We start from the raw sequence: 70653 nt of genomic DNA on the forward strand, positions 1-70653 counted from the left end.
CAAGATCATCCAGTTCCAACCCCCTGCCATGGGCAGGGACACCTCACACTAAACCATCTCACCCAAGGCTTCATCCAGCCTGGCCTTGAACACTGCCAGGGATGGAGCACTCACAACCTCCCTGGGCAACCCATTCCAGTGCCTCACCACCCTAACAGGAAAGAATTTCCTCCTTAGATCCAATCTAAACTTCCCCTGTTTCAGTTTGAACCCGTTACCCCTTGTCCTGTCACTACAGTCCCTGACAAAGAGTCCCCAGCATCCCTATAGGCTAATCCTGATGGTTCCTGACCCAGTGAGGGTCCTGGCTTTCAGTGAGTGGTCTTGCAGCAAGAAAAGAAGCTGGCAAGAGCAGGAGCTCAACCCCCAGCCTGGTTGAGCTTATTGTGACCTCTAAGTACTCATTAATTGAACTTGCTCCGGGTGGTTTGTAGCTCCATGGGGCAGACGGTGGAGCTTTATTAGGATGCACCATGTGCTTCCCAACCCTTTTTCCTGTAAATCCTGGCAGCTTCACCAACCCAATCAGTGTAAATAAATAATATCCTGAGCATCACAAGCTGCACTGAAGCTGCTCGATGGTCTTATGGTTCTCCTGAGAGCTGCAAGCCTGCGGTTTAAAGCTGCTGCTCATCAGAAACACAGAGCTGGGGATCTGGCAGAACTGGAAATCAATGGCCAGCATCTGGCATGGTGGCAGGAGCTGGTATTTGGTGACACTACGCTGGTATTTGGGGGCAAACCCAGTCATCCAGGTCTGAGTATCGGTTTGCATTTGTCCTTTGCCCTTTGCTTTCCCTCAACCGCAGCCAAAAGTCATTTCACCATCAGTCACGGGATCCCTGCATACTGTTGCTCCAAACCTGCTTGTCCTTCCCTGCAGAACAAGCAGTGCCCCAGCACGGGATGTCCCCAGTGCTTTTAATCTGTTAAATGCCTCCCCAGGAGAACCAGGGTAATATTGGAGAGTGCAGGAGCAGGGGGAGAGCTGCCCACGGTCCGTTATTGCTCATTGCTCACTGTCACACTGGGGAATGAGGAAAAGCTGCTGGGTTTCGAGGTTGCAGCCTGGCAGGAAGGAGTTAAGGGAGAGGTGAAATATTAAGCGGAAGCTAAAAGGCATGGCGAGAAGGGCAGGATCCCAGGAAGGCTTTTCTGGGGAGGGAAATAAGAGCTGTCACCTGGAAGGGCTCCAACTGCCCGGCTCCCATCCAGCCAACGTTGTCCTCTGCTCCCCAGCACCCAGCCTATTGTGGCAGGGATAATGAAGGGCATGGAGCCAGGATGCTGATGGGGACAAGAGGCTTTTGCAGCTTGCAAAGGGGCTGGGCTGCTCTGGGGAAGCAGCCATGACTTGGGTTTTGCTGGGGGAGAAGTAGAAATGTGTTGGAGTATGTGTGAACCCATCTTGTTGAGCTTGCTGCTCTGATTGCTGGCTGTGGAGATAGCTGAATAACAAGGAGATAATAGTGAAGAGGATTTTGACTCACAAGGTTTACCAGCCCAAACATCCCAGCATAGAGAGATGCTGAGATACAGGAGGCTGCATCCCTGGGACATCTTAGGTGGGATGGTCCCCCTGGGGTAGGAAGAGGTGGGTGGAAGAGGCTGGACCACGGCAGTTTGAAGCACAGGGAGAGGCTGCATCACCCACATGCTACAGCTACTGAGCAAACCTCAGAGGCTGGGTTCATTAACACAGCCCCCCAAGCTTTCCTGATACGGGTGGATGCCACAGACCTCCATAGGAAGCCCTGAAGGCAGAAACATGAGGCCTCTACACAGTGATGAGAGAATACTTTTGGGAGAACTATAAGAGAACATTAACCTAAGCTCTCCTAAATCACTGTGGGCAGCAGGGTGCAAATGATGATACCATGGGCTGCTCCAGCACCATCTCTTATCTCCAGGTGCTTCAAGCGCATCCATGACATCATGCTCATGAACCACTGCCACCAAGGAAGCAAGTTCAGGAGGGTTTTATCCATCTGGGAGCTGGTTTTACCTGTCTGGGGCTGAAAGATAATGGATGACAAACCTTTTGAGGGGAAGGAAATGCAATTACCTGAAGTAGGCTTTTGGCAGGACATGGAGACAGCAGAGTGACATCGGTGAAACCCAGGGAAAAGGGGATAAAAGACCAGCTGCTCACATCCAGGGCCTTGGTCTGCTTTTGGTTGCCTCCTCAGAGATGTTGTTCGTGCAGTAATTAGCGATGTAAAACATGCGTCAGCCTCTTTGTTCCCATTAGACTTGGCTACGGTTTGAAGTGATGCACAACAGTAGCCGTGGTTAATTTTACCCAATGTTCACTTTAATTTCATTTAAGACCAGCTGTCTATAAATCTATAGTGCCTATTTACATCACGTACATATAAATATATATAGAATTCTGTGCTGAGAAGATAAATCTGTGCCTGGAGAAGAGAAACTGCATGGAGACCTCAGAGCAGCTTCCAGTGTCTGAAGGGGGCTGCAAGGATGCTGGAGAAGGATTCTTCATCAGGGACTGCAGTGATGGGACAAGGGGTGATGGGTTCAGACTGAAACAGGGGAAGCTCAGGCTGGAGATAAGGCAGAAGCTCTTCCCTGTGAGGGTGCTGAGGCGCTGGCACAGGGTGCCCAGAGAAGCTGTGGCTGCCCCATCCCTGGCAGTGCTCAAGGCCAGGTTGGACACAGGGGCTTGGAGCAAGCTGCTCCAGTGGAAGGTGCCCCTGCCCATGGCAGGGGTTGGAGCTGGAGGAGCTTTAAGGTCCCTTCCGACACAAACCAGGCTGGGATTCTACGTAACAGATAACAAGGCACTGGTAGGAGCAGGGCGTCCCAGCCTCCAGCCCTGGGGTGATGTGTACAGTCAAGCCTAAAGGCTCAGGGGTGGCTTGATGCCAATGGTGTGATATCACCTTAGTGATCAAACCTCCCTCTACGTTCCTCTACCCTAAAATCCCCTGTGTGTTGTGTGTCCAGGTCAATATTAACCACCCAGGCAGTGCACAGCCGGCAGCCTGTAGCAAGCTGTGGCTTATTTGCATCCAAGCAAGCACACCTATGTTTAAATACCTCTAAGCAAACAAGTCCACCCAGCTCCGGCTTTGCTCTTCTTTGTGTCTTCAAGGCTGGGTTTACTGGCAGTATCCAAGGGCAGTTTGTCTGCTTGCTTACAGGGCCTGGAAGGATGCGTGCTTGGTTGTATGCGTGGGTAACATTGCCCTGGTAGTGTTGGTCCCATGCTACATGGTCCAATGTGGGTGGGTGGCTTCTTCTACCATCTTTCACCATCATATCATGCCTAAGCCACCACCACTGCTGCATGGATCCCTCAAACTTGTGTTTGTGGCATCCCTCCTTCTGGCAGCATCAGGACGGCTGGGAGGAGGCTGCCGTGGGGTGACGGGAAGGGCTGCAGCTCCTTGGTCCCAAAGCGTGGAGAGATATGGTCAGCTAAGAAGCGTATGTGGAAGTGCCGGCCAACACAGTGAACCAAGCTGCCCACTACAGCGCACTGGAAGCCACCGGGGTTGGCCATGGTGTAGGTGGCACATTCATACCATAGCTTGGCCTTGGCACTGCAGCGGTAGACACCAATGCCTGTGCCACGGTGGAGGTCAAAGCGGTAGATGAAGCCGTTGGTGCTCACCATCTCGGCTGTCCTGTTCTTGCCACCGCTGGCCGGGCTGACCCTCCAGCTGTCCGAGCGGGCGGTGTATCGCAGCAGCACATAGCGCAAGGTGCCTCCTGTCACATAGATCTCCCCATCACACACTGTGGCCGTGTGGGCCACAGCAAAGGTATCATGAGGAAGGGGTGCGGTGAAGGTCCAGCGGTCCTGCCGAGGGTCGTAACGCTCTACTGTGTAGAGACATTCACCACCAATGGCATAGAGGTGGCCATCCAAGGCCACGAGCTTGCAGTGCGGCCGTGCTTGGTTCAAGGGGCAGATCTCCCTCCAGATGTTGGTCAGGGGGTCATAGCAGAAGACACGGTTGGAAGGTCTCCGCGTCCAGCCCATGCCCTTGCAGCCGGCCACCACGAAGAGGTAATTGAACATGCTGCACATAGCACACCCCTGGGAGACCACCTCTGGTGGCATGTGGCACAGGTGATGCCAGCAGTCCCCCCCATCATCATAGCAGCAGAGACGGCTGGTGTGGAGGCTGGGCTCCTGCAGGTTGACATCTGCCACGACCATGCGCATCTTGCCCTTCATCCTCCGCCGCAGGATGAGGTCCCGCTCGCCGGCGTTGAGATGGCTGTAGATGGACGGTGTCCTCAGCACCTGCAGGTAGTTGTCACTCATCACCTTGTAGGCAGCTTCCTGGAGGTGGTGGAGCTTCTGCGCCTTGGCTGTGCACAGAACCTCGTAGCAGTTCCCCAGGTCCAGGTGGGTGGATGGTGGCATTTGGTCAGCACTGGCCACCAGCCCTGGGCAGGGGCTTGCAGAGCATGTGTCAGCTGGTGCTGCGACCACAAACCCCTCCATGCGCAGCTGGAGGTGGGGGCTCTCTGCTATGTGGAGGATGCTGTTCTTGCGGCCAGGAGACGGTGGCTCAGGATGGGGTTCCAAGCTCCCTGAAGATGCTGGAACTATGGAAGAAGTGGTGGGATCCCGCATTGCCAAAGTTGGGTCTGGCTGCTGTATCTCTTCATTGACTCGCTCTGAGCTGCAGCACTGGGATGTTCGCAGAGGGATGTAGGGGGAAGACCTCCTCTTTGACACCGACTGGGAGATGGACTGGGCGTAGTAGTCATAGACTTTACCTTTTAGGCCAGGGACTGGCTGCCGGGCCCCGTCCTTTGCCCGCTGCTCAGTGATGAACCCCTCCTCTACCTGGATCTTCGCAACCGAGGAGAAAGAGTAGGAGGTGTCTGACCCTATGCTGCTCGTCGTCATCGTTAACGCCAGGTCTGAGGTGACACTGAGGGTCTGGGTCATCCCCCTGTGCTCCTCAACCTCCTGGCTCATGCCTCCACCAGCCAAATCCTGCTCCATGCTTTGGGCAAGGCTGTTACCATCATCAGCAGCAGTCCTGGGGGAGAGCCCTGTGCTGGGAGCGAGCGTGTCCTTCTCCCCAGAGCTGCTCAGGGTTTCAGATGCATCCCCTGACTCATAACAGCTCAGCTCACTTCCCAGCTCACTTCCTGACTCACTTCCTGGCTCTTTTCCCACCTCACTTCCCAGCTTGCTTCCCACCTCACTTCCCAGTTTGTTTCCTGCCTCACTTCCTGTTTTTTTTGCCAGCTCACTTCCAAGATCACTTCCAGGCTCAATTCCTGCCTCACCTCCCAGCTCCCTTGCCCTCCTGCCCATCCCCACTTTCTTGCCAGTCAGCCCCAGTTCAGAAACCATCTCCTCTTCCTCCTCACCCTTCGGCAGGCTCCAATCCCACTGGGAAGGCGTGCTCAGTGTCCCAGTGCCGCTCACATGTGCATCCCCACCACCCCTCCTCACCTCCTCACCAAACGCCCTCCTCCGCCGCAGTCCCACCGCATCGACCCCGTCCCCATCCCCATCCCCATCCCGGGCAGCATTTTCCCTGTGCTCTTCATTGGCCCTTGGGATTTTACCCCCAGCAATCCAACGGGACTTATAGAACCTGTACGCCAGCGTCAGGAGGAGCAGAGCGGAGAGGACCAGCTTGCCGGCCAGCGGCATGTCGAAATGCCAGGACAGGGTTACCCGCTGGGGCATTTTTCCATGCCAGGAATGCGGAGAAGCCGATTAATGATTGTCGAGCGAGCCCGGAGCGCGGAGCTGAAGGTCTGGGGCAAGGTGACTTTGAGCGGACAAAGCTGGCAGGAGGCTTCTGGACAAGCTTTGCATGTTTGGGATGGGCTGGGCTCCGGGGAGAAGGTGCAGCCCGGAGCTGGTGGCACAGAGCCGGCTTTATTAGGCTGGTAAACAGGCTCAGACGGAAGCAAAAGGAAGCACGAAGGGAGGAAACGAATCCCCTGTGAGCAGCCCGGTGGTGCTGCCTGCTCGGTTCTTCGGCTATTGAGAAGCAAACATGCAATGAAAGGAGAAAAGAAGCCGTTTTGTCTGGGAAAGGTCTCTCATCCCTGAATGCAGGTGTGGGAAAGGGAGGGAGAAGCAGCCAGGTGCTGGGTAGACCTTTGCTCTGACACCCAGCAGCTGCGGGTGACTAATTCAGTAGCCTTTGTTTGCGGCGTGTTAGCAAATGAAGGGTGACAGGAAATAGCCTGAAAGCTTCTGGGGTCTCTTCAAGGCCAACGTGGAAGTGGCAGGAGAATTAAGAGCTGGTGGAAAAGGACCTGGGGGTTTTGGGGGGGGGGGGGGGAGAATCCATCACTGGAGAAGAAATCAAAGCAGGAGTTAAACTGCAGCTGCTAGCTGCCACATTTAGAGACCTGCATCCGTATGCATGGGGAGAGGGATGAACTAAGGAAAGTAAATGAAAACGTTGGGACCAGGAAGGAATCTGGGGTGGGAGGGATTGGAGTTGTCATTTTGAAGTGATGCGTTGCTGCGTGGGGGGTGTCCACAGGGACTGGAGTCACTGTGGGGAAACTGAGGCACAGAGCGTGCCAGGCAGTGCCACATTTGCTTCTCTCTCCCCCCGGAAGGATGTCAGGGATGTGTCTGGTCCTGTTCTGAATTTCCAAGACGCAGGGGAATTATTGTCCCCATCGTCCCTGAGGCAGCCGGGTCCCAGTGCTTGGTTTGCAGCAGGGGAAGGAGAGAGGAGGGAGCCTTGGGAATGGCATCTTGCTGTAACTGCTGCTAAGTGAGCTGAATTCTAAGGGATAGAATGAATTTCCTTTCCCCTGAGGGCAATGTCTTACATGCTGAGAGATGCAGAAAGCAATGAGGCCCTGCGAGGGCCCAAATGTAGCTGGGGATGGGCAGCTGCTCCTGTTCGTATGCAGGGACTCACTAGCTTTGCCTTGATCCAGTGGGATTTGCCAGGGAAATGAATCCAGGTGATGCTAAAACAACTCATTGTACGTGGTGTAGGTGTGGTGGGTCCCTGCTGCATGGGTCATGGGCATATGTGGTAGGAGGTCTTGCCATGGGTCTTTAATAGGGGGGTCTTTAGGGTCTTTATGCATGGTGAGCTCATACCTGGTGTTCACAGCCTCCCAGACCACCTCCAGGGCAGCAGCTCCTCTCCACCAGCCATTGCATGAGGGCAGGCACTGCCTTTTGTGATGGGGGGAGCATCTGGACCTCCTTGGAGCACATTCCCCACCATCACCAGCACCTGCAGTGGCTGAAATGCTGAATTTCACCTCGTGGCTTTGCACGGGGTGCCAAAGGGGATGGGAGTGGTTGTATATCTGCTGCTAGACTTGTTGAGGATGCTCATTAGGTGGAGGACCATGTGCTATCAATGTCACATCTCTGTATATGTATTTATATATGTATACAGAAAGGATGGAAAGGGAGCAGAGGGGTGACTCCTCATGCTGGGTCGGCAGTCAGGGACCCCTGTGCTCATCCCTGCTGTGAATGGGGAGAGCCCACCAGTGGCTTTTAGGGGGACGTTGGGGAAGTTCCCACCTTGTATGGGTGCAGTGTGGGGAAATGCAGCAATGAAGAGACTGGGGGAATGAGGATATTTAGATTAAGAACTGGACTTTGGAATGCATGCTTTGCATGAGCTTGCTCCAGGAGCCAAAGCAGGACCAGCCCAAACCTCCTCACCTGCTTCACTCCATCATCTTTGGGATGGGGACCCAAAATCTATCACTTTGGTGTGGCCAAGACCTCATGGGAAGTGGTATCCTATCATCCTGCAAACCCAGAGGGGCCTGAAGCCAGGCTGGAGCTGAGGTAACTGGGATATGCATCAAGGCTGGTCATGTGTTTGAGGCTCAGGGAACTGGTGATGGGTCTGGGCACCCAAGTGGGGCAGTGACCCCTGGGTGTCTTCATCTCTCACTGTTGCAGGTGCCTGCTTTAACCTGCAGGTAGATCTGTAAAGATCCCTGCGTTCCTAAGCTGGGAAGGGTGAATTATGCATGTACTTGGTGGTCCTATGAACATGGCCATAGCAGTAACTGTGCCCAGTACGGAGGCAAGGGAGGCAGGGAAAGCACTGAGCAAAGCCCACTGCTGCTCCCATCAGTATTTCCAGCCCCACTGAATGGGAGCATCCCTGGATTTGTGTCCCCCACATCCCAAAGGCTTGGGGACTTGGATGAGCCACATCCTTGAGGGAAGCAGGGCTGGGTTACCAAAACCCTGAGTCTGATGCATGCCCGGCTTATCCTTGTCATTTTATAGACCTTGTGAGGATGACACATGGAGCACAGGGAGGGATGAGGGTGTTTCCAGCAGGCAGCTTGCTGTGGTTGCTGTTGCCTTCACATATGGCAGGATGGGGGGACCAGAGCCTGACTGCTGAGCTTGAGCTGTGGGAGTTGATGTCGGGAAGGAGGATCCCCATGTCTGACGTATAAATGTGTGCCTTGAGGTGAGGAGCTTGAGCAGCCGCGTAGGGAGCAGGGGCTGCATCTCAGAGCAGCAGTGATGTCTCGTCACTTGTGACTCTAATTGAATGTAATTGCCTCTTCCAAATCTTGCTAAACCCTGCTCAAAGTCCCCTGAAATCAGGGACCATCGATAACGCTGGTCCTTGGGGCTTTCTGCTGGCGTCATCCCCAAGAAGCACCATTAATATTTCACAAGCTAATCATATCTCATAGGCAGGTTGTCAGCCGTGGATCTGTCATCTCTCATCAATAATGAACCAACCTGAGCAGCTCTTTCCCCCTCCAGCCTCCTGCATTATTCACTGCCAGGTTCCCAAACAATGGGGTGTGTGGTAGGGGGGAGACAGGGATTTAATGGATGTCTTTCATAATTACCTGTAGGTGGATGGGGATGGAGAGTGAGGTGGTGGGTGAAGGTTGAGAGAGGGCAGAAGGTGAAGGCAGGGTCCAGCACAGTGTGGATGGTTTTCTTTGGATCACTGCTTGATGGGATGGCATCTCTTTGTGTCCATCGACCTGGGGGGACTCTGGGAAAGCAGGCAGCCTCACTGCCCAAAATGAGAGGCTCCTGTGTCCCTTCCCTCATGGCTTTGGCTGTGCTGGTGCTGAGAAGGTCCCAGACTATAGCCTGATCCATCACCATGCCAGCATCCCTGGGAAAAAAACTAAGCATCCTGCATGCCCATGGAGGGGTGGATTTGGGATGCAGGACCACAGTGCCCACTGATCTCCTCCCAGCTGCTGGATGTGAAGGTCGTGTTGATCCCAAGATATCACCAAGTAGAGCTGGATGATGGTGGTACTGCCACTGTAATGCTCCTCATTTCCACGGTTCCGGGCTAAAGCCACCACATTTGCATTTAAATGGAGGTTTGGGTGTCTGTAAATCCTCATTTTTTGAAGCGAGAAGGACTAATGGCTGTTTAATCACGTTGGGATGAAGCTCACGGAGTATCTCCAATGCAGTGAGGAGGGCGAGAAGCATCCGTGCTGTGGTGGGGCTCTCCTGTCTGCTCGGTAGTGTTGGGGGGAACAGCATCATGCAGATTTCCCTAAAGAATGCAGATTTCCCTAAAGAATGAAGGAGCCCCTAAAAAATGAAGGTTCCCTTCTCACCCAGGGAGGTGCAATGGGTTGGAGCAACGAAAGCAGTCAGAGGGAGCAGAGAGGGAGCAGGCTTTTGGGCAGCTGGTACAAAGGGATGCAGATGCTTGGATGCTGTTGCTTCGGGATGAAAGCAGAGCCGCTGAACCTCCTACACCCCAGCCAGCTCCAATCTGTCCCTGTATTGTTTCCAACCCAAATTGTAAACCCATGTGCTTTTATGTATGGGAAGAAACATGTCTGTTCTGCTCCTTTGAGGCTGGGAAACCGCTCGCAGCGAGGCTGGCAACAGAGCATGGTGGGGACTGAATCTGCTTAATAATAATTAATCATAATAGTAATAATAATGCTTAGCACTCGTACAGGGCTTTGCAAAGATGAAGCACCACATGGCTGCTGACTAATCCTATAGGATTAAGAGTTCCCAGAGGAAAAGACAAGGGAGCACCCTGTCCTCAGGTTCCTCCCTATCACCATCCGCTCCCCAGGGATCCTGGCCTGGGGCTGGATGCTCTCGAGGCATCATGGGGATGGAAAGCAGCCAGGAAAACTGGGCAGGACTGGGGCAAAACCACCTGGATTTTGCAAAAAACCATCCTTCAGCAGGATGAATGCTGTGCTGGGGTGTGCCTGGTGATACAGGGCACCATGAGAATGGCCAAGATCTGGCCATACTGTACTGTTATGTGTTTCCATGGCGACAATTAGCCAAGAGGGATGGGGAGGGTGGAACAGACCAAATGTGGGTGCTTTAAACTCAGCGTTGCCCGATGGGGCCCATGCTGCCCACTCATGTGTGAGTGCTGACATTTTGGGTTGGGAGCTGCCTGTCACTAGGGATTGACTGTCCAGGCTGGGACAAGTGATGTGCGTGATGCCTGTCTTCCAGCAAAGCTGATTTGACCTGAACAAGGTCTGGATAAAGCCGGTGATCCAAGCTTTTGGGCTCCCAGCACCACTGTCTGTGTGCATGCGGGCTGAGTGGGGCTCACCTCCAACATAGAATCATAGAATGGTTTGGGTTGAAGGGACCTTCAAAGCTCATCCAAGTATAACCCCCCTGCAGTGAGTAGGGACACCTTCAACTAGATCAGGTTGCCCAGACCACATCCAGCCTAGCCCTGAACGTCTCCAGGGATGGGGCATCCAGCACCTCTCTGGGCAACCTGTGCCAGTGTTTCACCACCATCAGTGAAAACAGTTTCTTCTTCACCTCCAGCCTGAATCTCCCTCTTTCAGTTTAAATCCATCACCCCTCATCCTGTCACAACAGGCCCTGCTAGAAAGTCTCTCCCCATCTTTCTTAATGGGCCCCTTTTAAGAACAGAAAGGCCACAACAAGGTCTCCTGGAGTCTTCTCCAGGCTGAACAACCCCAACTCCCTCAGCCTTTCCTCACAGGAGAGGTGCTCCATCCCCCTGATCATTTCCGTGGCAGTGCGGTGGGAATGGTATAAATGGCTTTTCCACTGGAAATCTGGTCCTTGTCTCATAGAGGACACCCCTTGCAAAGCCTTGGGGTACCCCAAGACAGTGCTGAGTGACCCAGCACAAGGCAAAACATGAAGCACAGCCTTCTACCCAGGGGAAGGTTTCTCTTTTTCCTTTTAATTAAATTGTCTGAGGAAGCCAAGACACAGACAGAAAGAGACCGAGACTGTAAAGAGTATAGAAAACCAAAAAGAGAGCATAGAACCGATTGATGGAGGTGTCAATGCTGGGTGGAGCTGTACGGAGGAAGAGGAGGAGGAGGAAGAGGCAGGCAAAGCTTCACGTTAGCTCCAGGATCACTGTTAGGGTGAGCGCCAAAACTAGTCTGAAGCCGCAGTGGCCGGTAAGTGAACCTAGGCAGGAGGAGAAAAGGGATGGGAGGTTAGGGAGCCGCATCTCACTGCTTGGGTTTGAAGCAGGATGGGGTTACCACGTTTTCTGGGAGTAGGATCACCCTCCTAAACCTGCTTTAGAGCTTGTGGGGGTGGGCTTCAGGTTCAGGGATGCTGCAGGGAGCATCCGTGGGACCCTTTTTGGTGCTAGGACATCCCTACTGCCAAAGGCAAGGGCTTGGGTGATGCAAAGAGGGATGGCCAAGGGCTTGGGACCATGCAAGGACAGATGCTCTGCACGGTCCTTCACTCCCTGGGGTGTTTTGGGTTGAAATACCAATGCCCCCACCACTCACCATTGGAGTCCTCTGTTCCTCTGGGAATATTTGGGTTTTCTAATGGGAAAGAAATAGCAGAGAGACAATTTTATTGTGTGTGTGAGGGGAAATGAGTGAGGATTCGGGGGGGGGGGGGGGGGTGACCCCATTTGCTGCCCTACCAAAAACGATGAGCCGGGTGTGGGTGTCGGTGGAGCCCAGCGGGTTCTGGGCAGTGCAGCGGTACATGGAGCCATTGAGCTCGGCTGGAACCCGCTCCAACACCAGCTCCTTGCCATCGTGCTCAGTGCTGCCGTCAAGGAGCCGGCTTCCCACCCGTGTCCAGGTGAAGAGGGGCTCAGGGAAGACTTCATTCTGCAGGGAAATGGGTGTAAGGAGTGAGCAAACCCTGTTGTGTGCCTGGAGCAAGGATGGGGTCCAGCTGAAATGCAACCCAAGGCCACCAAACCAACCCCATAAAGTGCTGGTGTGTATGCAAAGCTGTTCATTGGCATGGCATTGTCCCCATGGCAACGGGGAAGGACGGATGGATGGATGGGTGGATGGATGGGTGAATGGATGGATGGGTGGATGGATGGGTGGATGGGTGGATGGATGGATGGATGGATGGATGGATGGATGGATGGATGGATGGATGGGTGGATGGATGGGTGGATGGATGGATGGTTGTCCCCATGGCAATGGGGAAGGACGGATGGATGGATGGGTGGATGGATGGGTGGATGGGTGGATGGATGGATGGATGGATGGATGGATGGATGGATGGATGGATGGGTGGATGGATGGGTGGATGGATGGATGGATGGATGGATGGATGGGTGGATGGATGGATGGGTGGATGGATGGATGGATGGATGGATGGATGGGTGGATGGGGATGCTGACCTGGAAGCCCTGCACCAAGATCCTCACGGTGTCTCCGACACGGGCTCTCGTTGGGGTCATGGTGATCTTTGGGCCCTTCGGAGCAACTGCAAGGGAAGGGGACAAGAAGGGACATCAGCTGAGGACAGCATTCCCAGTGCTGGTGGGTGTCCTTGGCTGGGGTTAACGATGGTTTGATGAATGATTGTGGTGAGGGGTGGCATTGCCTGTGCCAGCCCAGGGCGGGCTGGTGGCTTGGTGATTGATGGACAGGCTGGTGGATGTCCAAATGACTGATAGACAGGTAGGCAAGGACCCTGCAGGAGGATGAATGGGAAGACTGAGTTTGATAGATGACTGTAAGGGGATGCATTGATGGTGAAGGACACATTTCCTAGCCATGCCTTTCTCTGCTCAGAAACAGGAGTCAAGAGGGTTCAGGCTGGGTTGAAGCCATGGAGATGGACACCTCAGGAAAGCATCCTCAAGACAAGGTGGCCTTGGTGAGTCCTGAACAAGTGCTGTCAGCATGGGAGATGGCCACAAAGCCCTGCTGGCACCAAATGACAAGCACAGCCCTGCACAAACGAGGGTATCCCAATGGGGTCAGGGTGGGATGAGGCAGCACCAGGAGCTGCCTGGTCTTTGCATGGAAGGAGCCTTTTGCAGGCTCAAAGGGAGGAGGCTGTGGTTTGCTAAGAGCGTGTATCTCATCCTTTGTATCTTCAAGCACTGCTGTGGATGGGACAGGCTGAGCCTGAACAGCACCCGAGCAGCACACAAAGGGACAAACAGCCACCAGAAAGCACATCAGTCTGTGGTGGTGCACACTGGCCCTTGGAAAGGGCATCCACGGCCCAGAATGCTCTGCATCGACACACACCAAAGACCATGGTTGTGCACCTGGACTGCAATACCCATGCAGGATCCATCCTTACAGTGTTGGAACAGGGTGGATGGGCTGCAGGTGCTGCACCATGCTATGGTTTGTACCAAAAGATAGCTTTCTGTACCAAAGCGAGTGGCTTGTCTTGGTTTCAATGTGGCTTTTATTGAGAATACACAGTGTTTCTATACTATTTATAGAGAGAGAGGGGTTTAATGGGAGATCTGCTGTGAGGTTGCCCAAAACCTGGGCGTAGATGGCAGCAGCAGGGTGCCCAATAAGGCACCCAGGCTAGAGGCATCTTAGGGCATGAGGAGGGCTGTGGATCTTGGGGGGCAGTTTGGGGTGAGCTTTGCTATTACACGTATTTGAGCTACTGGGGAAGAAGTAGCAAGCCATCGAGGTCTTGGTGCCATGGGGAGCCGCTGAGAGTGGACACCTAAGCCTGATGAGCAGAAGAAGGTGGGAAAATGCAGGACTTAGGCTGGTTTCTGCTGCTTGTATGTTGGGAGAGAGCTTTAATGCTCTGTGGGGAGGAACAGATAATGCAGGGCCCTCTATTATCAAGGGAGCTGCTGCTCCTCCCTGCTGACTGCCAGCCTCTCGCTGACCTCCTCATTGGCACCGGCCTCCCACTAATTGAGGTGGTTGATGAGCTGAAGAGACAGAGCACCAGCATGGAGAGGCTTGTGCACACTGGAGCCTGTGCCAAGGATGGGTGGGAAGCCAACAGGGTGAAGCTCTCCAGGAGATGGTGCATCGCTGCTCATGCAGTGAGCCAAGTGCCCCACTTGGCCAGGGCAAAGCCCAGTCTTCCTCACCCAGCTCAAGGGGAGGAAGGCTGGAGCAGCCTGTCCAGGAGGATACCCTGGAGCTTGGCAACCCCAGTGGAGAGCACTCCCAACAGGGAAACCCTGGCATCAACACCACAGGGAAACCCTGGCATCAACCCCACTACCCTAGCACAGATGGGGCCTCACCAGCCCCACAAGGCTCCCTGCATGCAGGGGCCGGCCTGGCCCATCCCCAGCAATCCCCATGGCCAATAAGGGTCATGGCATGTCCTCAGGTCTCTTGGGACTGGGTATTGATGGATGGAGGTGGCATCACTGTGGGATAAAGGTGTCCCCCCACAACATGACCCCAGTCCAGAGGAGCTCCTCCATCCCATCCTTTCCCATAGGAGGTAACACTAAGGGGCTATCACCTCCCCACCTCCCCTGCAGGCACCCTAGGCAAAGACTCACCAGACACTGGGTCCCCCCAACACAGCCCCCAGGGCTAACACCCCCCTCCCTGCTCATCCCTACACCCAGCACAGCCCTGGCTCCCCTCAAAACCAGCCCCTCCTGGTCCCCCTCTGCCCTATGCTAACACCCACTCCCTTCTCACCGAGGGGGATTCATGCATCACAGACCACCCCCCTGCCCCCAAAATCTAGAGCTGCGCCCACATTACCCCTTGCCATTGACATCACTGCCTTGATCCAATACCCCAGGAACCTCTGTTCCCTGCTACCAGCCCCACACATCCCCCCAAACCCTGACTACCTGCACCTAGAGCCTATGGGCATCTAGGGCACCCTGAGGCTATGAGGACTTGGGAGGGGCAGCATCCCCACAGCCTCTTTCTTTCCCTCCCCATTCACAAGGGTCTCTGCACCCTATAGACCCCAGGCCACCCCCCAACTCATCCCTAACAGGAGGGGGGACGAGCCCTTCTCATGCCTGAGGGACCTGCCCTCCTACTCTGACACCCTGGCATCACCACCTTCGACCATCATGCAGCCCTATGTGGCACCTTGTTTTGGCCTGCGGGTGCATGAAGACACCCAAAAGAAAACAGAAAGAGCAATCAAAAGAGGAGAAAAAGTACAAAAATGGTTCAAAAAGTGCAAAAAGCCCAAGAAACAGCCCCACGAAGCCACCATGGACTGCATGGACCTTACCAAGCGTCACCTCGGACTGCATGGGCATGGAGAGCGCTGGGTGCTTCACCTCGCAGCTGAAGAGCGCCTCATTGTCGATTTGGGGGTTGAGGGTCCAGGTGAGGGTGGCCCGCGCCTCCACCGTCCCATCACTGACGGGGGCATGCGTGTGGCGGAAGTAGTAGATGGGCTCTGCCACGTGCACCCACCGAGGGAATTCCCGGCTCACCACCGTCTCGGGAATGGTTTCGGTGACGGGATCCCGCTCGGCCGCCAGCCCCCTTGGGGGGTCCAATGTGGCCGGGGCTTGCCCGGCTCCCACCTCGCCTTCCTCCGTCAGCGATTTTGGCACCTTGGTGTCATCCAAGTCGCGGTGAAGGAGGTTACGCGGTGCCCAGTTCCCGGTGCCGACCGGCGGCTCCGGCAGCGGCGTGGCCTCGATGGGTTCCCCGTCCCTCTTGAAGTACACCTGCGAGGGGACATAAGGGACAGTGAGACCAGTGGGGATGGTCACCGCCCCGGACACCCCCACATCCCACCCCTTGGGTGGCTTTGCGTGGAGCTGCTTCCCAAAGTCCCCATGGAAAGATGCTGGAGGGTGAGATTGGGGTAGCAGGAAGCTATTTGCCTTATTTTGTCTCCAAAATCAGCACATCTATGTGATATATTTTTAGCATATATATGTATGCATTTGTGTTTGCTTCACATATACATATGGAAGATAAACCCCTGGGGGCTCACCAGTGGGGCGGGTTTGCCACCAGAGACCACACACACCAGGGTGAAGTTCTGTGCCTGGTAGCGGCTGAAGGGTGCTGGTGTGTCAGCGGCGAGCACCGAGATGGACGTTGGAGGAGCTGCCAGGGAGCAGAGCAGGGGCATTAGTGTGATGTCCTCAACACCCACCCATCTCCGTTCTCATCCCCATCCTAGTCCTCATCTCCATCGAATCATGGAATGGTTTGGGTTAAGGGACCTTAAAGCTCACCCAGCTCCACCCCCTGCCACGGGCAGGGACCCCTTCCACTGGAGCAGCTTGCTCCAAGCCCCTGTGTCCAACCTGGCCTTGAGCACTGCCAGGGATGGGGCAGCCACAGCTTCTCTGGGCACCCTGTGCCAGCGCCTCAGCACCCTCACAGGGAAGAGCTTCTGCCTTATCACCAACCTGAACTTCCCCTGTTTCAGTCTGAACCCATCACCCCTTGTCCCATCACTGCAGTCCCTGATGCAGAGCCCCTCTCCAGCATCCCTGCAGCCCCCTTCAGACACTGGAAGCTGCTCTGAGGTCTCCACGCAGCTTCTCTTCTCCGACCTGAACAGCCCCAGTGTTCTCAGCCTGGCTCCAGAGCAGAGCTGCTCCAGCCCTCGCAGCATCTCCATGGCCTCCTCTGGCCTTGCTCCGACAGCTCCATGTCCTTATGTTGGGCACACCAGCACTGCACACAGGGCTGCAAGTGGGGTTTCATGGGAGCAGAGCAGAGGGGCAGGATCCCCTCCTTTGACCTGTTCTCCCCATCCTCACCCTCACTCCCATCCCTGGGGATGCAAAAATGAACCAAATCCCCGCTGTTCCCCAACTCTGAGACCCTGCAGTTGTTCCCCCTCCATTCCCACTCATCCAGGGCCGCACTCACCCATCACGTTCAGGAACACATTCCCGGAGGCCAGGACCACCTTCTCCCGCGTGGCTCGGTCGTAAATCCCCACATGACACTCGTAGGGACCATTGTCCGAAATGCGCACCTCAGGGAGGCTGGAGAGGGGAGATAGAGCTCACCACCTGCTCCCCCTTCATCCTGACCCCATTTCCCCTGGGGATGCAGTGGTCAGCATCCGGATCTCAAGGTGTCGGATGGGGTTGCTTTTTACCGGTGACAGGGATCAATACACTATTAATAACTGCAAAGGCTGCAGGAGAGAGCTGTGTAATGTGGTTCAGCAGCTGGAGTTTAGTGGCACTGACAGCTCCTCGGGAGGGGAAGTGATTGCATTATAGAAAGGAGAAGCGTATGGAAGCTAAAAGCACCACCAAGAGCAGAATCCCACAAAGCCCGGACATCAAACACCTGCGGAACGCCGATGTTAAAGGCTCTACACTGGACATTACAGACCGCTCAGGCGATGCAATGGCTGTAGCAAAGTGTGGCAGATAAAAAGCATCAAATGCTCCAAGCAAACCCAGAGTACACATGGATCGATAGATTATCTAGGGTCTTTACAGAGATATAAGGAAAACCAGGAGAGGAGGAGATGTGCAAAATGCTCAGTGCTGCTGGAGTTGGAGATGATCACACCAGCTGCAAAGGAGCCACTTTGCTGACTAGCAGCATCCCATCTCACCGGTTGCAGCATCATCCCACGTCCCCGCTGGTAGCATCCCACCTCATCAGTCAGCATCATCATCCCACCTTGCTGGCTGGCAGCATCCCACCTCACCAACCAGTAGCATCCCACCTTGCCGGTTGGCGGCATCATCCTGCCTTGCCAGCCAGCATTATCCCACCTCAGTGGTCAGCAGTATCCCACCACAGCAATAAGGATAGGATCAGTTCCCACATGGAGCACCCTCCAAGCCACTCCCAGCTTAATCCCCTCCACTTTTCTGGACAAACCGAGTCATGAGCCTCACAGGGCTTCCCTATCCTGGGGTAAATATGGCTCTGGTTTGCTGGATCCTTTCTGGAAGCCTCTGGCTGCCTTCCCATGCCTCATCCTTGCTACACGGGCCCCCCACCAGCATGAACAAGCCCCCGTTGAAGCGAACAGTCACTTGGCAGCTCCTTTTAATGGCCTTGACGCTTTCAACTAAGCCTCCTCCATCTGTTCCAGCCTCTAATTACCCACGCACCCAGCGGAAATCATCCACACCCTTCATTAGTGGCTTGCAGGAGCAGTGTTGGTCCCCACCAAGCTGGGGACACAGTGTCCCAGTGGCTGCCAGGGACAAGCCCTTTGGGCTTGCGCATCGATTTGGGTGTAAAATGGGCCTAATTGGGTCGGTTTGGTGTTTCTGCTGTGGGTAAGGACCAGAGGGAGGGGCCTCCCAGCCCTGCAAAGCCAAAACGCTGCCCGTTATGTCCTTTGTGTCCTCTAAGCATGCTGGAAATAAGGGGAAAAAAACCCTGTATAGATATTCATAAAGCAGTGCCTTCCTCGACAAGGGTGGGTTTTTAATCAAAGGAGGGGAAAGGAAATAATCCAGGGTTGGATATCTCTCAGCTTTGCTCTTCACATCTGAGCGGGCGGCGTTCAAAGCCGCTATGAAAAGAGGCAGCCCCGGCAGCCCTCTGCGCTGTGCAGATAAGAGCCGCGCCGCTCGGGATAACGCTCCGTGGGACGGCACCGACGTGCCCGTGCCATTGCAAAGATGAAAAGAAGAGATGAAAATCCAGAAGGGTAAAATGAAAGGGAGAGAACTGAGTGGAAACGGCTGGGAAGCACCTGACCCATCACTAAACCCTTCCTAATAGTGCTCCATTTCTTCACCAGAGCTCGAAATAAGGCAAGACACCCCCCCTCCAAATAGAGCATCAAGCCAATGATTCAGAAAACAAGTCTTTTCAGAGCCTCCAAGAAATATCTCCTTTCTCTCCAGGCAACTTGCTGTTTTCCTCTGAAAAAAGGCGACTGTGTGAAAAGACTTTTACCATGAACATCCCTGGCTCCACGGATGATTTGCCGGCGCCGTGCCGATGATTACCGATGCTTTTAAGTTCTTGGTCCTAAGGCAGTGAAATTTTCTGCTTGCAAATGCTATTAGTTCTACAATATGTGGTGAAAGGGAGGAAAACGGAGGGTTCTGAGCCAAAAAAAGCAGCTGGGGGTGGTGCAATGTGCCATAACTGGGTGTGAACATGGAGCGTCCTTGTCCCTTGCTCAAGGGATGCTTGTGATGTCTCGCTCCGTGCACAGGGGATGTTTTAGTCTGGTTTAATACCCCAACTTTCCTGCTGCTTCCCTGTTTGAGGAGAGCAATGGCCAAATCCAGCACTGAGTGAAACCACTGGGTTTATGGCAGGAAGCAAGGCTGGTGAGTTAGGGAATGTGTAATCCCTTTGTGAAGCCGCCAACACAAGCTCTAAACAACAATTAGTTGTGTCAGAAATGTGTACAACATCGGAGTGAGCTGCTGAGCAGAGCCTGTGCTCCAAGGGGAAACAAAATAAAGGAGTGGAGCAGCCTTTGAGCATCTCCTGAACATCCTCTTGGGCAGCCTATTGTCTGATCATCCCCTGCGCAAGCCCCTGAGCATCCTCTGGCCAACTCCACAGCATCTCCTAACAAGCCTCTGAGCAACCTTTGATCATTGCCTGATCATCCTCTGACCAAGCCCCTCAGCATCCTCTGATCAACCCCGCAGCACCTTCTAAGCAAGCTCCTAACCATCTCCTGAACGTCCCTTTGGCAACCTATTGCCTGAGCATCCTCTAAGCAAGCCCCTCAGCATCCTCTGACCAACCCCACAGCATCTCCTGATCATCCCCTGAGCTTCCTCTGAGCAATCCTTGAGCATCTGTGATTCTGTGATTCTGTGATTCTGTGATCCCCTGAGCAAGCCCTATGGTACCCTGAGCATCCTCTGAGAATCCCTGAGCATCTCCTGAGCAAGACCCTGAATATCCTGAATATTCCCTGAACAACCCCTGAGTAACCCCTGAAGATCCTGAGCTTCCCATGAGCAAGCCCTATGCATCCTCTTGAGCAGCCCTTGAGCACACTGAGACTCCCCTGGGCATCTCCTAAGCAACCCCATACCATGTCCTCTCCAGCCCTGCTTTCCTGCTTTTTCTCCACTCCATAGTCACTTTATTCCCATGCAGCCATCCAACACACTTGCTCTTCCTTGTAATAAAAACCCACCTCTGAATGTAACAGAAAAAAACAGCAAAAAAAAAACCCGTAAAACTCAAATTCCAAGGAATTAGAAGGAATTTCTACTTGCGTACACACTCCTCTGATGGGACCAGCCCTGCCAAGCCCTTTTCAACCACACACAGACATCTGGAGTTGGAAACATCGCATCACCTTGGGGGAACAACTGTATTTTCCCCATCAGCCACAGAATTCTTATTACGACGTTGGGCAATATGAGCTATGGAATGCTATTGGCAACTTCTCATTTAAAAAGGAAACAGAGAGGTAAAAAGTAATAATTGTGGAAAATAAATACTTCACCCTGGCTTTTTTTACCTTGAATTAAGTCTCCCCCTGACAGTTTTCACCAGATTTGGTTTTGCTTTTATACCATTGGCAATAAAGCAAGTGTGTAATTAGTAATAAAGCTGACACCCCTGCAAGTGATTTCGCACTTGGAGGAGAAGCAAAGACAAACTTCCATGCTGCCTGCTTTAAATATAGATAGCGATTTTGTTGTTTTCTCAAGCCTAACTTCTCTCTGCCCTTTGTCACCCCTGGAAATCACCACCAATGTCACCTATTCCTTAGGGACGAGAAGGAACATTTGGACAACCCTAGGATATTTGGTGATGGAGCATTAAGGCGCAACAATTTCTTTGCAATGCAATGAATCCCTGGGACAGTCAAAGAGGACACATCAAGTATTGCCCAAATCATGGAATGGTTTGGGTTGGAAGGGACCTTCAAGCTCATCCAGCTCCAACCCCTGCCATGCGCAGGGACCCCTTCCACTGGAGCAGCTTGCTCCAAGCCCCTGTGTCCAACCTGGCCTTGAGCACTGCCAGGGATGGGGCAGCCACAGCTTCTCTGGGCACTCTGTGCCAGCGCCTCAGCACCCTCACAGGGAAGAGCTTCTTCCTTATCTCCAACCTGAACTTCCCCTGCTTCAGTCTGAACCCATCACCCCTTGTCCCATCACTGCAGTCCCTGATGCAGAGCCCCTCTCCAGCATCCTTGCAGCCCCCTTCAGACACTGAAAGCTGCTCTGAGGTCTCCACGCAGCTTCTCTTCTCCAGGCTGAACAGCCCCAGTGTTCTCAGCCTGGCTCCACACAGGAGCTGCTCCAGCCCCTGCTCGTCCTCATGGCCTCCTCTGGCCTTGCTCCAACAGCTCCATGTCCTTCAATACCTTCACTTACCCCAAAATAGGGCCAGATTTCTAAAAATAGGCATTAAGAAGCAGCCAGCATGCTGGAGAAGGGGATATCAAGGTGACTTACCGCACGGTGGACTGGTAGACCAGATCCTCCCTCTTCCGATAGTTCTCCATGTGGGAGAAATTGGTGGAGAACATGGCATCGAAGGTGAAGATCTTCTGCTTGATGGTGCCACCATCGGTGACCTGCAAAGTAAAACCCAGATATGAGATGCCCGAGGTCATGTTTGCAAATGAGCGAGCAGCTTCACACCCACTTTTTCATTTGTAATATGTTTTTATTATATTTATCTTTAATTTCTTCACTATTTTTCTTAAGCATCAATAAATATTATGTATCTAGTATGAGCTTGTTGAAACCAAAAGCAAATCCAGTGCATTTCCATCCCATTATCGTGTTGCCAACTCCCATCTCCATCTGCTCAGTGGGGTTGTAATTTTTAAGTGGAAACTTTTTAGGAGCAGGGAAGACTCGTTTCTTCCCTGTGGCCCTCAGTGTCTTCAGATTTATCTTCCCCCCTTCTGAGGAGCAAAGTTTAGCACAAAATTCAGAGGAAAAGGCAGAGGAAAGCAATGTGTGTGTGTGTATGCACATTTTGGGGCTGTAACAGCTCAGATTGGTCCATCAGAGGGTTAGAATAGTTATTTTTTAACACAAGCCAGGTGCAGAAGAAAGGTATTTAGGGGGTTAACCCCCAAACCCAGCATCTCTCAGGGAGGAAACCCATTTTGCCACCCAGCATTTCTCTCCCCACTTGGACAAAACTCATCTTTGATTCCAGATTTGATCTTTTTCCCCTTTTTTATGGCTAAAAGTAAGGGGGAAAAAAATCCAAACTGCTGACACTAAAACCACCTCTTCACATTTATTTGTCAAGGCTGAGGCTTTTATTGCAAAGAAAATACACGCTAGCACGGATGTGGGATAAAGAACTGCAAGAAGAATTATCAATGTTGTAAATCTCCGGCCTTGGGAATGAAGAGAAGTTTTCAAGGACGTGTCTGATTTTCCCTGGCTTTTATTGATGCCCTGGGGTAGGTGTGGGGAGAAACCTTGGAGCTGCTCCCAGATTGAGAAGCTCTTCATGGATCATCTCAAAGGGATTATGTTGGGGATGCAACAGAGAGGTTGGTTCAAGGAGGGATGCTCAAGGAATGGGGATGGGGAGCAGTGGAGGTGATGCTCGTAGACCAGGAGTTTGCAGCCACAGAAATTCCCCAGCACATCTGGACAGATGTGGGCAAAGCCAGGGAGCATCAAGCTACATCCAAGGATGGGAGTGGAAAATGTGCTCAAAGCATCAGTCGTGCCAGCCATGGGACCCCTTGTATCCCTCTGAGGATGCACAGTGAGGCAAGATGCTGCAGCCTGGTTGTATCCTTAGGGAATTACAGGCAGTTGATAAGCTCCTGTGGAAAGGCATATATAGAATAGTTTCTCTCCGGGGATTAGACCTACTTTCAGCCTTTTATGTGTGCCCTGGGGTCAATTATTTTGGAGGGGAGCTGCATATGAAGTTGGTGAAGCCACAGGGGTGCAGGAACAGCCAAGCCACTTCTTGCTGGGTTAAAAAAGAATGACAGTTCAGCAGCATGCAACGGTGATTGCCCCACATTATGTGCCCACGCTGAGGAGCAGGAAGAAAGGGGCACAGGACAAGGAAAAGGCAGGTTTAGGGCAGCAGAGCTGAGCTCAGGCAGCACAAGGCTGCCTGCTGCATTATGTATAAACCCTAGTAAAAACCTTTTTCCTGACAAAACACCAGCAATTGCCACTGCACAGGGAGACATTAACCTCCTGCTCCTTCCTGCTGTCACAGAGGCAGCCCCATCCTGCCTGTTTCCTCTCACTGGTGATCCAGCCCTTTGCTGTCCCCAAAATACACTGGTACCGTTAATATTGCTGGAGCACCTTGCTGGGATGCTCATGGGTTAGATGAGCATCAGGGAGAGACGGATGTGGGACCAAGGGGATTGGTGGGGAGGGATTGTGGAGGACAAAGTGATTATAAAGGGACAGGGGTTCTCCATAGCACTCTGGGACAGGAAGCATCACTTGGCTCCAGTCCTAGGGCTGAATTTACATCCTTTCTCCAAGGAGCTGCAACAAGCACTTGCTGTGGCAAGAGGGAAAATAACCTGAAGGGGCTGTAAGGTGTGAGTGCAATGCTCAGTGTGCTTCCAGGGGTTTGCAGCATCCCTACATCCAAACCCATGTCACAGCCACTGGGAGAAGCACATCATAGTGGAAAACCCCTCTTCTAGCTGATATCCTTCCTCCTGCCCTGAGCTTGCTGGACCACTCAGTCCTTCCTTGCTCAGAACCATCCAAAACACCACCAGCAGCAAAAATACAGAGTAGTTGGTTTATTTGCCCAAATCCGGATGGCTGGATCCCAGAGTGAGCACTACAACCCATCTTTATCCCCCAAAGGGCAGCACCCATGCTGGTACCCACCTCTGGCATCACTAAACCACATGCCTGATCAAACAGGTACTGGGAAGCGCAGCCCAGGCTCCCCACTGCATCCCTGGAGCCAGAGCGATGCCCATACCCAGACATAATAAAGAACTCAATAAACTGTGCTGCTGCTCGTGACCTTCTCTCCCTGCCTGAGCATGAGGAATTAAAAGAGTTCCCCACACTGACATGTAAATGATCATCTCCCAGGTAGATGAATGGCACGAATCAAACCTCTCGCAGTTACCAGCCCAAGATCTCTCCATCAGCAGCTTTGCTCAGATCTCACAGAATATCTCTGCAGCCTTAGAACTCGAGTTTTTTACCCTATAGAAGAGCAGGTTTATAAATCAGAGGCACGACCCACCATAAATGGGGTTGGCTTGAAAATAACGAGGGGGCTGTGAGTTTCTGGGGGTGAGAGGTAAAAAGCAGCATCCCGATGCCTCCAGCCTGGACCATCTCCAGCATCCCCAAACCAACACCCCCAAATTTGGGCAGTCCCGGCAGCATTGTACGGTATAGGAAGGGCTTGCAACAGCCTCAGTACATCGGGTGTCCTTCACTTGGCTCCTCCATCCTGTCTTCCCCCTCCCCTGGAGCTGATGCTGCTGCGAGGGGTGACTTTATCACTGTCACCAGCAACATCTCCCGCTTGGAGCCACCGAGGGAGACGCCGGCCAGAGCTGTAACATCTCATTGCTCCTAATGGGCAACGGCAGAGGCAGCCCCCGCGGGGACTGAGCTTTGTCACCATTGATCAGGCAGCTCTGAGAAGTACCACCAACATCTGTGATGAATCGGCTCCTACCTGCCCTAGCCACTGGTTTCTGAGCCCCCCCCAGCCTTTCCCAGGCAGAGCTCCATTGTGCAGAGCGAGTGGAGCTACGGGGACTCCTTGAAACGCATCCTGCAGGTGGGAGAACCCCTTGTTTGGGATGGGGAGCACAGGGGTTCAGGGGTGCTGATGCACCGGCATCTCCTACAGGATTACAGGAACCCACTGATGGAGATGGAGCCGAAGGTGCTGAGCGCTAGGAAGTGCCAGGTGGTGTTTTTCCGCCTGAAGGAGATCCTGCAGTGCCACTCCATGTTCCAGATCGCCCTCGCCTCCTGTGTAAATCATAGAACGGTTTTGGTTGGAAGGGACCTTAAAGCCCATCCAGCTCCAACCCCTGCCACGAGCAGGGACCCCTTCCACTGGAGCAGCTTGCTCCAAGCCCCTGTGTCCAACCTGGCCTTCAGCACTGCCAGGGATGGGGCAGCCACAGCTTCTCTGGGCACCCTGTGCCAGCGCCTCAGCACCCTCACAGGGAAGAGCTTCTGCCTAAGAGCTCAGCTCAGTCTCCCCTCGGGCAGGTTCAAGCCATTCCCCTTGGCCTGTCCCTACAGGCCCTTGTCCCAAGCCCCTCTCCAGCTTTCCTGCAGCCCCTTTAGGCACTGGAGCTGCTCTCAGGTCTCCCCTTCAGGAGCCTTCTCTTGTCCAGGCTGCCCCAGCCCAGCTCTCTCAGCCTGGCTCCAGAGCAGAGCTGCTCCAGCCCTCGCAGCATCTCCATGGCCTCCTCTGGCCTTGCTCCAGCAGCTCCATGTCCCTCTTGTGCTGCTGCCCCAGAGCTGGATCAGGGCTGCAGGGGGGTCTCCCTGGAGCGCAGCAGAGGAGTAGATAAGTGCTCGTGCATGGGTGCTATGGAGAGCAACGCCTGCGCAAGGGTGCTGCAGACAGCAACACCATTCCCATTTCTCTGTTCTTTTCCTTCTTGCTAATTAGACTGAGCACCAAACTCTAATTAATTGAGGAAGAGCAACCCCAGACCCAAGGGCTCCCCTCCATCCCCGACTCTTCCAGCTGTACATCCCCAGGCCAAACCGCTGGTCCCCACTGGTCAGAGGGATGCTGAGCATAGGATCACTGCTCTCCTCCAGGGAATCCTGCCCAGCCCTCGCCTGCCACCAGAACTGTGCAAAAGACTTTATTGCGATTGCCATCATCCGAGCCCCCGGCTGTGTGTACAGGCTGCTGCCAGATGTCTGTGCAGAGCCACAACAGACACCCCGAGGATTTTCCCTCCCTCTCCCGCTTCCTATTATTTTCCTTTAGAGCTCTGCACTGCTGCAAAAAGTCATTTCCTCCCTCCCCATCCCTTGCTGCAGCGTGGCACTGACCATACTAATCAGGTCTCAGTGTGACCCCCAGGACGCCAGAGAACAGCTTGACAGCTCCGTGTCTTTCTGGACTCATTATGAGGATGCCACCGCCCTTGTCCTCTGCACAAGGGGGTTTCGGTGCTCGCCTGACGCACAAGGGGTCCAGACCCATGTTTGCACATGTTCTCAGACACATCGCGCCTTCTGGAGATGACTCCAGCACGGAGGGGGTGGGTGAGTATTAATTATCACCTCTGCAGATGGTGCATGTTCCTGTTTGGGATGTGAAAAAGCCCCTTTGCTCATCCCAGCTCTCCTTCAGTCCTTGCATTAAGCAACCTAAAGCAGCAGCTCATGCCAAGAACTGAGGGAGAAGATGTCTGTTGCTGCCACCCCTGTTGGCTGCCCCTCAGCAATGGGGCTCCTGTGCTGGAGAGAGGGTTTGGGGGTGCTGGTTTGCAGCAATGGTGCTTCTCAGTGGGGTGTTACCTGCCTTACCCATGGTAAGAATCTGGTTTACACCTCACAGCCTTTAACCTCAGTGTCACCCACCCCATGGGTTATGCACCCACTCCATAGGTTATGCACCCACTCCATAGGTTATGCACCCACCCCATGGGTTACGCACCCATTCCATGGGTTATGCACCCACTCTGAAAGGTAATATGCACCCACCCTATGTGTTATGCACCCATTCCATGGGTTATACACCCACTCTGATGGGTTATGTATGCACCCCATGGGCTATGGATGTGTTCCATGGGTTATACATGCACCCCATGGGCTATGGATGCATCCCATGGGTTATACATGAACCCCACGTGTTATACATGCACCCCATGGGTTATACACCCACCCTGACAGGCTATGCATGCTCTCAACAAGCTATGCATGCACACCAATGGGTTGGAAACACATGCACTACATAACCTGATGGGTTATGCATGCACCCTGATGGGTTATGCATGCACCCTGATGGGTTATGCATGCATCCCGATGGGTTGTGCATGCTCCCAGCAGGTTATGCATGCTCCTGACAGGTTACACGCACACTTCATGGGTTATGCACGCTCCCCAGTGGGTTAAGCATTTACCCCACGGTTCTGCATGCTCCCAACTCGTTATTATGTATGCACCCCAATGGGTTATGAATGTACCCCATGAGTTATGGATGCACCTCATGAGTCATGGAGTTATGGATGCACCCCATGGGTTATGCATCCACCCTATGCCCTACACCAAACTGCTGCCATTGAGTTTGCTGCTGTGCTTCCCTTTTTGCTTTCTCTCCCTCCCCAACCCAGTGTGTGCCTCTGGAACCACTCTGCATCCTTAAACTCATGGAGCTCACTCTGCTCTCTGTAAAAGAAGACAAGGGAAAGGGGAGGCCCAGAGGGTCCCCCACACCCCGCTCCAGTGCTTCAGTGCACTCACAGAGATGCTGTGAGAATGATTTACAAATGGTAGGAATAGAACTGCACAGCCCCAGCATCTCCACCTGGCTCACACGAGACCATCCATCACCTCTGCGCAGGGGTTTGGGCTGCAAAAGTCCATGAGCAAGACAAGATCGGGGGAAAAGGGGAAAAAATCCTAAAATCAGGAGGGAATTCGGGAAATCCTGAGATGCTCTATGAGAAAAATCACTTTCTGAATGCACGAAGCTCCCTGGGAAAGGAGAAAATGGGAAGGGGAGGTAAAAAACCTGGAAGAAAAGGGGATTTGTGATGATAAAAATAAAAGCTGGGTTACTTTTTCCCTTCTCACTCTCTCTGTGGTTACTCAGAGTGTAATTTGCTCGGCCACCCCAGTGCATCGTCCTCTTGCCAAGGGCTCCTGCATCCCTCCACGCAGGGGGATTAAACAAATCCAGCCCCAGCTCGCGGGAAAGTGGGTTAATCCAATCTTACCGAGTGGGAAAGGGAAGGAAAACCCTGATGGAGATGGTGGAAGAAGCACTGCACAAAAATCCTCTTCCCCAAAGTAAGGGGGAGAAGAAGCCAAGTGCAAGGTGAGATTTAAGGTACAGGACATTTTTGGGCTTGTATTTTGCTGTTTCTCCGCTTGCATCCCCTACACACCTAAACACAACCAACCAGGACATGATGGAAGTATTCCTGTGCATGCACCATGCTCCAGCAATTCAATATATATCAGTCCAGAGAGCACCTTTCCTTATAGATAAACCTGCCGGGAGGCAAATAAGAGCTTGAAGGCAGAAGATGCTCCTTGTTTGGGGAGCAGAAACAAGATGGTAAAACCAAAACATACCCTTGGATGAAGGGCAGTGATTTCATCCAATGCCACCAGCCCCCTTGGCTCTTTCTTTGCCTCCTCTGTAAGCAAGCACCCAGGCAAAGAGCCGATTTTTTCCCATCCTGGAAAGCTGAGTTTCCTCTGGTCAAACCATCATAGGGGGTTTGGTTGTGTTTGACGGCTTATGCTGCAATTCCCCAGAGAAAGCCAAGAATACTGCTCTGGACTGTTATAGCTGAGGCTGGATCCAGGCTTGGTGCAGATGGGAGTGATGGTGGGGGGGGGGGGAAAGCCACAGCCTCCAAATCCCCCTTTCCCAGATAAAACCGGTCTTGCTTTGCTCCAGATCAGCATCCCACATCCACACACCCCCACCACCCCCCACCCCCACCCCACCCCCCAACAAGGGGAAAGGTTTTTCTTGAGGAGCCCAACGTGAAGAGCCCAGCGCTGCTCCCCGAGCCCTGAACACCCTCAATTTCGCTTAATTTTGCATGAAAACCACTCTCTTTTTTGCATCATTTCACACCCAACATGCAAATCCTCTTCCCACGGTGGTGCCAACTTGAGCCCCCTGCTCCTAAAAACCCAACCATCTCTAACCCTCGGTGCCAAGCCCCCCAGAACCGATCCTCCCAACCCCAAATCCACCTGGAAAACAGAACAAAATGCCTGGAGGAAGCCTCGTGGAGCCCTCAGGATACTACAAATCCCCTTTACATCTCTCCCCGTTCAGCTTTTCAAAGGCCAGGCTGCCTGCCCGCTTCACCGAATCGATATTCCCATCGGCAAGAGCACCGTCTGCCTTTCTCTCCGCCATCCAGCCTTGACCTTCTGTTGGACAGGAGCAAAGCGGCCGGGTGGCTTCATGTCCCTGTCCCCAAGGGCAAGGAAGAGGCACTGGCACTGCTTACCCGGTACCAGACGATCTCCCGCATCTTCCCATCTGTCTTGAAGTTGCATTTCAGAGTGACGGCATCTCCCACCACCACAGGCGGCAGCGGCTCGATGCTCACTGTCAGGTAGGCTGGAAAAGGTACAAAAAGGGAGAAAATGAGGCTTGAGGTGCTGGGGAAGGATGGAGAAGGGGGTTAAATACTGTTCTGAAGTGGTTTTGTAGTATTAATAGCTCTGGCTGCATCCCACCCAGGGATAACGCACAGACAAGCCCGTCAGAGCGGCATCTTGCCCCGTTGCTGCAATGAATTTTGGCTGCTCCCAATGCACCAAATAAGTAGAAACTGGGAGAAAAATCCTTCCTGACCTTATTCACCACCTTATAGCACCAAAATGCAAGGAACAAGCATTCAGCTGCTTCTCCCCTCCCCAGCTTTGCAAAACTGCACGTTTGCCCAAATAAACCCTGGGCACGCAGATTTTGAGGCTCACGCTGGTCCATACATAAAGCCCTGGTCCCACCGGCCACCTTCCCCACCTGTAGACTGAAACCCATCCTTCCTATAAAGATCATGGAATGGTTTGGGTTGGAAGGGACCTTAAAGCTCATCCAGCTCCAACCCCTGCCATGGCAGGGACCCCTTCCACTGGAGCAGCTTGCTCCAAGCCCCTGTGTGCAACCTGGCCTTGAGCACTGCCAGGGATGGGGCAGCCACAGCTTCTCTGGGCACCCTGTGCCAGCGCCTCAGCACCCTCACAGTCAAGAACTCTTTCCTTAAATCCAACCTGAACTTCCCCTGTTCAGGTTTAAACCCAGCTTCTACTTCACCTCCTCCATTGCTTCTCTCCCCATTGCAGATCAAATTCCTCTGCCCCTTGCTTTGCTTGAAACCCCTCTAAATTACTCATTTCTTACAGGAACAAATCAATCAGAGGATGTGCAAAGCCCGACCTGTGGTTTTACAGCCCAGCTTTGGCTGACAGCCTGCTGCTTCCCCATCTCCCTATAGCTGGATGCAGGAGCTGTGCTTGTAGCAGACGGGAAGTCAGAGCACGGCGGCTCCGTCTGGCCCTTTTCTCCTTGTTTCCCCTCGATTTGCTGCAGAAGGATTGCAGGAGCACGGAGCAGCAGGGTCAGGAGGGCAGGCATTCACATTTCTGTTTTATTCTCCTCTATTTCCTCTGGCTGCTGGCAGATGTCAGATTGACAGCCGGGCAGATCCAAACCCTCCTTTAGCATCCTTGCCCTGACTGTATACGTGTCTGCAACCAGGACACCCCAAACACGCACTTACCCCACTGAAAAAAGCCATTATTTGCTTGCATCAGATGGAAAATCAATGGGGAAAAGAAACCCCAGAGCACCTGGATAACGGGAGCAGGGTTGGAAATGGGGCTGCACAGAGACTCCTCTACAGAAGATCCCTTGGAATAGGGGAAGGTGGTTTCCTATGTCCCACAGGCAGCGATTTGAGGCTCCCATCACTTGTAAACCAAGTTGCTGGTGTTTTTGCAATGATCTCAACCACGGCCTGCGGGAGAGCATGCTGCACACACACGTGCCTGCTGCAACAGCAGAGCAGCGTGGCCTGGCATATTGAGGGCTCTAAAACTCAAGAAACCCTCTTTGTGCTGCTTTCCGGGGGGAGCTACAGGAGCAGGTTCGCTGGATGCAAGGAAATGGGATAAACCATGGATTTTGTTAGTGGTGGTGAGCATTTGCAGCATTACGCAGCAGGAGACAGCAGCACGGACCAGGGATGGGGGCTGAATTAAAGGTTGTTTTAGCCCTGAAGCAGTGCACAGCAGGATGGGGTTTAACACTGCACCTTTGCAACCCCAGCCTGACGCCTCCCTCCTTGCTGACACCAACCCAAATCCTCACATTCATTCCAGGCCAGCTTCTTTCCAGCCTCTCTCCTTGCCTGGACAGGGTTTATTTTAGCACGCTAAAGCAGGGATTAATTCCTTGTGGCTGCCAACAGAGCACACAACCCCCTCGAACTCTGCAGATACAGACAGGCAGCAATGGGAGAGAGAGGAGGAGGAGGGATGCGAGGAAGGTCAGGCGAGGTCTCGCAGCGGGTGCCCCGGTTCCCCTTGCTTTTCTTTTCACATTTCCAATAGGGAGATGAGCAACAGGCAGGAAAGCAAAGGGAAAGGGATGAGCAAACATTCTGCAGCTGCCCAGAGGAAAGCAGGGATGGATTCAAGCCAGGGATGGAGCCCCCATATGTGTGGAAAAGCTCTGCCTCTTCATCAACCAGGCAAGACTCCATCTCCCTTCTGCCCCGGTGTGGATCAACAGGGTGATTAAATAAAGCCAATGGGTGACAACGACACAGTTAAGATTGCATTTTCCCTTGTGTCCACAGATTATTAAGAGATGGGAGATCCTGGTTCGTAACTGCATCATCTCCAGATGGTTTTCCATCCCTCTTTGTGTGTCATTGGGTTTCACACCCTATGCACAACGGTGGGAAGCTAAAGCATCCCCATTCCAGCCCAGCCAAGTGTTTTGGTGGTGCTTAGGCCATCTCCTGATGGTTGGTGGCTTTTAAAAGTGAAAAATAGCCAAGTTTGGGATGGTTGCAGCAAACCACCTCCACTCATGTGCAGCAAATGCATTCGCCCAAGCATTTACCTGAGTAAATCCCCCTGCAAACCCATCCCCAACTTGCACCTTCTAGATGGCTCCAAATACAGCCCAAATAGGCTCTGCTCCCTCCTTGAGCCACAAACCCTCTTTGAGATGGCACCCGGGCTGCAGCCCATCAGCTCCCATTTCCAGGCCCAGTCATTTGGGCTCAGCTGTGCTGGGAGGATACCTGGTCCTTAAAACCACCAGAGTGTAACCAGAGGATGCTCTGGTTTTCCTGAGCAGATCCTGCATGGCAAAGACAAAGCTCTGGAGCACTGTGATTTATTGCACCAGTGCTAGGGGGACAGGGACTCCACAATGGCTGATGCTGGAGCCCCAGCAACACCTGGAAGGGGAGGGAAGGTGAAAACCCACCCGCTTGAAGAGCATCAGCTGCCCAAATTCAGAGCAAAATCACCCTAGAAGATGGGAAAAAGGACGGAAAGAGCATGAGTGAGAGCAGAGAGAAACAGATGCATGGTCCCTGAAGGAACCAGCCCCATAAATGCTAAGGATGTGTGTAAGGGAGAGGGAAAAGCAGCAAAAATAAAGCCAGGTACTGAAAAATAACACAGGAATCCAGATGGAGCTGTCCAAAACCTGCTGTTTTGCTGTGGCTGATGTGCGTATTTCATCCCTCATACCCTGAATCTCATCCCTCATCCCCTCCCTTCCTTTTGTTTTCCTACAGAAGAGGATGGCAAAGTGTCACCAGTCCTCAAAACCCCTACTTTGGTCCCTTTTCTGATTTACTGTGGAGAAGATACCAGCAGTGACAATTATTACTGACTTTTAAGGCCTATTTAAACAGGGCTGAGCATCAGATTTGCACCTCCAAAGGAAGAGCCTAACCCACTGCCTCCATCATCCTCTGTGTTATCAGCATCCCAAAAGCAGCTTTGAACCCTGAGGCTCTTCTCCTTCCCCTTTGCTCTTTTGAAATGAGACATATTCCTTAGTGCAAACCATGCCAGGCCACCCTCGGATTAGATTCAGCCCTATGGAAATCCAGCCCTCTGATTAGATCACATCCCTGGGGAAAGACGAGTATTTTTGCTAGTGAGCGGTGGGAATTCTTGCGACATCCAGTTTAAAGGGGGGTGGAAAAAAAGGAGGGGAGGGGGAAGGGAGAGATAAATGAAATGTCCTTTCAAATCAGGAGTGACACATTAATAAAAGGAGCACATTGGAACATGCTCAGTGCTTTCAATTACGGAATAGCTGCGAGGGAGGAGGCAGGTTTCACCCTGGCCATGCAAGCGGAGGGCGCAAACGGATGCTTCCACCAAGGTGCTGGCAGAAAGCCCTGTTTCTGCCCCATCGGAGCATCCCAAATAGGCTGAGGTCCCCCCTGTCCTGTTAAGGAGGGGGAATGAGAGAGTGGCTGAGTGGGTGGGTTGCAACCACTCGAACACAACCCACTACAGCACCCCTGGGTGCCCTTGGAAACCTCAGGGTGATGGAGCCTTTTGGGGTGTCCCAGCACCACAAAGCAACCCCTCTGCATCTTCCCCATGTGCCTGGTATTTTTTAACCTACATAGAACCATGGAATGGTTTGGGTCAGAAGGGAACTTAAAGCTCCTCCAGCTCCAACCCCTGCCACGGGCAGGGACCCCTTCCACTGGAGCAGCTTGCTCCAAGCCCCTGTGTCCAACCTGGCCTTGAGCACTGCCAGGGATGGGGCAGCCACAGCTTCTCTGGGCACCCTGTGCCAGCGCCTCAGCACCCTCACAGGGAAGAGCTTCTGCCTAAGAGCTCAGCTCAGTCTCCCCTCGGGCAGGTTCAAGCCATTCCCCTTGGCCTGGCCCTACAGGCCCTTGTCCCAAGCCCCTCTCCAGGTTCCCTGCAGCTCCTTTAGGCACTGGAGCTGCTCTCAGGTCTCCCCTTCAGGAGCCTTCTCTTGTCCAGGCTGCCCCAGCCCAGCTCTCTCAGCCTGGCTCCAGAGCAGAGCTGCTCCAGCCCTCGCAGCATCTCCATGGCCTCCTCTGGCCTCGCTCCAGCAGCTCCACGTCCCTCTTGTGCTGCTGCCCCAGAGCTGGATCAGGGCTGCAGGGGGGGTCTCCCTGGAGTGCAGCAGAGGGGCAGGATCCCCTCCCTGAGCTGCTGCTCACGCTCCTTTGGATTTTCAAAAGCTCTCCTATTCCCTAATTTCTCACCTCCCAGCACTTCCCAAAAAGCCAGCCTCAAACCAACGATGGACTGTAGCCATTTGGGACATATCCCCAGGCTTTAACCCATCCCCATCCTTGCATTTGGTGATGGTCATTCGGAGCAGCAAAGGTGTTTCCAGGGATCAGAATGGAGCAACACCTTGGGATGGGGCCAGAGAAGAGGACACGTGGGGATGCAGCTGCCCCGTCTGCCCCCACCGTGTCCCCCCCATCCATCAGGTGTTGGCACGTCCCCCTCGGCAGAGGCGACAGGGAGAGATAATATTAACACATCATCATTTTAATCAGCCTGTGATTAGCAGGGCTCATACATAATTCACACCAATTTCTCCACTGCCTTCCAGCAGTCACTTTGCCAATCCCACAATGGTCTTTTGGGGTGCAAATACAAGGAGGGAGGGGGGGAAAAAGGGACCAGGAGCTCCCTAATTGGTGCAGGGTTGATTGTGCTCCAGGGTTTAAGGCATTTGCTGCTTAAGGAGGCACTTTGCCCCTTGCCAAAGAGCCAGCTAGGATGCTAAAGGATTACAAATCACACCCCAAAACAGCAGGGAGTGATCCAGCTCCTCATCCATAACCACAGGAAGACGATGACCAACACAAGAGGAGGCCACCCGTGTGCAAGGGCTCATGGCCATGAGTGGAGCCTTGCGAGCAGGGACGTCACCCGCTGCACGCGGCTGAGGAGCATTAAAGCAAACGCGCTTTGACTTGCAGCACTTTGCAACATCTTGTTCATTAAAGATTAAACACCAGCAGTTGCTCCCGTTCCTGGGAGCACCACAAATGCCTTCTCCCTCCCTCCCAAGCTCCGGCGATGCCTTATTTATGATATTCCAGGTCGATTTACAATGATAATGTGTTGCTGTCTGTCCTTGCTAACCCAGGAGGGCTGCAAGGGGCAAGAACTGGTGAAGGATTTGCATCTGCCCCAGTTTGGAGTGGCCAAATTTTGCTGAATCTGGAGCTTTTCCTCCTAGAAAGCTGCTGCACTGATTTATTTATGTTTTTTGTAAATGATGGAACAAGTGTTTTAACACAGGTTTAACGACAGCAAGTGGAATAGGATGTGACAGATGGACTCAGCATCGCGCTTCCAAAGGGCACAGTCCTTTTGCAAAGGGAAAAAATGGGTTGGGGGGGGGGGGGGGGGGGCTGTTCGTGTTTGTAAAGGCATAAACTGCTTCAGTTTTCTTTGGCTTTTTAGCTTTTCCTTCAAGCGATCCAAAAGCTGAGCTCCAGCAGAGCTGAGCATCCCGCAGCCCATCACTGCCCATCCCAAAATCACATTGGCTTTTGCGTAATGGAGCTGGTCCATGAAGTAAACCCACTGCAACAACATCACCCGCTGTGAGGAAGAGCCCTGCTGGCAGAGAGCAAATTGTATTAATACTGTGTAAATAGGATATTAACAGGCCGACCAAACAATTAAGAGCCCATAATTAAAATTCATCTTCCTTCACATGGTGGTGTATTAAAGTACAAACATTTCATTAGATGCCTCTTACCTCAGCCATTTGCATAAGTGGGAGGAAACACTTCACAGCTGTAGCTCTGATTATGCTTGATGGGGGGTTGCTGGACCAAACCAGCCCCTAGATCCTTAGGTAATGCAGAGAAGATGTATAGAATATAAAGAGAATTGGTATAGGATATGCTTTAGTCCATTTTTCTTTGCCTAAGTAGGATGCAGTAGGTGCACTGAGCCTTACAGGTCCTATGGATGCGTCTCATGTCGTGTTAGCTCCTTGTAATGTAAGTCAATAATTCTAATCAATGCATTGATTGAGCAGGGCTGGTTTGGCCTTTTGACCCCCTTTAAATCAAGATGAACTGAGAAAACCACTTCACTGGGGCTCCTGGGGGCAGACAGGCCATAAGGGGTCTGCTTCAGTCAGGATTTCACGATCAAAATGGGTCAAAACAACAGAACGATAAAGATTTACTCATCAAATTTTATCATCAATGCAAAAACCAAACCCAGATCCCAATGGTTTCAGTGCTGCTGCCAAAACCCAATTGAGATTGGACTTTTGGACACTGTCCACAGCTTTCCTTTCCTCCTTAAATCTCAGATTTCTCCTAGAAAAAGCATCCTAGTTGGAAAGAGAAAGAAATGATGCCTGATTTTGTGCCGTGCCATGGTACTCAACACCACTTGTGTGCAGCAGTCTTAGTATCATGGAGAGCATCTTCAACACTGAGCAATCAAGTAAGGGCTTCCCAAAGAGATCTGTCAATACACCTTCAGAAAAATCAATTCTTACACTAGTTTTGTCCTCATTATGAACACTAGAGTCAGCTTGATATTCTTAAGGGCAGAGATTGGCTCTTATATACCAGTGCCTCTAGCTAAGCCCTGGTATGGTGCAGTAACATCGTAAGCTGCAGAGAAACAAAGACCCAGGCTCAAAATGGATCATGCTGGGCTAAAAACATGTTTCAAATGCTTCAGCGCAGTAGGGTTTTCCCACACATCAGCACAACCTCGGTATAGTAAATGAGAGACACAGAAAGGGAGAGTTTGGACCACTTTGGGCATGCAAACGCAATGCGTCATTTGGGTTGTGGGAGCCTTGCAGTGCTGCAGTGTCTCCTCTCTCTCCATTGCTCATCTCCATCTCCGCCTTCACCTATTTCCACCTCCTCCTCTCTTATTTGTTTCTACCAACTACTCAAGCCCCAGCTCTATCCATCACCAAGTGCTGGCTAGTAAAATAGATGGAAACACCAGCTTTCTACAAGCTTGTTGCCACCTTTGGCGCTTGTCTCATGACAAACAAATCTGTGGTGGATAGAGCCATCCGTATCAGCTACATGGCTTGGGCACGGACTGGAACAAAACCCTGCTTTAACATCTTCATCACGCCTTTTCTAAGTGAAGGCTCATCGGCAAGGCTGTTCCAGCTCACCGGAGCACAGGATGAGAAAGCCCATTTCTAGCTTGGCTTCTTTTACTCACAGCCCAAGTTAGTGCTTGTACTACATTTCCGTCAAGGCATTTGCCTGATATCCTTGGGAAATCAGTTGTTCCAGTAAAAGGATGGAAGTTCTGAGGCAAAACAGATGAAGCATTCAGCTGGAGCAAGCCCCTGCCCTGCTACAAACACTCTGGATGACCTTGGATGCATCATTTGGATTCTCAATGGATCCCTCAACCTAAAAATCTGGTGATGTCCCAGAGGCAAACTCAGAGGCACAATGTTGGTGGTGTAAGTCATGAAGCCAAGGTCCACATCCTGCCCACCCTAGAGACATGAGCCACTGCAAAGCCAAACCCACTGACTACAACATGGTGGAGAAGGGTCATTTTGGGGGTTAATGCAAGAAAAAGGATGTCTGAAGGGAAGCAGAGGCAGTGGACAACGGGGAGCAGTAAGCTTTTGAGGGTACCTTACTGGGATGAATACAGGGAAATATTTTCCATTTGGATAATTCAACACCCCCAAGGGTGAAGAGTGAGGTTACCCCTACATGAGCATATAGAATCATAGAATAGTTCGGGTTGGAAAGGACCTCAAGATCATCCAGTTCCATCCCCCCTGCCATGGGCAGGGACACCTCGCACTAAACCATCCCACCCAAGGCTCTGTCCAGCCTGGCTTTGAACACTGCCAGGGATGGAGCACTCACAACCTCCCTGGGCAACCCATTCCAGTGCCTCAGCACCCTAACAGGAAAGAATTTCCTCCTTAGATCCAATCTAAACTTCCCCTGTTTCAGTTTTAACCCATTACCCCTTGTCCTGTCACTACAGTCCCTGACGAAGAGTCCCTCCCCAGCATCCCTATAGGCCCCCTTCAGATACTGGAAGATGCTCTGAAGTCTCCACGCAGCCTTCTCTTCTCCAGGCTGAACAGCCCTAACTTCCTCAGCCTGTCTTCATACGGGAGGTGCTCCAGCCCCTGAACATCCTTGTGGCCTCCTCTGGACTTGTTCCAGCAGTTCCATGTCCTTTTTATGTTGAGGACACCAGAACTGCACACAATGCTCCAGGTGAGGTCTCACAAGAGCAGAGTAGAGGGGCAGGATCACCTCCTTTGACCTACATTTCTCTACATACACATAGAATCATGGAATGGTTTGGGTTGAAGGGACCTTAATGCTCCTCCAGCTCCAACCCCTGCCACGGGCAGGGACCCCTTCCACTGGAGCAGCTTGCTCCAAGCCCCTGTGTCCAACCTGGCCTTGAGCACTGCCAGGGATGGGGCAGCCACAGCTTCTCTGGGCACCCTGTGCCAGCGCCTCAGCACCCTCACAGGGAAGAGCTTCTTCCTTATCTCCAACCTGAACTTCCCCTGTTTCAGTTTGAACCCATCACCCCTTGTCCTGTTGCTACAGTCCCTGATGAAGAGTCCCTGATGAAAAACCAGAGACCCAACCATGAAAATACCCACGAAGAAAGCCCAGAGACCCAACAAAACCCAAGAGCCACTTGGGAAACATCCACCCAACCCCTATAAATCAACGCCAAAAGAAGCAGCCAACATGAAGAAGATGGGTCTCGCAACCCCACACAGATTATCAGCAGGGTTGCGCTTGCTGCATTGAGACGTCTTCTTGATATATTGCATTTTATTAGCTGCTCCCAAACCCTGCACAGGCTGGAAAACCATGTACATAAATTATAGATAGAATATTTATCTCCCACCACCACGCAGACGTGAAGTATGTTTAGCAGCATTTACTCTAGCACAGTAAAACTTTATTTATACTATCTCCTCCCCACTCTGCTGGCGTGCTCAGTGCATCCCCAACAGCTTACAACACACACCTCCACCTCCTAATGATGCTTAAGGTGGGGGGGAATGAGTCTATTTTACTACCACATCTTCACCCTACTGATACAGCCATTAAAACATAATGCTTTAGTGCAGCACTGAAGCACCCAGCTGTGGTTTATGGCTGATAAAATGGGTGGCCACGACCTGTGATGGGTCATTGGGTTTGGGTTTTGGAAGGGGAGGATGTTTGTTATCGTTACGGTGCTCATCCCTCTTGTTCCTTTATCCCCATTTCCAGGTTATTAAAGGATTCGGCCATCCTGGGTGCCTATTTTGGGGGGGTTTTAGGGTCCTAAATGATGTCTTGTTCCAGGAGAGGAGGGAAGCCAGGTGCAGCAGAGCCAAATTCCCTTGAAAACCCAATGGCATCACTGATTCAATGGCTTTGCCAGCACCTCTTGGCCTCTCCTCAGCTGTGTGAGCAGCTGCTGGTGCCAAAATGAAGCTCAAATTGTGCCCGGGTCAACCTGGGCCTCAGATGCCCCATTTTTTAAATGGAGATGGTGCTCTTCATTTGCATGTATGCAAATAGGGGCTGACTGCTTGCAGTGCTGCTTGAAAAGCCCACAGCTATTCAAGGCAGAGTCTTCTAAACCAATTGCACCCCAATTTTACTTCCAACCCATGAGCTAAAGACAACAGATTTTGGCTCAACAAGGAGCAAAGGAGATGCCACCCGTGCGGGCTGTGTTGCACCAGCTCTAAGTATACATCCCTTTCTTTTCACCCCCTCTTTTCCCTTCCCTAATGAAGCTAACCCAGTTCCTGCAGGATTTCTCACTCTCCTGCAGATTTCCTCCATGGCAGCTGGATTTTCCTTAAAGTTTTTCCACCCAAAACCGCTGCCACCCCACCAGCCTCAAGTACAAAGCAGTAATTCCCCCCTGTGTGCCACTTCTGCTAATAACTCCCAGGAGAGATTTGCTTTCTCCTTTGCCTACTAATGCCTCATTGCAGACCCCAGCTAACCTCAGGACCTCCTAAAAACCCCCAAGTCTTCCTTATTTCACCCCATTTACCAGCTCTCCCCCATGATGAACTCTGGACCACTCCTCCAAGCTCAGTAATTACAAGTATTCCCACAAACTCTTGCAGTGGGATCTTCTCTTTCTCCAGCAAATCCCAAGCTCACCAGACAAGGAGTTTTCCTACAGTCCCCCTTTTGCTGAGCAGCAACAATCACCTGCCACCAAGTTCAATGCAGTGCCTCTGGGATGATGCAGAATCTCCCTACCAACCTTGCTACAGATGCCTCCCTGATGCCTGGGTACGATGTGGAGTAATGCTCAGGACCGGGATGTCTGGTTTCCTTGCAATCTGGTTCATCAATTCATATCCCTTTGCTTTTCCAGTACTGTTAAGCAAGCAGCATCACAGTGAGGGCATTGGGATCTGCTCAGCTCCACTTGCTGCCCAGGAAAATCCTCCCCATGCAGATGCAGGGTTTAATCCAGAATTAAGTGTGGCAGGAGAAGGAGACACCACATCATAATCCTCTGCTGCAAAGGACTGGAAATGTGCTTCTTCCCCACACCAGACTTCCAGCAGCAGGCTCAGCTTTCCATCCTGACACAGGAGAGATTCCCCATTAGCTGGATCCCTTCTGGCATCTCTCCCCATGTTGGCATCAGGAAGATCATAGAAGGGTCAGGGTTGGAAGACGCAACATCTGGATGCTTCCCCCAGGCACAGGGGATTATGGAAAACCTCACCTGGGATCAAGGATCTTGTGTCCAGCCGGAGCTGAAAGCCTCAGTGAGCAAAACCCATCCCTGAGATGCAATTCAGGAGCGAAAAGGCAATTACGTGTATGCAGCCCGGTTTGTTAGAGCCCCGCACTGGAGCGGATGGATTAGATACAGATGTTAAAACCTGGGATAAAAGATGCCAAGCCCCTGGCAGAGCCAGATCCACTTCTTGGGAGAACTGGGAATGGCTTTCCCGGCAGCAGCCGATGGTTTTGCTGCTGCTTTGCAAACCATCAGGGTGAGGATTACACCTGCAGCAGCTCATTGTATGAAACCACGGCTTGTGGTGTTAATCTGGACTACAATCCCAGCCAGGGGCAATTAGCAAAGCTGGAAGCAGCAGGAAGCTGCTCAAAGGATGCTTTTGGAGTGAGTCCTGCTCCATGCCTCCATTTCCCCTCTTGCAAAAAGGAATGTGAGCCTCTTTCCAAACCCATCTGAGATGCAAAATGCAAGGGGTTCTTAGGGATGGTACTCCAAGAAATAAGCATAGTCCTGAATTTTCCCACCTGAGGCACCACAATCCTCCCTAAACCTTCTCTCTTCCAGCTTTTGCTGCAGATACACCAGCTCAGAAGAGGGAAAGCTAATTTCACCAAAGAGCAAGTATGAGGATTCAGGTTTAGATGCCACCATCAGGTTTCCCACTAAGTTAACAGTCCCAGCAAGGCGCCAGCAGGGTTTGGCTGTGGCAGGGTGGTCAAGGCAGCTGTTGACCATGACCCAGATGATGAATTCTCTTATTTATTTCTCTAGTTGCAGGAAATTCAATTATCCCTTATTTCTGATGGGTGACAAATGAGGCAGCCATCGATCCTTCCCATCCCTCCCTGGGTGTCTGCCATGAGCCAGCTCTTCCCACACCATCGATTCCGTGTAACTGGAAAAGGATTAGTATTGGTATTAGTATTAACATTCTCTTTCTGCACAACTTCTCCAAAGGCACAACCTCAGGCAGAGGAAGACGGAAGACAAAGGCTGGTGCCGGGCGGAAGTCCCAAATGCCACAAAATCCACTCCTTTTTTTTTTGCAATTTAAAGTGTGAAAGACAACTTTTTACCCCAAAAGACCCCGGGGGAGCCTGGGGCAGCCAGACTGGCACCGTCCTTAGCTAAGTGCTAAAAAGCAGCAAAGCCATACTGCTCCTTTGCTCCAGTGCTGCAAAACCCACTGTGCTCCCACCGGGAGCGCTCCGGAGGCAGCCAGTATCTTCTGCTGGTTGTACATGGGGTAAGGGATGTAAGGAGTGACAGAAGGAGGGATGGAGGAAGGGAGGGATGGAGGAAGAGAGGGATTAAGGGAGGGATGGATGAACTGATGGATGGATGGATGGAGGGAGGGAAGGAGGGAGGGAGAGAGGTGGAAGGAGCGACAGAGGGAGGGATGGAGAAAGGGAGGGATGGTGAAATAGAGGGAGGGATTAAGGGAGTAATGAAGGGATGAAGGAAAGGATGGAGAGAGGAAGAGAGAGGGCCAGAGAAGGACTTGGAGGAATGAAAGAAGGACAGAGAGAGGGGTGAAGGGAGGGAGGAATAGGGGGAGGGTTTAAGAGAGGGGTGGATAGAGGACAGGGGGAGGGAGAGATGGAAGGAGTGAAGGATGGATGGATGGATGGATGGATGAAGAAGGGGAGGGATGGAGAAAGAGGATAGAGGAAAGAATAGAGGGATGGGGGGAGCAACAGAAGGGTGGGTGGAGGGAAGGATGAAGGAATGAGAGGACAGGATGGAGGGACAGACACACAGTTGGGTTGATAGGACAGCCACTTGCATACCCTGTAACAGACACAATTTACAGCGATTTTCCAGCTCTGGGCTTTGGCACTAGGCACCAATTTGGCCCAGGTAAGGGGCAGCCGCATCCCAGCCTCACCCACATCCCCTGGCATGGGCTTTTTTCAGTTTCTCTTGGTACCTTGACTCAGCCTTCACCCACTGCCTTTTCTCCTCCATCCCTGCTACCCCCCTCAGTGTCCAGAGCAGGATTGCTAATTTGAAGCTACCCTTTTGCCCGATTTACACTCTGTGATTAATAATCCCTTTGGTGTCCCAGTAATGCCGTGCTGCTAATAAGATTAAAGAATATCTCCCTCTTACAGCCCTGATTCATAACGCTGATTTACCACTACTTCTCCGCTCTCACGGAGAGGATGCACATGGCTCTTACCTTAATCCCTATCCATCTCTGCACCACTGAGAAATCACTGCTAATTAATACCTTTCTGTCTCTCAATTGCTTCCAGATCTGCCCAGCTATCAATATTTGTCTGGCTTTTTGTTGCTGATCTCAAAGGTTATATATATATATCTCTATAATTTTTATATATGCTTATATAGCAAACTCCAAACCCTGCTCGCTGCTTTCCCTCTGCAGAGAGGTTCTTGGCTTTTTTTGGGGGGCGTCTTTTCCCCCAAAATGGTGCCATCCCATGCAGGCTTGATCACCTGAGATGGAGCAAATAGGAAAATGGGGGGAGGCTTTTCTGAGCATCTTTTCATGGGATGTGCTCAGCTCCATCCTTGACTCAAACACCTCCATGGGGTGATACCTCCCCGTGACTCCACTTTCCTGCATCCATCCCTATTCCTGCAGCATGACTTCACCTCCCAGAGACCGTTTAGATATGGAGCATCCTTAGGTAAATCAAACAGCCACATTTTTCACCCCACTGCTTATTATCCTCCTGTGCCAGCAGACCCTGGACCAGCCCTACAACCAACCCAAGCAGTCAGATGCTTTGGGAGCAACAGTGACAGCAGCAAGAGCTTAGGAGGGAGGGGAAAAAAAAGCCCAACAGAGCCTCTGCTCTGACGAATGTGGCAGGGGAGGCCGATGCTCTGCTTTTAATAAAACATAATGAAGCATGGGATCATAAAATATTTCCTTTAATTCAGTGCTCCCGTGAGGGTGGGTAATAGAGGCTGGGTAATGCAGTAGGCTTTCCTCACGGTTTGCTGTGGGGAGAGCACTGCTGGGTTGTTAAACAGCCCATTTGCAAGCCGTTAAGTGCTCTCTTTCCTATCCCAATCGCATTTTGGGGGGCAGAAGGACAACGGGCTGTGCACATCCCCATAGACTGAGTCACATCCCTTCAAGGGGGCCCCAACTCCCAGAGCTGCACCTCTTCATCCTGCCAGGATGGGCTTTCCAGGGGGGAAAAAGGTCAACAAGCAAATCAGGAAGGGCTGTTCAACTCCCATCCTCACCCTCCGTGAGTAGTACGCGGGTGTCTGAGCAAGTGTGTGTTGCATATATAAATACATATACACACACATCTCCGGGGCTGCGTGGCGTGATTAACATTCCCCCGTTAAGAATCTCTCTGCATCTGCTTTGTCCTACACCCGGCACTAAATATAACCATTCAATATGCTCTCTCCCTTCACCAGAGAGATAACATTGTTTAAATAAGCCCTTTCCATTTTAAAGAGTTGGCTTGTTTTCTCGCGGCAGGGAGCTTTTAGCAGATCAGGAGGCAGAGGAGGGGGGTCCATGCAAACAAACACAGAGGCACAAGCATCCTTTAACATCCAAGTGCCCAACTCCTGCCCCTTCCAAATCATTTCCCACCAGGAAGTCACCCAGATACGGTTTTCCTGCCCCAAAACCCGCCGACAACCGAACTAAAAGACACATTTCTAGGAGCAGAAGGGTTTAATTTGGAAACGGGGCTCGCCTGCGCTTCCTCGAGCATCACTCCACTCCCACGCCGCTGCTATAATTACAGCGGTGTAAATTCACTCCCCGTCAGGAGGAAACCCAACTATCTCCAGCCAGTTTGCACACATCAACTGCTTGCAAAGGGCTTCCCTCCTCTAATAGCATAATAATGCAAGAAGACACAAATCGAGATGAGAAAGAGGGATCTCAGAAAGCACTTACGGAAAACATCTCATTATCAAGTTGCAAGGGGAGGATGGTGCGAGCAGAGAGGGTTTTTCCTCCATGAGTGATGGTCTGTCTGGAAGCCAAACCAGCAGCGTTATCACCCAACCTTCCTCCTGGTGGTGATACATCTTCTGCACCCTTTCTGGAGCAGTATCTACCTGCTACATGGTGCTTCTCCATCAGCAGACCTAGTCCGTTATCCGTCCTCCACGGAAAAAAACCCCTCCCCAGCAGCTGGCTGGATGTATTTTGGGGTGCTGGGCAAGGCAAACTTGCCCAGATCCTCCCACCCTGCTCTGAGTCACCACATCCTTCTGCAATACAACTTGGCAGGTATAGAAAAAGCAAGGAAAACCAGCCAGATTCAACCACAAGCTCTTGGGACGCTTTTGGTGCTGAAAGCGGGGCATGGGAGTGGAATGGCAAAGCCTGTGCATGTGGTTCCCCCATTCTGACAGCTTGTGCAGAAGCTAAATCTGCAGGGAAAAGGGCTTTCCTGGGCTTAAAACTACAAGAAAGATGCTTGATGGAGCAGGAAAGGTATCTCAGATCACCGTACATAGAGGACTGCCTGATTTCCGGATGGAAATCTTCCTAAGCATGACTTAGAGCCAAGCTCTGAAACTCACTCTTCAGAGTTGTAGAGCTGGGATGGAAATCTAAATCACTTGGCCACCAAAATCCCCTTGCAGACTAGTTTGTAGAAGGAAAGACGCAGCCAACAGCTCACTTGTGATGAAGAAGGTGCTCCTTCTGTTATGGTCCATCGCAGTCCCCCAGCAAGGAGCCAGCAGTTCCCAAACCCATCACTTGGCACCCGTGATGATGACAACCACCAGCCAGAATTGTCTCTTTCTTCATCTTCCTCTTTTCAAGTATGATCAGCAACAAGAGCAAACCCCTGGGGACAAGCTCCCCAGCACAAGCACCATCAAAAGCAATGTTGCTGCCAGCAAACCCAGGGTTATCCATGAAACCCATCCCTCCCAAAAGCATCTCCATGGGTGATAGCCCACCTAGAGGTGAACCTAAGTGCCACCCACCATGTCCCCCTTGTCACCCTGCATCCCACACATCATTTTGCTCCCCTGGGGAGAACAAACCCCATCACAGAGCATCTCTGCATCACTCCAGCCCATCCCCGTGGCTGCAGATTCTTTGGCAAAGAAACAAATAGGTACAAATACACATGCAAAGCAGGTATGTCCCAATGGAGAGCTCTCCAGCTCTCGTTTTCCCTGTCCTGGTCAGATAGGATGCAGCATCAGGATTTATCTACAAGCCCAGGAAGGAGGAGCAGGGCTGAAATAACCACTGCTAATCCCCTTCACCCTCCCCTCCAAAGTATATTGTTGAAGGCATTATATAAATGGGAAATTAGACAGAGGTTTGGGCAGCAGATGAGCTAAATCCCTGCTTCCCCTGCTCCATTTTGCAGTGCCTCTGAGACATCCACTCTTCCAGCCAAGAAGGATTTTGCAGATGGGGATGCACTTCCAGCACCAGAAGGGACAAAATGTGTGGTCTGGAGGCTGGGAAGGGCTTGGCAATGCCACATTTCCACCCCCACAGCCCCTTCCATTGGGTTGCAGCATCCCTCTGCTGGGCAATGTGGGTTTTCCTGATGTTCCCCAAACCTCTTTGGAGGCCTCAGGCAGGGCGTTGCTGTGAATTTAGTGCTGGAAAAACCTCCTTCCCTGCTTCAAACCTCCCTTGCTGGGGCTGGCAAGACCCTGTTAATGATAGTTTTGCTTCTAGCTAATACAAGCACTAATTGCATTTCAAAGAACCAGCTCCAGAGCTGGCTTCTGCTGCAAACACACACGTACCCCCATTGATAACCCTGTAAGATCACAGGGACACAGCAAGGAGTCATCCCAAAAGGACTTGAGGTCCCCTCCACCAGACAAGCACCTCAGGAGGGCTCTGACGCAGTGTTCAGAGGGGATGAACCCCATTTCTCAGCCAGCTGAGAGTGGAAACAAGCAGCGCAGGCGCCTTCTCTCCTCCCAGATGGCTTCGCAGACCCTAAAAACCTAATTTGACATGCTAACTCCATAGAGGCAACCACAGCGGTGGATTATTGTCCCTGCACTTTGCTATGAGCCTGCCTGCCCTTGGCACTTACGGTAAACCCAGTCCCCAAAGCGTTGAAAACAAGTGTGTGATTGACGGTTTATTTTAGGAAGGAGAAGGGAAAAGTGGGAAGGAGATAATGCTGCGGAGAGATAATGTGAGCACCAGTCATTAGTTATAAACAAGCCCATCAGTACTCCAAGTGCCTCGGCAGAAAGCAAACAAAAGGGCAAAGAGAGCAGTTTGGCAAGGGAACAAAACCAGCCACATCAGCTGCATCCTCCCCGCTCGGCTCTTCGCGGCAGGATTTATGAGCAGAGAAGTTTGCAAGGCGAGAGCTGCACCTCCTGCCTCCGACAAATAGGGATCTGGGGGCTCCTTCCCTGCCTTTCCCTCTCTGCTGATGTCTGAGCGAAGAGCCTGACTTGGTGGCACTGAAATCAAGGTTTTCTCTTAGAAGACAGGGGAGAAAAGCCAAAGCACTGAGGAAATCTCATCACCATTGGGTCCCAAAGGGGTGATGTTTTGTCCTCCCTGTACACGGACCCAGACAGGTCCTGGCCATCTCCATCCTTGCCAGGGTGAGGCACTGGCTCCATCACCACCTCACTGGAAGGCATTTCCCTCAACAAATGCTGCAGGAGCCTTAGCATGGTCCTTGCCCCTGCCTCAGCCTAATTCTGAAGCCATCGGTGCATCTGGATTCAATAAAACCTGCTCTTATCCCAACACAGTAGAGAGTTTTTCCTTGGCAGATCTTAAAGCGCTTGGGAAAAAGAGCAAAGCGATAGCGGATCAAACAGTCCCAGTCCAGGGGTTTCAGACAGAAAAGACCATTTCTACCAAGACAACCAGAAAAGAGAAAGCAGATGGAGCATGCGAAGCCCCAAAACACCTCCATGGGAAGGAGAGGCTGGTGAGAACATGGTTAGCATCATGTCTGGATGCTCCATAAAACCCACCCATGCAGGAGCTGAGCTGCGTTTCCACATTGCCCAAGCCTGGATGCAATGCCAAGGGTGGACCTTGCCTGGGAGTGCTTGGAGGCATCAGAGAAGCTCCAGGGCATACAGGAGGGCTGTGATCTGTTTAGCATATTGCATACAGCACCTTGCATGTAGCAAGCATCACACTGCATTTAGCACGTTGCATTTAGCATATAGCACATTGTATAGAGCATTTAGCACACTGCATATAGCAGAAGCTGTTTAGCTTAAGGCTCCTAAAACCAAATCTTCCTTATTTTAGGACCAGCATCCCAAACCCTACAGTATCCCTAGGCTTATTTCTGGGGAGGGTGTGTGTGCGTGTGTGTTAATAATACTAAATACTTGTTGCAGCAAGTGAACTTGGGGGGTAAATACCCCAAATCTGAGCCTCAGGAGTGCTCAGGGGCACCCAAGGACCTGCCATGAATTCATGTGTGAGGGTTTCCATGGAGAAATGAAGCCTGGAGTATCTCCCAGTGATGCTTATTAATAAGCCCCCGATGATGCATGTTACAAGGTGAAGGGAAGATCCTGCACTGAAATGCAGAACTCATGGAAATAGTGGGAAAGAATCAAAAAGAGCTTGACCCTAAAGCTGAATGTGAGATCTGCCAGGGAAAAACACGAGTAGAGAAGGATGGAGGGAGCGTGGGATGGGTTTTCAGGTCAGTGCCGTGCATCCGCAGGTGAATTAAGCAGGGTTTGCTTCCATGGCAAAGAGGATGCTCCTCCTTTCCCCTCACAGCCCCCAAACACACAAATTCCCACCAAACCCCTCTTTTCTTCAGCTGAGCTCAACAGAGACACAAGCAAGTGGCTCCCAGCACCCTGGTAAAAGCCACACACCATTATTTTCCTATGGAAAGGAGGAAAATGAGCTTTTCCAGGCTTGCAAGGAGGAGCCTTTCATGTAAGCTGGGAAAATCCCTGTAAGGAAAAGCTTCGGAGGTTTTCTGGGAATGAAGAGGGGGTAAAAATCCAGCTTGCTGATAAAAGCAATGACTGTAAAGGGATTTTTCCAAGCTGTTTTTTGGAGAAGGAGCCGGCTTGGAGAAGCAGCACAGGGATATCCCCATGGGCACATCCCTGCAAAGCCCAGCCCCAGCCAAGCTGCCCTTTTGGGGCAAAGCCCAGCAAACCCCAAAGCAGCTTCAATTAAGGAGCTACACTTGGTTTTTCCTATCGTAGGAGGTGCGGTGGAGGGGGAAATACAGAAGCTAAAGCAAAGCCCTCGGAGGAAGAGGACAGGAATATCTCATTGGGATCAAAACACACCACATTTAGCCCTCCCTTCCACGCTTGCAGAACACGGCTCTGATTTTACACGGCTGTAAAACAAACCCTGACGAACACTTTATGGGAAGCATATTTCAGGTGACAAGCGGAGCGCCGGCTCATCAGCCAGCCCTGATTTCAGCCATGCCAAGAAACCATCGCTCTGCTTGCAGATGGGGCTTCCCAGCTTTCCAAAACCAGGAAGGGGGGGGCCCTGAGGCTACAGCTCTGTCATTATCCATGGTCCAGCCGCTCGCCTCCTCCACATGCCCTGATTTTCTCATCTTGATGGTTCCTTAACCCACTTAGCCCTGCCCTAGGCAACGTTTTCTGGCCAAGGGAAGAGATTGAGCTTGTTATAAGGGAAAGCAAAAAGCTGTATTACAAGGGGTGATGCTCCCTGGAGGGATGTATAACACATCCGTAAGGATCCAGCCGACCTACCACACACTGAGGAAGCAAGCAGCTTCCTTCGGGTAAAGAAAATGGGTTTTCATTATGAGGAGATAGATGGAAAGCCCCAAAAGGCTCCCACGTGAAGGTGCAGATGCTTTACAGGATGGGAAGCATTTGTAGTGCTTTCCCCTGTGCCATAAGCAGAACTTCGGGATGCAGCAGCATCGGGGCAGCATCCCGACAAGCAATACATAAGGTGACAATAGAACAGGCAAGATTTCCCCTTGAAAATGCTTTTGGAGACATAGGGAAGATGCTGAGGGCAAATGCTCTTGCAGGGAAGAGCACATCTTCCGGCTGCATCTTCCCAGCCGGATCCTGCTCCATCCCTTGCAAGGAAAGTGCTGGGATAAGGAGTGGAAGGACCTCCTTGGGCACATCCTCCCTTGCTGCTACAACACTGCAGCTCCAGCCAAGGATGCTGTCAGCCACAGAAAAGCCATCTGCCCACTGAATATCGGGAGCAGCGCTCAGCTTCTGCAGCCTCCTGCTGCCCCGAGCAAAGGGAGGTGTCGGGATGGGAGCACCCACCCCAAAGCCAGGCTCTAACAAGGGTTTTTTAGCTGTTTACTGGAAAAGCAGAGCACAAATTGGCTCTTTCATTTCTCTGCCCAGCGCTAGGAGACAGTTAACGCAGCTGATCCTTAGGATATGGGAAAGCAGCAAAGTTCCAGCATGATTTTAACAGCCAAAACTTGGCTTTTGGGTGTCCAAACAGAAACACTGCCCATTGAACCTACCCATGAGACCCTCCTCCCACGTCACTTCATTACCCACGACCCCCCCAGTGCCACTGGTTTCCTCTAGATCCAGCACAAAGCAACTTTTATCTCTCATTTCCCCCCAATAGACACATTGCATGCACAGATTTAGCCGTGCCTGCTCTCACAAACCAGCAGCAGAAGAGCAATCACCCAGTTTACAGTGATAAAAAGGGGGGAAAATGAGGAAAAATGATCCATGCACCAGTGATGGATGGGGAGAAGCCAGGCGGAAGCGTTGCTCCATGACAATCATCTACCTGCGACCGTAAAACCATGGTGGAGGTGAAGCGGAGATCCAGGAGGGAAGCACGACTGGATTTGCTGTTCCCCCCACCCCAAGCCACACAGGTTTTATTACGGACCATGTGTTCGGCAGCACGATGCCAGTGGGGTGCTCGGGATGCACGGAAGAGGAAAAAGAGCATCAGCCGCAGCCTGGCAGCGCATAAAACCCATCAAAGAGGGATGCAGAGGATGCAGGGTGCCTTCCCACCCTGATTCAGCCAAATCTAAGTCGGGATCTGGCTAACTCAATGGTCCGTGGTCCTTGAGGGATGGTTTTGGAGATGCTGGGGAAGAATTGGGTCCATTGTGTGACCCTCTCCCTGCTCAGCCCTGCAGAGCGCGGCTGCTGCTCCCCCTCCCTGTGCCCTGCAGCAGCTGACGGCGGCTTTCCGGAGAGGAAAAAGTACATTATTAACCCAAACCAGAGGGGATATCGAGCAGGTCCCGCTCATCCCTCCATCACCCGAAGCCTCTCAGCCTTCGGAGAGCAGCCGGGCTCGTTGTGCTCATTACAGAGCAGCCACCTGAGACCCAACAGCAAGTGATGTTGGGGGGGCGGACATGCAGGGAATAAGTGGAAAGAGCAGGGAAATTGCCTTCAATGCACAAGAAATTCAATTGCTGCCACACCACAGGCTGCGGGATGCGAGGAATGGAAAGTTTCCTGCCCTGTTAATTTCCACCTCCTGGGAGCCCCCTTTTTGGGGATGGGGAGGTGGGGGGGCTCTTATTAAAACCTTTGTGGGGCAACCTGGGGCCACAAGATGTTCATTTAGGTGCGCAGCCAGCTGCAAACCCCCGGGACAGTGGGAATTCAGGGACTGCTTTTCCCTGCTGGGTATCTCTCCATCCTACCTATGGGGTTTGGGGCATGGCCAAGGGGCTGGGGTGCCCCTGGGTGCTGAAATAATCCCCCCCCCCAAATAAAGCTGTATCTCATGGGGGTCCCCAGGGCACAGAACCCTTCCTGTATGGAGTGATCAGCAGCAGAGCTGGGACTCAGAGCAGAGGTACGGAGCAGCAGGGAAGAGGGATACCAGTGCCCCCCACCATGATGCTGCTCAAGGTATGAGGGATGAGCATCCCCCTATCTCCTCACCCTCTCCCTCAGCACCCCTTCCTAAAGCAGGTGCCCTGTTAAGGGATCCTCTGTTAACCACTGCCTCATTAACAGGTCCAACACCAGCATCCTTAGGGGGGTGCCCCATTAACGGGTCCAAAAGGGGCGCCCCATTAACAAGTGCCCCACCGCCGGCTCCAAACCCAGTGCCCTATTAACGGGTGCGCTATTACCGGCTCCAAACGGGGTGTCTGCCCCCCTCCCTACACCCTCTATAGCTCCCCATCACCCCCCGACCCTCGGAGGGTGCAGACCCCACAGACCCCTCACGTTTATCGTGGTGCAGGTGAGCACCCCTTTACTTCAGCGGCCGAAGGGGGTGTCCCTATGCCCGGGGTGGGGGGGGCGACACTCACCTAGCGCCACGTCGAGGAGGTCCCAGAGCAGCAGGCACAGGGGGCTCATCGTCCGCATGATGCCCGCGGCTGGGGGGCAGCCCCATAGGGCTCACTGGTGCCCCAGCCCCCTGCCCGGGGGGCAGGCGGGCATCGCGGCGGGGGCTCGGCCCGGCTCCGTGCGTGCGCGTCTCCCCCCGCGGCAGCTCCGCGGCCGCGCTGCCGCCCTTAAGCCGATTTATTGGAGCGGGAGCGGAGCGAGCTGCGGCCGCCCCCCCCCCGCCGGCTGAGCCCGCCCCGGCCCGGCCCCCGGGAGGTGCTGGAGGGGCGGGAGCGATGGAGGGGAGCGGGGAGGGAGCGCGGTGTAAGGGGGGATGCAGGGGGAGGGATGGACGGGGGGGTGCGAAGGGGGAGAGGGTCGTAAAGCGGGGGGGATACAACGGGGAGAATGCAAAGGGGGGGGGGGAGGAGAGGAGGATGCGGAGTGGGATGAAGTGGGGGGGTCGCAAAAAGGGGGAGGAAGCAAAGAAGGGGGGAAGAAGCAAGGGGAGGGGGGGAAGCGAGGCGGAGGGATGGAAGTGGGGGAACCAAAGGGGGGTAATGCAAGGGGAGAAGGTAATGGAGGGGTCTCGGGGGGGGGGGGGGGGGGGGCGTCCAAGGAGAGAAGGATGAAAGGAGGGGTTCGCAAAGTGGCGGTGTCAAAGGAGAAGGGGATGCGAGGGGGGATGAGGGGTGGAGAAGGGGAGGCACGGTCGGGGGAGGCGGCAGAGCAGTGTCGGGGAGGTTAAGGCAGTGAATGGAGGGGGTGCGCGATGTACGGGGGTGCGAGGCGGAGAAGGAGGTGCACGGTTCGGTAGGAGGTGCGGGAGGGGTTGTGCAGTGTACGTGGGGTTGCGTGGTGTATTGGGGGTGACAGGGTGGGGGGGGGGGCGTTGTGTGGGGTGCAGGAGGATGTGAGCGGTTTAGGGAGGGGATGCAGGAAGGGATGTGCGATCCAGGAAGGGGGGGGCACCGTCGGGGGAATGGGGTCATAGGAAGGGTGCTGGAAGCAGGCAGGAATGTGGGGTGAAGGAGGGGAAGGGATAAAGGCAGGGAGAGGGATACAGGAATGGGGACAGGGTGCAGGCAGGGATGTGGTGTTCGGGATGGGAAGAGATGCAGGCAGGGTTGTGTGGTCCAGCATGGGGAGGGATGAGGGGTACAGGCACAAGTAGCCCTGGGGCAGCAGTTTCCACCCGACCCTTTTCCTTCAGCAATCCCCCTCTCCCTGCAGCCCCATAGCAGCAGAATCCAGCCCTGGAGCCATTCAGTCCCCCAGACCAATACACTGGCCAGGGATGTGCATCCCTCCGTGGTCCTGCTGTGCAGATGACCTTGTTTTCTCCAACTCCCCAGATCCAATTAGTTCCTGGACATAGGGGAAGATGTGACTTATTTATGAAGAGCCCAGGTAGGGAGGGAGCGGGATGGGGCTTGCAAACAGCCACGGCAGAAGGGATTAGGGGGCTGGAGGAAGCTTTTCCTCGAGGATGGATGCCACTTTCTATTCCTATTCCACCTTAGAAGAAGCAGTTCCTAAAAACCACAACTCTTTTCTTTGTTAATGAACTTTTTGCAATTGCTTTTGATTTTCCCTTGTCCCATATGGTCACTCTGTCTCCCCAGTGCCTTTTCTTACAGTCCTCAAGCCCAGCTTAACCCTAATGCTTCCCAAAATTACACAAAGGCCCCACATCTCCAGCTGCACAAAGCCAGCCCCATGCAAAATAATCCATCCCAAAGAAGTCAGAATCATCTTTTGGGGCTTAAATATGCCCAAAAGAAGCATCGGAGCAAAAGGTTTCCTTGGGATGAGGATAGGGAACAGTCCCCGTGCTGTGATTGCAGCACAACCAGAGACACCAATCTGCTAAAACTGGCGGGTTAAGCTTGTTTCTTAAATAACCACCCTGCAAGCAATCAGGTTCTGCACAGATCAGTCCATCAAATATTAAATAAAACCAATTAGGTGCTGAATTTCCTTCGAGTGAGCTGGGTTTTCTCTTCCTTCTCTCCGTGCCTTTCATCCGCTGGGAAAAGCCGCCGTTCATTCTTGCATGGAGATGTCTGGAAATCAAATCTCACTTTATCTGAGCGTGGATTTGATGGACCCCCTGAGAGACGGTGCCTTTTCTTTACTCTCCTGGGAATACAATGAACAGGGGTAGGCAGAACATATCCCTGCACATCCTAAGAGAGCTTCAGCCTCAATAGGTGGCCCCGAGGTAAAACCGAGTTCAGCCAAGCCAAGCGCGCTGCTGTTTTAGGGCCGGTCTGTGGGTTAACAGCCCGCGCATGACCCAAATGGTGCTGTCAGCTCCTGTAAGAGCCACTGCTCCGAGACGTCTCCACTGAGATGTGGGTTTTACTCCCTGTGCTGAGCTGCAAACCCTGGCTCCATCACTCATCCCTTTTTCCATTCCCAACCCAAGCAAGCTGGAATCATAGAATCCCAGCCTGGTTTGGGTTGAAGGGACCTTAAAGCTCACCCAGCTCCAACCCCTGCCACGGGCAGGGACCCCTTCCACTGGAGCAGCTTGCTCCAAGCCCCTGTGTCCAACCTGGCCTTGAGCACTGCCAGGGATGGGGCAGCCACAGCTCCTCTGGGCACCCTGTGCCAGCGCCTCAGCACCCTCACAGGGAAGAGCTTCTGCCTAAGAGCTCAGCTCAATCTACAGCACCAAACCATTTCTAATTTCCTTTTGTACTTCCACATGTAAAAATCTACTCAGACAAAAGGTTTCAGAACAATGTTTTCCACCCTGGGATGCAGTAACCCGTGGGTAAGGTGCAAAAGAGGTGAAGATTTTAAGCTGGGAAGTGGAAAAGGGTTGTCCAAAGAAGGAGGAGGTTTAATACTTTCACTCTGAGATACCTCCTTGCAAGAATAAAAGGGCTGCTGGCACGGAAGCAAAGGCAGAAACGCTCAGGCATTGCTGCCCCATCCCTGGCAGTGCTCAAGGCCAGGCTGGACACAGGGGCTTGGAGCAAGCTGCTCCAGTGGAAGGGGTCCCTGCCTGTGGCAGGGGTTGGAGCTGGAGGAGCTTTAAGGTCTCTTCCACTCCATGGTTCTATGATTCTAACATAAGAATAAATCAAACCCAAACCCCATCCCTTTTCAAGCTGCATTTCAGCCCCTCGCAGCTCCAGCTCTGCCTTTTCACTGCACAACCTTCCCCCGGAGCAAAAGCCTTGACCCAGTGGGAGAAGCATAAACTGAATATCCCGAAACATTTAGAGCAGGCCTTGTTTTCCCGCGGCAAAGTGTCTTTGGCAGCCTCCGGATTTAGTATTTGAGTGCAGGGAAACCCAGCGAGCATCGCCCGGGCCATCAGCCGGATCTCAGGACATTGAAGGAGACAGTAAAGGATGTAAATGGTTGGATAAGAATATTGCTGTTTGTATTGCGGTGTCTGGCTCAGTTGGGTTTCGCCTGGGTTTTAATTCCGTGTGAATACAGCGGCTGGTAAAAGGCACTTGCTTGACAGCCCCTGGGGTTTCCATCCCCTGGAAAGGCTTGAAATGAGCTGAGCCGATGGGGAGTGATGCTCCTTTCCCAGCCAAACGCAGCCATCCAGACCACGAGGGTGGTTATTCCATATATGTTTAATGAATAGGGTTTTTCCTGCAACCCCATCCCATTTGGATCACTTCCTTTAGGCATCGTACCCTAAAAATCTCTCTATTGTGGGATGGAGCTGTCATCCCCCCATCCTTCCCATCCTTGCGAGGGGATGGATCCAGCTGGAAAACTAGGTCCAAAATCTCATCCCTGCCATCCTTTGGGAGCAGCTTAAATCCAGGGCAGGGTATTGCAGGCAAGTCTCCTCCATCTGTCCTCATTGACCCCGATTTGGTCCAAAAAAAGGCTCCAAAAGGCTCAATTTCTCAGCTCCTCTTTCCTGACCTTTCCAGAAGAAGCCCGTGTGCTAATTATCCAAGTAATACCGTGGCGAGGATGCGATTCCTCATTAGCTTTTGAAAGATTCCCAGCTACATGACTGATAGGCATCTACAAGAAAATTAAGTCGGGCACAAGGGCTCTGTAATCAAGATTAATGAGGAAACAGGGAAAGAACAGCACAGAGCTCCCTCCCTGCCCTTTGAGAGGAGCTGAGTGCCTCCCAAAATGGGGCAAATCCCAAACTGGAGGGATGCTCCTCGGCAAAACAAGTTGGTGGAGAAAGTTCCCATTAAGCCTGCAATAACCTGATTTTTCCTTGTAGGTGGGAAAACTCTATGTAATGTATGCAGGATCTCAGTTAGTACCTAAAACCCAGATCTTGCATCATCCCTGGTGCTGGAAAATGCTTGCTGGGAGCTATAATAAGTTAACTTGGGCGGTAAAGGATGAGAGTTCTCACCCCAAGAGCATCGTCATCCCTCAGCATCCCAGCTCCCACCTGAGCTGCATCCTGCAATCCCTACTGCAAAGCCATCACCATAGAATCCCAGCCTGGTTTGGGTTGGAAGGGACCTTAAAGCCCATCCAGCTCCAACCCCTGCCCCGGGCAGGGACCCCTTCCACTGGAGCAGCTTGCTCCAAGCCCCTGTGTCCAACCTGGCCTTGAGCACTGCCAGGGATGGGGCAGCCACAGCTTCTCTGGGCAAGGAGAGAGATTTCCCATGTTGCTTGGAGAGCAAAGCCTCCTCCCATCCACGTTCCCATTATCAAAGCCATGGTGTGAAGGGGTACTTGGCTGCAGATCATTCCCATTATCTTTTGCTGATTACCCCCTGGAAAAACATATACCACCGTAGCACTCCCAAAGCCCGGTTCATCCCTCTTTGCATCCCAAATGGCTTGAAATGGGGCAAAATCAGGTCAAGTCACAGATGCCTGACTTCAAATAATCCATTTTCTTCCTCACAAGCAGTTTTCCATTGAACACAAAACACCAGAAGTGGAAAAGCAGAAAACCGTCATCATGGGATGACCCAATGGATAATGCTTAACCCAAACCATCTGCACACACCACAGGAGCCCGAGGTCTGGCTTTTCCCACCCATAACACCCATTTTACACCAATAAAACCCCATTGTACAAATGAACCCCATGTTTCTATAATGCAGCTTTTCTGGCATTCCTGACACCAGTTTTCCTTAACAAAGCAGATGAAACCAAAGGATTGTTTCCCATGTTCAAAAACCTCATTGCCTTTGTTTTCAGTGTATCATTGAGCGCTGAATGCCCTCGATGGAGCCCGCTCTGGCCAGATCACATGAAGCATCTGAGCTCTGTAATGCAGGAGGGAATTAAAGTGATTTCCCCAATGCTTTTCTCCTCCCTTGACAAGATGAGCAGTGGAAAACCATGAGGAGCAAAAGAGCATCCTCGTGTTAGGACGGGGCTTTTCATAGCGCACATGCCATAATTAATAAACTATAATCAATGTGCTCCAACATCGATGCAGAAAGGCAGACGCAAACCCCAGGGCCTCCAAATCCACTGCCTAACTGTGGATAAATGTGCTTTTATCCCCAAATCTCTAAAAATTAAAGCGTTATTCAAGCCAGCCTCAGCTCTACCGTGTGTTGACTAAATCCCAGGGCTGGTATTTGGGGCCATAATGATTCCATTATTATTTGTATTAATAATTATAAATCCATGGCAGTGGTTAAGACATTTTAAAAGTCCCTATTTCATTAATCTGGGCACCAAAATGGGATCTTACAGCAAAATATATGGGCGCATGACAGGGGAAAACATCCCTCCTATATGGGCAAAATTCAGTCCCCCAAGCCCACTAGTTAGTATTAAGGCTGGATTTGGAATCAAATCATGGTTTGGGCTGAAGGGACCTTAAAGCTCCTCCAGCTCCAACCCCTGCCATGGGCAGGGACCCCTTCCACTGGAGCAGCTTGCTCCAAGCCCCTGTGTCCAACCTGGCCTTGAGCACTGCCAGGGATGGGGCAGCCACAGCTTCTCTGGGCACCCTGTGCCAGCGCCTCAGCACCCTCACAGGGAAGAGCTTCTGCCTTATCTCCAACCTGAACTTGCCCTATTTCAGTCTGAGCCCATCACCCCTTGTCCCATCACTGCAGTCCCTGCTGAAGAGCCCCTCTACAGCATCCTTGTAGCCCCTTTCAGACCCTGGAAGCTGCTCTGAGGTCTCCACGCAGCTTCTCCTCTCCAGGCTGAACAGCCCCAATGTTCTCAGCCTGGTTTCCACCAAAATGGAGATGTGGAGGAGTGAACCCCCCTGATTTTTCACACAGCACTGCGGTATTTGATGACTGAAAGTCACTCGGGGGGGGGGGTGTTGGGGTTTGAATGTCATGTGTTTAGAAAACCTGGAGTATGTTAAAGGATTAACGTGGCCTTTCTCTCCTTCCCTGCAAATGGAGGGTTTCAGGATTTTCAGCTGAAAAGAACATTTTGTTACAGAAATTGCTTCACTTTCTGCCTTAAAAAGCCCCAAACTGAAACAGTTCAGCTGCTCACGTCGCCTTTGAGCCCAAACACTTCTCTCATTTCCCACCCAAACCCATGATTTGCCAGAAAACTTAATAATTCCTTTCCATCCTAGAATCACCTCCCCCAAGTCTGGCCCCAAATTTAGGTGCTGTAGTTGGGGGCTGCGCTTTGTACCCGATGCTCTTGCAGCTCCTCCAAGTTGAAAGGGGAAAAAAGTTCCTTCAAAGCCAACCACCATTGGGAGCATTTTGCTGCTTTTTCGTAGGCTGCTCATCCCAGAACCACTGTGCTCACCCCAAAACAGCCCCAAGCAACATCTCCCAGCACTAAGTGAATCCTCCCAGGAGCTATATAAATGTATAAGTGCATATGCACAGATATAGATACGTATAAGACTGCGGAGAGGACATCTTCACAGCTGTATAAATAGGCTGATGACAGACACGGGGTGGATATAAATAAGATTAAAAGTTGCAGGCAGCCTGTCCACGGCACTTTTCCTATCTCCATCCCCACACATCTTGCAGTAGGAATGGAAAATACCATTGTCCAGCCTTACCCAAACCCCACTTTTGCACTAAAATGATGCTGCAAATAGATGGGTGAGAAGGCCTCGAAAGCTGCTTGGGAGCAGCCCCATGGCTTAAGCTGGTGGGGGTTACATCCATCCTCATCTTCACCAAACTGATTTCCACCGAACAACGTAAGATACTGACAAGAATGCTCCTTTTTTCCCCGTTTTCCCAACATTCCCATGAAAACCCCACTAATGCTCAATCAAGGCTCCTCAGCCTTGAAAATGGGTTAAGAAAACAGCAAGCGGTGAGTTTAGGGTTTTTCTGTGATGCTGACAGCCCTGCTGAACACTCGTTTCAGCTCTTTCCCCCCATGGGATGGGTAGAAAAGGAGGAAATCACTATAAAAATGAGCAAATGGAGAAATCACAGCTGAGCGTGGCCATCGCCTGCCTCCTCCATCATCCCTCTGTTTGAGACATGGGGACATCGACCACGCCGTGGGGTGATACCTGTTGGCTTTTGGGGCATCTTAACCCAGTGGTGGCCAATGGACTGGGCACTTCCCAGATGTCACTGTGTCCGTCCCATTGGCTCCATCCCTCCTTCAGCCCTTGTAAACCGGGGGAAGCCTTCTCTCAGTGTGGCTGTGTTTCCATTGCAGCAACCAAAACCAGAACAGAGCCCTCTGCTCTGTCAGTGCTTTGCAAGAAAACCACCCCAAAAGCTCAGAGTTTTGCAAGAGGAGCTGGCATGCAACCCTGCAGGGAACAACTGCCAGGGGTTTGCAACGGTTGCAATGCAACCTCCTTGAATAAATAATTGGGAGTTCTGGTATCTCCAACATAAAAACGACATGGAGCTGTTGGAGCAAGGCCAGAGGAGGCCATGAGGATGCTCATGGGCTGGAGCAGCTCCCGTATGGAGCCAGGATGAGAACATTGGGGCTGTTCAGGCTGGAGAGGAGAAGCTGCGTGGAGACCTCAGAGCAGCTTCCAGTGTCTGAAGGGGGCTGCAAGGATGCTGGAGAGGGACTCTTCATCAGGGACTGCAGTGATGGGACAAGGGGTGATGGGTTCAGACTGAAGCAGGGGAAGTTCAGGTTGGAGACAAGAAGAAATTCTTCACTATGAGAATGGTGAGGTACTGGAAGAGGCTGTCCAAGGAAGTTGTGGCTGCCCCATCCCTGGCAGTGTTCAAGGCCAGGTTGGACATAGGGGCAAGCTGCTCCAGTGGAAGGTGCCCCTGCCCATGGCAGGGGTTGAAACTGGATGAGCTTTAAGGTCCCTTCCATAAAAACCAGTCTGGGATTCTATGGGTTTGAAACAGATAACCTTTCCTTGAACAAATAATGGAGGGTTTGCAAGAAAGCAACTCCCCCGTGAAAAAGTAATGGGGGCTTGGAAAGGAGCATCCTTCCATTGAACAATTTATGGGGGGGTTGAAAGGAAAATCACCTTGGTGAGCAAATAATAGGGGATTTGAAACAGAGCGTCCCCCTAACGAACAAATAATGTGGGGGCTGCAATGGAGCATCCCTCCTTGGACAAATAACAGGGATATTTGCAAAGGAGCATCCCCTCGGTGAACAAAAATGGGGTGCTCACCATCAATATCCAACTGCAGGAGTGAGGAGAGGGAGGGAATATCCCCCCCTGAGCTTGTCACCGTCTTTAGTGACTGGAACAAATCCGAAGTGTCGACCGAGACCGTGTTAAGCATTGAGGGAGACAAATGCCAGGCTTGGGAATAAAGATCGGCTGCTCCCGTTTATTTCCATGAGGCAATAATAACCTGCACCTTTGCTTTATGCAGTCGAATTTGTTACGGCTGATGAGCTGTAAAAAAACCGTGGGGTTGGGAAGGGAGAGGTGGCAAAAATAAAGGCTATAAATAAATATGTAATTTTAACATGCATTACCATGTAATTGAGAAGGTAAAGGATGGAGCTGGTGCTGGGTCAGAGCTACCTACAGCATCTCATGGGGTTTTATGGCCAAGCTACCAGCGCTAGGGAGCGGATCCTGTTCCAGCTTGATGGTGGCTTCAGCAAGGCATGGAGGAGCCCAGGAAAGAGCAGGGAAAGGGGTAAATGATATTCCCTTGTTGCAGTAGGGTAAAATCAATGATTACCCAGAAAGAAGAGCCAAAGAGTGAGCCTCAAAGCCTCTGCACTGGTGAGGAAGGTGGATTTGGGATTTATACATAGATATCTATAATTTTGGGGCAAATTTATCCTTGGTGTTCACTGAGGACTCCAGGAAAGCAGCCTGTCCTTGGATGGGCATTAGGGGATTAATTGCTGATTGGGAAGAAGGGCTTCAAGTGCAGGCGTGGAGGTGCTGGGGATAAAATGGGACCAGTGCATGGATGCAGCATCCTTTGGGATGGAGGCAGCACAGGGAGGAGAGGTCCTCATCTTAATGGTCAGGGCCACTTCCCAGGGGAAATTCTCACTGCAAAACCAGAAAATCCCAGTTGCTGCTCCAGACAATGGGGAAAACTCCTCAAAGCATCTTCCCAGCCCCAAATCCAACCCATGCCATGTGTTTCTGCCCTTAAGCAACATCAGACAGCAATGAGCAGACACACGGAGAGAGGGGCAATCTCCTTTTAAAGGCAGAGGGCAGCTCCCCACCAGCGCAGGGCTGCTGGATGTGGCCAGGAGCCATGGGGATTTTACTGTATCTTGCTATAACACATACTGGGAGCACATCCCTATTGCAGCTCTGCTCTCATGGCTGAACACGGGGGCTGTTTGCTTTGTAGCTGGAGTGAGCAGCGCCTCGGGGAGCGCACAACCTCCCTCCCATCACGCTGCCCACCTTCCTATCATTCAGTTTTTCCAGTGTTTTATAGAGCTCTTTTCCCTTCAGGTAACACCAATGCCGAGGGCAGCAGAACCCAGCCCTGCTGCCGTCTCAGGCATGGTTCTCTCTGTTATTCATTTACCAGTGCCTGTCATTATTGCTCGCTTGCAAAAGGCTGTCAGCTCCTTTTTGCATCTTGCTCTGCCGGGCCTGAGCTTGCTTGTGTTTCAGGGGGTTAATCTGGGCTTCATCCAACACAGGTTGGGGGTTTACAGGATGTTAATAGGTCAATACATATATTTTGGAATGGAAAAGTCACCCAATACAGGAGCTGTGTCTTGGGGAATAAGGTGTTATATACTTCATACCTCTCATACCCTGAACGGTGCTTCCTCCCCAGACAAGGACCAAGGAGGGATGCTGATGGCAGCAGTAGCATTCCAGCTCTGTCTGCATCCCTTTTTGACCTCAGCTCCTCCACAGATGCCCTAAACCTTGGGAAAAGCCAAGGCTGGGAAGGCAGGAGCTCACTGGGACCCAGCCAAATGCAATGAGACAAGGTCCCCTCCAGCCCTCGCCTGTCTCCCTGGCACAGCAGAAGCAGGGGGGCTGCTGGCTCCTACCTTCCCTTTCCCTATTTCCCTGCCCATAGTAAGGCAAATACATCCCTGAGAGGTTTGCAGAGGGATTTCCAGGGCTTGTCTTGGGGCAATCCTGGCTGGCACCGGGGCGAGCGGCTTCTCAACACTTCTCATCACCCAACTCCGCAAGAGCAAACAGCAGCCGACGTCTGTTTAAACAGAGATGCCGGCGGGTGCATCGCCTCCCTGTTTACACTCCTGCAATCACAATCTCACCCAAGCCTCTCTCAGCTGTCATCTCATTTCACATCTCATCCCTGCCCCCCCAATTCTCTTCGCATCCCACGTAGCGAGCTTTGCTTCCCTCTCGCAGCGCACCTCCGAGCAGCCACAAGCTGAAGGGATTCCAATTGCCCAACCTGACCTTTGCCAGTGGAAAAGTGCATTTTCCCAACAAATTCACTGCAATTCCTATGCATCTCTGCTCCAAGACACCCTCTGGATTGACACCATCAGGACAGACCCACACCAGCTGCACTACCCAGACCTTCCTCCTCCTCCTCATTCACTCACAGCATCCCTATACGTGCTCTGCTTTCGTGCAGCTTTACCTCCCCAGCCCATAAATCTACAGGCTTGAAGCAACAATAAATTTTTTACATATTGTCAAGGGAGCTCTTACGATGTCTCTATCACCTTGGGCACATAAGATGTTTTGTGGAGCGAGGAACATCCATCCATCTCAGAAGAGAGCGCGTGTTTTCTGCTCTAGATGCTGACTTTAAGCGCTGCCCATCACCCAGCAAGAAACAGAGATAACAGGCAACACACACGAACACAAACAGCTGAAATTTGGGCACTGGGGAAGTTTGCGGCCAAGTTTTCCATTTATTTCCTCACATCTGAGGCTCATTCCCAAAGGTGTAAATGGGATTTGCTTGTTTGCGTGCCTTTGCCCCCGTCCAGCAGTAACATACTTGCTTTCTGCCTTGGAAAAAGGTGAATTATGCAAGCTCTTCCAGGCTCTGCTGCAAGCAGGAGACCAAAAAAACCTTGGGTTTGACCCAAATTGGAGACATTTAGGTTGATTCCTCAACATCCAGGTAAGCAAGACAAGCCCACGATGGGGCTTACAGCATCACTTTAGTGCCTTCCTTCCCCGTGGTGAGGGGTGGGTGAGGGAAAGGAAAAGAATATTTTTTGTCTCAAAAGCCTCAAAATGAGTTTTCAGACAACTGGCTCCAAATTTCAGGATTTGGGTGTAAAGTGGGACAAGAAGCAGTCGCACAGAATGGGTTTCCTGAGGAAAAACGGGTTAAAGCAAGCTCTCTGACACCCCAGCACTGGACCCTCTAAATTCCTTATGAAACAGCTTGCTGCTTACGAAATCCGTACCAAAAATTAGACGAAAAGTAAGCTTTTACAGGCAAGCCCAAGGGGACTCAATGGTTCATTGCTGCTGCACCAGAATATAGGAATTGCTGCCAGACCTGGGAAAAAACACCTCAATCTTCCGACCCCATTGGCTACCCATCACCTTCACCCACGGCAGATGCAAAAGCAGCCAGAGGACGAGCCCAGTTGCGAAGCACCAGCATGGCATGCAGATGAAGCAAGCTCTGATCTCAGAGAGCATCCCATCACCACAGGTGCCCTCCTCTTTCACTAAGGCAATGTTGAACAACACATTTCAAGCACAGTATGAGTCTTTCAAGCTTAAAAAAGGGACCCTGAGTGTTTTCCCCACTGCATCTCTACACCTGCGCTGCCTCCAGGCGACTCCTTTGGGAGCACCAGCATGGTTTTGCTGCTTGAGGTTTAGCAGAAAGGGGGAATAACAGAGAAAAAGCAAGATCCTGACTCCTAGAGCATCCCTGCCTATTCTACCTCCAATATCTTTTAGCATTGGTAGGTTTCCCCCTCCTATTGCTGCTTTGCCTCCCAGCATCATGAACAAGATGAGCAGTGTGGCTTGTGTATCCCACTAAAAGATATTTAATAACTATGCAAATCACTCCCCGCATCTCCTCGGGCAGGTAGAGGTGCACGAATAGGCTGTAGTTAAGTATTAAATCCATCCACAGCCTGGTACCTGAAGAGCAGCAGAATAAACCAGAGTGAATTTTGCATGAAAACAAGGTAAAAAATGCATCTGATGGCAATCAGGAAGCTTTTTCTCCTTGAAAACAAATCCAATGCACCTACCACAGCACCCACCAGCCCAGAGTTAAGTGAGTTGGAAGAGAAAACAGCTAAAATCACAGTATATAGTCTCATTACGGACCAGGCGCGTGAAATTCTCCTTTTATCAAGTCAGGTTTTCCCCACTGGGTTTTTGCAGCATTTCTCAGCCCTCAATTCCTCTTCCAGGACCGCCGGCGCTTGATTTCTCATCTTTACCCTATTCTGTATTTCCCAGGCCCATAATACCCTTCCTACCAAGCTCTCCTCTTGGATAAATAAGTCCAATCTTTGCGATCGCTCTTCAGAGACAAGTTCTTCTAAGGCAGGCAGACTTTATAAATGCTTCCTCCAAGGACTAAATCACTATTTTCCCCCCAGGCTAGCCAAAATAAATACAACACGGAGCAAACCTCGAGATAGGAACAGGCAGGCAGGTACCTGTTGGTGTCTTATCACGCCGTGCTCTTGAGCACGCTGTGGTTTTCCTTTATTTTTCACCCCAAGCCTCCCAAACCCAAGGAAAGCTGCCATCCATCTAGAGGGCAGGAATAGGAGCACAACTGAGATTTGAAACCAGACCATCAGTTTACAGGGTTGTTCCATACAAAGTTGAAAACCAGTTGCCGTACTCAGTATTTTTGCCCTCTGAATCGGTAGATTTGAGCAAGGGTTGTAGGGAATGCTTCCACCAACCCAACATAAATGCTGGACTCTTCATCCTGTGAACTTCGCAGCTGTGATCCCAATGCCTTTTTATTGCCCCTTTTCTTGGAAAGCACTGAGCGTTCCCTTTGCCAGATACCTGCCTGCACACAAAACCCTGCCAGATGGCCCATTGCTGCCTGCAGGCAGCTCCTGCCCATCCATGCCGGTGTTGGAGAACAGACCCACGTGGCCTCACTCCCACCAGATTGCTCCTATGGGAGCAAGCCTTAACACCCACCCCAAATCCTCTAGAAAATCATAGAAGCAGCAATGCTTTGCAAGGGGATGGACACACATACAGACATCGGGGTCAGCAGCAATATGGGAGAAGCCACATTTCGAATCACAATGGGTAAGAACCCTAAAAGTGACCTCAAAATAAAGCTGGACCTTTGAAAAGAGAAAGAACGGTGCTGTCAAGACAGGAAGGGTTTGGTCAATTGGATGCACAGCTCAGCATCAGCTCAAGTTGTGGTGCTGGCAGCCAAATATTGCAATTGAAAATGCATAGAGCTGACCTTAAATGGTGCAGAAGAGCAGCCGGGTCCTGAGCATCTCCCCATCATAGGAACAAGAAGCAAATGGGTTTTTTTTTCAGGGCAAAAGGGAAAATAAATGGTATTTTTCTTTTTTTTTTTTTTTTTTTTTTTTTTTTTTTAAGGAAGAGAATGAATAATGATTTTGATGCCACTCGGAGCTTTCACTCCTCCACTCACCCTGGTGAAGCAGGAGAAGCAGCATCGCATTCCCCAGTGCTTTTGAGCAAATCCAGCAATAATAAATCACAGCCAAGCACTGCAACCTGCTGTGGAGCAGCCAGGAGGCAAAAGGGAAAGAGCATGACCCAGCTTGCACAGACGGAAAAGCCAGGAGGGGATGGGAATCAGTTGCTTTGCTCAAGCTGATAACCAAGAGAGAGTTCTGCTTTTTAAGGCTTTTTTAAGCCCTTCGGAGGAAACCTTGCCCTCCTTGAGCAGTTTTATAGCAAGCATTGTGCTCGGTGCTTGTCTCAATTCTGGGCACATCCGCAACCCTGGCCTGCACACAACTATTTCCTTTGGAGACCCGACCTCAGTCTGTAACGGGCAGTTTTATGAGGAGGAAAAGCACCTTGAGGAATGTGTAGAAAACTGACTTTTAGCAGGGAGGCATCTCACTTCCCTTTCGATCTCTATTTATGAGCTCTTTGGAGATTTGGCTAGACATCTGCTCGCAAAGGGGCAGCTTTGGGGGATGTTGTAACATGATGGTGAGCAAAGAGTCACTGGCAACGTCTGACCCAGATCCTTTCTGCTTCTTTACAGTAGTGACAGGATCGCTTCAAAATAAACCTTCTCCCAAGAGGATTTCCAGCTGAAGAAGTAGGGAGGGGGAAATGTTACTACGGCTGCTAGAGGTGAGGATGAAAGACTGAGCAAAAAGCAAGAGAGAAGCAGTAGAATTTTAATTATAACTTAAAAGAGGAGAAGAAAAAGCAAACCCAGACTCAAAACCTTGGGTATTTGCATCAAAGTGCCTGGCTGTAAGACTGCCAGGTTGGAAAAAGGCCACGAAAGGAGCTGCCCCTTTGCATTTCAGCGCTGTGCATGAGTTACGGTGCGATTCCCAGGGATGTTGGGCTTATCACTCCTGATAAGCTGCTTTTTATAGGTCTGGCAGCGAGATGCGAGAAAGCAGTAATTAAATTTTCATGCAGAAGAAGGTTTCTGCTTTGCTCCCACATTGGGAGAAGTCAGCATAAAATGTCAGGGTGGGCCAGTGATGGAGGGATCGCAATTGCATCTAGGGCAAGGCAATCGGACTAGGAAAATGTTACACATTTCAGCTCAGAAAACAAGTGCAGATTGGGAGCACCTTCTCCCCTCCAATATCAATCCAACTGCCACCTTTTTGTCAGTAAACATGCACAGACACCCTAAGAAGTTAACAAGTGGTGCAAACTCAGCCTACATACACCGAGCAGAGACTTCTAGTAGGTGGTAAAGCCAACACGTGCCTGGAAATTGGCATGTGGTTAGACCAAAATGGCCTTGAAAATGGGTCTGTTTGAGATTTCCAGCACCTCTAGAGAAGCCCAAGTCCATCGAGGACATGGGCAAGCAATGGGACATGGTGACTTAGATACTCTAAGAAGCTGCCCGTGTAGTCAGCCCACCAAAGATACTGCTTGAATGAGCCTTCACCAATACGTGACACTGTCAGATTCCATAGGTGACGTCCACTAAGTTGCTGTCCCGGTTGGTCCAGGTCCAGGCACCCCACATCCTGGGGGAAACTCCTTTCCCACAGCATGAAGATGAAAAAGAGGTCACCAAACACAGGGGGGCCAACATGAGAAAAGCAGCATCTCTTTCTAGGATGAAACCCAGCCCTGACATGAGCCCATAAGCTCCAAAGAGATGAAAAGCAGGGGAGGAAGAGGGGTAAAAAGCTATTTTCAGGTGGAAGATATAATGTGATGTCCTACTTAAACAAGTGCTTCATCAGCCAGAGGAAAGGACCTGACTTGTGTCTATTTTATGAGGTCTTGTTCTCCATTCTGTTGAGTGCTTCGCTGTCTCGAGGCTCCAGGCTCCCAGTCATTAGAGGCAGTTATCTCTACACAATTTAATTAAAGTCTAGTGTTTAATGACACAATGTGCTGCTAATTATTTTTCACTGGTTGTCAGGAGGCATTTTTTTTGGTGGTTGCAAAGCTAAATTTAATTATAGTAAAGAAAGCAGCGGGTACCATCTTGAGGGCTTTTGGAAAGGAAGAGCCTTGGGGTGGGCAACTGGAGCATCCAGCTCTGCTCAACAAGGACCATGAGCAACAGATTGTGCCTGGAGCAAATTGCCACCACGCAGCAACAAGAAATGGGGACCTGAGGAACACCTCTGGTTCGGTCTACTCTTACTTGACCAACATGGTCACAGAGAGATGTGAGCGATAGGACAAGGGGTGATGGGTTCAAACTGAAACAGGGGAAGTTCAGGTTGGAGATAAGGCAGCTCTTCCTGTGAGGGTGCTGAGGCTCTGGCACAGGGTGCCCAGAGGAGCTGTGGCTGCCCCATCCCTGGCAGTGCTCAAGGCCACGTTGTGTGACATGATCTAGGGTGAGGTGTCCCTGCCCATGACAAGTGGTTGGAACTGGATGACCTTAAGGTCCTTTCCAACCCAAACCATTCTGTGATTCTATGTCGATGCATCTTGGATTTCCAAGTCATCTCTGATGCATGGCCTGTGGAGGTGTAAATACCATGGCAGCAAGCAAGAGTTCTGGGGTGACACAGAGCCTATGGCATGCAAACAGGTTGAGTCGCTGCAACTCCTAGCATGAAAACAAGACAGTTTGAGTTTGTTCATGCAGAATGGGGCTCCTTGGATCAACACAGTAAAATACTGATTTTCCTCCTCAAAATAGTTTCCCACGCAGAAATTCAAGTCTCTCTTTCAAGCTGTCATTTCTGTGGGGAGAATCTGTTTGCATCTCAATCCATTTCTTCTTTCAAGCTGAATTATTTCCCCATTGGAGCCTGTGTTGTTCGTAGGCAACCAAACATATTCACCAGCAATTTTAGCTCTCCGCAGTTTCGCCTTGTCAGCAGAAGAGGGATTTGGGAATCCTGTTTTCCCCTCCCTGCCTCCAAGCCTTTGTCTGCTGGGAGATTTCCCCTCTCTAAGCCTCAGTTTCCCTGTAAAGTCGAGATAATGACACACATTTACTTTGCAAATTGCTTTGATCTCTACTGTTGAAGGGTGTTCTGCAAGACTTAATTACATGTGTCACCACCAGCCTTTGCTGCACACATTAAAGTGGCTTAAGCCGCCTTGCAATGCAGAGGAGATCTGTGCAGAGAGAATTAAATGTGCAATGTGCTCATCTGAGAGCAGAGTTTTGCAGTTTTGAAGAGGGCTGGGGAAGTTTTGCCACTGATAAGTAGCTTTGAGAAACTCCACAGCATTTTTGCATACGTTTATGATGGTTTTTCCTTCAATATTAAAACAAATTCATTCAGCACCGCACTTAGAGTTGGCGCTGAGTCTAGAAGCAAGAGTTTCTTTTAACAAGACACAGGCAGATCCCATTTTGCTGCAAATAAACTCAGCTTTTGAAAGCTAAACCCCACTGGAAGTTGTTATTTTTCTTGAGATCTTTGAAGCACCAACACGCTCGGATGGCTCGAGCAGTGCATGGTAACACCCAATAATCAGAGCTGGTGAAAACATGGAATTTCAGTCACGGGGAGATTATGACATCCTGAAATGTGCAGGTTTAGTCCAACTGATAGAGAAGATATCATTGCAAAACTGCCTGTGGATGCAGGGAGCCTGTTCCGGAGCAGCATCTCCAGAAAAACCTGGATGATGTTACAAAGCACTTTTGATGGGGCTTTAATATTTTGTTGGCACGTGATGCAATAGCAGCCAAGACATTCGAAGTGCTGCAAAAGCATGAAATACTCATTAATTACCCCAAAACCTGTGTGATTGAGGGTAAAAACCTGCAACAAGCCAAGCTGGATGATGCATTTCCCCAGCAGCACGACCTTGATGAGATGAATACTGCAAAGACATCCAATATCATTTGCATCCTTCTGCCCACGACTTTCCTCCTCACCAGCCATCTGCTACCCTTGAAGGGCTTGTGCTCCATAGGGAGAGGTTTAGGTTCCAAGCCTGGAAACAGCAAGAGGAGCTGGAATGAGAGCAGGAAAAAGTCCAGAAAGAATCTGGAGGTCAAGGACGGAGCCAACACAACATGCTCCAAACATCCTTCTCCTAAGGGCTTGCTGAAGCTTTTGCACCCATAATAGCAAAGACAGAGGGAAAAGGAGAGAAAAGGCCCAAAATGCAATAAAAAAGGGGGATGGGGGGGAATGAGGAAGGGAAGAGAAAAGCCAAGTGCTTCCCAGGGAAAAGCATCCCATTCCCAGTTCCCACCAGCATGGCAGTGGGTCTGAGAGTGGTGATGGCTGGGCCAGAGCCGCTGGTGCAATTACTCTGGGGAGAGGAGCGTGGCTTGAGAAACTCGTTGCCACCTTTTGTAGATCTTTAATGAACCTTTAAACATGCCAGAAAAAGAGAACTAAAACAAAGAGGAAGGGAAGTGAAAAGCTCTCATTAAGGCTTTTGGCAGATCTGATTAGTGGGTTTCGAGCCCTAAACAACCATTTAATTGGTAAATCCTCCGGCAGCCAAGGCAAAGAAAGGGCCAGGCACAAAAGCCGACTGTTTTCCTTGTTGGAGAGCTGCTCCCTTCCTCCCTGAGGAGAGGGCAGGGCTGGGTGACGGCGTTGCCATAAAAAAACTGAATATCCAGCCGAAACTTCCCTTTTCTCCCTTTAATCCTGCTCTCGCCGTGAGTGCTGCATCCAGCTCTCCAGTTCTCCCTCTCACCCAGCTGAGATGTTTCATACTGCAATAACAGAAAGGGCACTGAGCCATGAGCAACGACCTCACCTAAAAGGAGGGGGTTTAGTGCTCGGGTGTGATTTGGGTTGATGCTGAAGGCGGTGGCTCCGTCCTTGGCCACTGCTCAGTTCAGGTCTTGTTTCCAGCTCTGAGAAACATCTCCATTAGGAGATCGCCAGTGCTTTCCTTCTCCTTCAGCTTTGAAACTGGGAGAAAGCAAACTTTTATAAGGCTGCTGAGCACATC

General features: G+C 51.6%; 2 protein-coding genes across 2 annotated transcripts; both read right to left on the reverse strand.

The window, feature by feature from the left end:
- Positions 1-2292: 2292 nt before the first annotated feature.
- KLHDC7A (kelch domain containing 7A) lies at positions 2293-6008 on the reverse strand. Its single transcript, XM_065696575.1, has one exon. The coding sequence runs from the start codon at positions 5687-5689 to the stop codon at positions 3320-3322; it is 2370 nt and encodes a 789-aa protein (XP_065552647.1). The 5' UTR covers positions 5690-6008; the 3' UTR covers positions 2293-3319.
- Positions 6009-11153: 5145 nt separating this feature from the next.
- On the reverse strand, positions 11154-51992 carry IGSF21 (immunoglobin superfamily member 21). The gene is made up of 10 exons (XM_065696574.1): positions 51782-51992; positions 29243-29355; positions 21531-21652; positions 17029-17147; positions 16136-16251; positions 15416-15863; positions 12603-12688; positions 11880-12072; positions 11737-11775; positions 11154-11401 (listed from the first exon to the last, which is right to left on the reverse strand). The coding sequence occupies exons 1-10, from the start codon at positions 51837-51839 to the stop codon at positions 11328-11330; spliced, it is 1368 nt and encodes a 455-aa protein (XP_065552646.1). The 5' UTR covers positions 51840-51992; the 3' UTR covers positions 11154-11327.
- Positions 51993-70653: the final 18661 nt, after the last annotated feature.

This window comes from Lathamus discolor, chromosome 16 (assembly GCF_037157495.1).
Source record: "Lathamus discolor isolate bLatDis1 chromosome 16, bLatDis1.hap1, whole genome shotgun sequence".
Lineage (NCBI taxonomy): Eukaryota > Metazoa > Chordata > Aves > Psittaciformes > Psittacidae > Lathamus > Lathamus discolor.

Bases quoted from the DNA above. Each gene is read 5' to 3' on its own strand.
- IGSF21 (XM_065696574.1), bottom strand. From the start codon at position 51,839: ATGCGGACGATGAGCCCCCTGTGCCTGCTGCTCTGGGACCTCCTCGAC. The intron at 21,653-29,242 runs GTAAGCAGTGCC...TTTACTTTGCAG, and splicing joins GGGAGATCGTCTGGTACCGG to GTCACCGATGGTGGCACCAT. The intron at 11,402-11,736 runs GTGAGTGGTGGG...CCTCCTGCCTAG, and splicing joins AGGAACAGAGGACTCCAATG to GTTCACTTACCGGCCACTGC.
- KLHDC7A (XM_065696575.1), bottom strand. From the start codon at position 5,689: ATGCCCCAGCGGGTAACCCTGTCCTGGCATTTCGACATGCCGCTGGCC.